The 72,089-nt window shown below is 45.1% G+C and overlaps 1 protein-coding gene across 2 annotated transcripts; it reads left to right on the forward strand.

The window, feature by feature from the left end:
* The first annotated feature begins 7,269 nt into the window (after positions 1–7,269).
* Positions 7,270–46,545, forward strand: LOC143283075 (death domain-containing protein 1-like). 2 transcript variants are annotated; one of them, XM_076589110.1, is made up of 13 exons: positions 7,270–11,132; positions 25,473–26,208; positions 27,919–28,123; positions 30,065–30,208; positions 30,933–31,118; positions 34,811–35,117; positions 35,822–35,957; positions 39,512–40,073; positions 40,449–40,506; positions 43,391–43,590; positions 44,145–44,253; positions 45,388–45,645; positions 45,981–46,545. In XM_076589110.1, exons 1-13 carry the CDS (start codon positions 9,041–9,043, stop codon positions 46,001–46,003), a joined length of 5,016 nt encoding a protein of 1,671 aa, XP_076445225.1. In that variant the 5' UTR covers positions 7,270–9,040; the 3' UTR covers positions 46,004–46,545. The 2 variants fall into 2 exon arrangements, with proteins under 2 accessions (XP_076445225.1, XP_076445226.1); XM_076589111.1 differs by lacking the exon at positions 7,270–11,132 and adding an exon at positions 22,223–22,357 and having other exon boundaries at positions 45,981–46,459.
* The last annotated feature ends 25,544 nt before the right edge of the window (positions 46,546–72,089 follow it).

Here is a 72,089-nt window from a genome sequence, read left to right on the forward strand (position 1 = left end):
TACAGCAGTGTGTGCACTGCCCTGTCTTGATGCAGCATGCAGTGTGTGCACTGCCCTGTCTTGATGCAGCATGCAGTGTGTGCACTGCCCTGTCTTGATGCAGCAGTGTATGCACTGCCCTGTCTTGATGCAGCAGTGTATGCACTGCCCTGTCTTGATGCAGCATGCAGTGTGTGCACTGCCCTGTCTTGATGCAGCAGTGTATGCACTGCCCTGTCTTGATGCAGCATGCAGTGTGTGCACTGCCCTGTCTTGATGCAGCATGCAGTGTGTGCACTGCCCTGTCTTGATACAGCATGCAGTGTGTGCACTGCCCTGTCTTGATGCAGCATACAGTGTGTGCACTGCCCTGTCTTGATGATACAGCATGCAGTGTGTGCACTGCCCTGTCTTGATGATGCAGCATGCAGTGTGTGCACTGTCCTGTCTTGATACAGCATGCAGTGTGTGCACTGCCCTGTCTTGATGCAGCATATAGTGTGTGCACTGCCCTGTCTTGATGCAGCATACAGTGTGTGCACTGCCCTGTCTTGATACAGCATACAGTGTGTGCACTGCCCTGTCTTGATACAGCATACAGTGTGTGCACTGCCCTGTCTTGATGCAGCATACAGTGTGTGCACTGCCCTGTCTTGATGCAGCATACAGTGTGTGCACTGCCCTGTCTTGATACAGCATACAGTGTGTGCACTGCCCTGTCTTGATACAGCATACAGTGTGTGCACTGCCCTGTCTTGATGCAGCAGTGTGTGCACTGCCCTGTCTTGATGCAGCATACAGTGTGTGCACTGCCCTGTCTTGATACAGCATACAGTGTGTGCACTGTCCTGTCTTGATGCAGCATACAGTGTGTGCACTGCCCTGTCTTGATGCAGCATACGCTTACTGGACGACCCTAACAGTCATCGTGTTGGAGGCTTGATATCCCAAACATGAATTCTTTGAATTAGTTTAAACTGTTGTTCTGCATGGAAATTGCTTACCAAAGTAAACCTCACCTTCATTGAGAGTTTCCTTGGCAGATGTCAAGACAGACGACAGCACGAACTTCGCGTCGTGTCACGTGTGAGGAGGGCCATCACCGTCACCACGTGCTTCGCATTGTAGAGCAGCACGGGTTTTCAGGGATGAACTGACGTTGGACATCATAGCTTTGATATCACTGCTCTACTGTATCACTAATTTGTTATTCTGGTGGTCCCGTAGTTAGAATGAGCGCTCCTCGCATTAAACCACATAAAAAAAGAATGGTAATCAAGTCGGAAATATTGTACGTGATCTAAAAAAGCTGAGTGAGAGAAAGAAACTCACAAAATTTGAGACAAAATCCGATAAATAACACTGGTGACGCTGTTTCGTTCGCGTTGAAATATTTCAAGAACCTTTTGTTTATTGCCATGCGTAGGTATGTGCGTATATATATATATATATATATATATTTTTTTTTTTTTTTTTTTTTTTTTTTAAATATTACATATTACAGTGCGTGAGTACGTGTGTGTGTGTGTGTGTGTGTGTGTGTGTGTGTGTGTGTGTGTGTGTAAGCCTGCGTGAATGCGAAGAAGGTATGGGACCGTGTTATACGACCGCAACAGTCATCGCTTGATCCACAGTCCAGAGTATATATACATACATACAATACAATACATACATACATATTACGCATTGTGGTGACGCGCTCTCGCCCTTGAGAACAGTCAGGCTGTCACAAAGAGATATATGTTGTGACAAAAAGTAAAACTATACAACACAATACAATACAATATCATGTAAAACATCACAACACAGCACAGTGAGGCGGTCTGCAGTTCGCCAGTTATGGTTGGAAGCCACTGACGGAACGGAACTGACAACCTTGTGGATGCCAGCTGGGCGCTAAGCCACCCCAGTGAGTCAAGGTGGAACTGACAATCTTAACGCCACCCCAGTCAGCCATAGATGTACTGACAACCTTAACGCCACCCCAGTGAGCCATAGAGGTACTGACAACATTAACGACACCCCAGTCAGCCAAAGAGGTACTGACAACCTTAACGCCACCCCAGTCAGCCATAGAGGTACTGACCTTAATGCCACCCCAGTCAGCCATAGAGGTACTGACCTGAATGCCACCCCAGTCAGCCATAAAGGTACTGACAACCTTAATGCCACCCCAGTCAGCCATAGAGGTACTGACCTGAATGCCACCCCAGTGAGGCATAGAGGTACTAACAACCTTAATGCCACCCCAGTCAGCCATGGAGGTACTGACAACCTTAATGCCACCCCAGTCAGCCATGGAGGTACTGACAACCTGAATGCCACCCCAGTCAACCATAGAGGTACTGACTTTCATGCCACCCCAGTCAGCCATAGAGGTACTGACAACCTCAATGCCACCCCAGTCAGCCATAGAGGTACTGACCTTTATGCCACTCCTGTCAGCCATAGAGGTACTGACGAACGTAATGCCACTCCTGTCAGCCATAGAGGTACTGACGAACGTAATGCCACCCCAGTCAGCCATAGAGGTACTGACCTTTATGCCACTCCTGTCAGCCATAGAGGTACTGACAACCTAAATGCCACCCCAGTGAGCCATAGAGGTACTGACCTTAATGCCACCCCAGTCAGCCATAGAGGTACTGACCTGAATGCCACCCCAGTCAGCCATAGAGGTACTGACAACCTTAATGCCACCCCAGTCAGCCATAGAGATACTGACCTGAATGCCACCCCAGTCAGCCATGGAGGTACTGACGACCTTAATACCACCCCAGTCAGCCATGGAGGTACTGACCTTAATGCCACCCCAGTCTGCCATTTTGCCTCAGTGAACATCATCCGTTCTCGTTATGTATGGCAGTCAGTCCTTATGTATGGCAGTCAGTCCTTATGTATGGCAGGCAGTCCTTGTGTATGGCAGTCAGTTCTTATGTGTGGCAGTCAGTTCTTATGCATGGCAGTCTGTCCTCAGTCCTTATGTATGGCAGTCACTCCTAATGTATGGCAGTCACTCCTTATGTATGGCAGTCAGTAGTCAGTTCTTATGTATGGCAGTCAGTTCTTATGTATGGTAGTCAGTCCTCAGTCCTTATGTATGGTAGTCAGTCCTTATGTATGGCAGTCAGTCCTTATGGCAGTCAGTCCTTATGTATGGCACTCAGTTCTTATGTATGGCAGTCAGTCCTTATGTAAGTCAGTCCTTATGTATGGCAGTCAATCCTTATGTAAGTCACTCCTTATGTATGACAGTCAGTTCTTATGTATTGCAGTCAGTCCTTATGTATGTCAGTCCTTATGTATGACAGTCAGTTCTTATGTATGGCAGTCACTCCTTATATATGGCAGTCGGTCCTTATGTATGACAGTCAGTCCTGATGGCAGTCAGTTCTTATGTATAGCAGTCAGTCCTTATGGCAGTCAGTTCTTATGTATGTTAGTCAGTCCTTATGTATGGCAGTCAGTTCTTATGTATGGCAGTCAGTCGTTGTGTATGGCAGTCAGTCCTTATGGCAGTCAGTTCTTATGTATGGCAGTCAGTCCTTATGGCAGTCAGTTCTCATGTATGGCAGTCAGTCCTTATGTATGGCAGTCAGTTCTTATGTATGGCAGTCAGTCCTTACGTATGGCAGTCAGTCCTTATGGCAGTCAGTTCTTATGTATGGCAGTCAGTCCTTATGTATGGCAGTCAGTTCTTATGTATGGCAATCAGTTCTTATGTATGGCAATCCGTCATGTCCGACATTGACCTTCACAACAGTAGAAGAAGCAACTGCCGTCCCGTCTGTCTTGGCCAGATATTGATCATAGTGTGTCTATGTATGGGTGTATGTATGGGTGGAGGTGCTGTGTGTGTGTGTGTGTGTGTGTGTGCGTGCGTGCGCGTGTGTTGTGTGTGTGGGGTGGGGTGGGGTGGGGTGGATGGGTGTGTGTGGGGGTGTGTTTGAGATAGTCTTGCCCAAGTTGTATTCCCACTCTTTCGGCCAAGAGGGTTTTAGGACAGTCGGCGTTGGGATGGTCCCCAAAGACCAACCAGCTCCCAAGTCTGTAGCACTAAGAGCCAGTGTAATCATGCCTTCTAATTTGATAGTTATAATCCTTCACAGACTAAGCTATAAACGAATTTCCATTGCAGTGGAGAAACCATTGATCATTTATTGCTATAGATCTACACACACACAGACCCACATGCACACAGACCTACATTGTATTGATCACCAGCTGGCCTGGATGAGCAGCAACAAATTGAAACTCAACACACACAAAACCAAGATCATGCCAGTGGGCTCAGCACCACACCTTTGTAAAGTGGACATACAGTGAGTTTGCTAACATTGGGGGTGATACAGTTCTTTTCAAACATTTTGTCAAGTACCTTGGTGGAAATCTAGACTAAACATTGTTCATGCAGCAACATATTAGCTTCATCAACCGTGCGGCTTATCTCGAAATTTGGAAAATTGCCAGCATTCGTTCATATCTTTCGAAGACTGCAACAGTTAGACTTGTCTCCTCCGCTGTTACCTCGCGTCTGGATTACTGCAGTTCGGTACCAGTGGGTCTTCCAGCTGATCAGATCAGTCATTTGCAGAAAGTTCAGAACACTGCAGCTAAACTTGTAGCGCGGAAATCTAAGCGTGAGCATGTGATAACCTTTGCTCAAAGAGCTGCATTGGCTTCCAATTAAATTCCGCATTCAATTCAAACTTGCCATGCTCGCGTACTGCTTTTTTTTTTCATGGTACACTCCCACAGTATCTGTCTTCTTCGCTCAGGACTTATCAGTCTTCTCGGTCATTTCGATCTTCAGCTGAAAGGTTACTTCTATAGAAACGCACTTCATCATCATCATCATCATTACCATTAATATTATCATTATTATTATATACACATGAATCTGCATGGACACAAATCTACATACACACAGACTTACACACACATACACACAGACCTACATATACACAGATGTACTTACACACAGAGCTATATACACACAAATTTGCATACACACAGACCTACACACACAGAGATCTACATACACACAGATGTGCATACACAGTTCTACATACACACAGACCTGCATACACACATATCTATATACACACAAATCTGCATACACACAGACCTACACACACATACACACAGACCTACTTACACACAGATCTATATACACACAAATGTACATACACACATACCTACACACACATACTCACAGACCTACTTACACACAGATCTATATACACACAAATTTACATACACACAGATCTACATACACACATATCTGCATACACAGTTCTACATGCACACAGATCTACTTACACACAGACCTGCATACACACAGAACTATATACACACAAATCTACATACGCATAGACCTACATACACACACATCTATATACACACATACCTACATACATATCTACATACACGCAGATCTACATACACCCATGCATGCTATCAAGTCTCACGTTTATCCAGTTTCATGCGCACGCAAGTTACACACACACACACACACACACACACCCCACGCCTACAATTACTGGCACGCATTAACTGCTTCTTTTTTTCTCTCATTAAAGCTGGAAGCCAGACTGGCGGTGTAAACCACTGAACCACATCGCTATTCTCGTTCTGACTGGCCGGAAAACCTGACAGATTGCGGCACTTAATCCAGAGCACACGGTCATACAAGGTGTAACCAATCAAGCGTAAGCATGAAAGCATGTGTGTGTAATTCCGTCTCTGTAGTCTACAAAGGCAAGAAGTTGTACTCCTGTTGTGACACAGTATGTCGAGGTATAAGATAGAACTTCATGCGTATCTTATTGAAAATGTGTGTGTGTGTGTGTGTGTGTGTGTGTTGTTGTTGTTGTTGTTTTGAAGTTTGTTTGTTTGTTGTTGTTGCTTTGACGTTGACACGATTTCTTTTTTAAAAGCACCCTTCCATCCCCCCTCCCCCCGCTACCCCCCCCCCCCACTCCTATCTTTTCATGTAGCGCAGGGAGTGCCATCGTGCCACAAGTGTAGCTGACTTCGTGACAATGGCACGCAGATAGACAGAAAAAAGCAGATGATTTTACACACACACACACACACACACACAAACACAAGCTTTACCTTGCCTTACCTTGCCTAGCTTTGTTTTTACCTTGCCTTGCCTAACTTTGTTTTTACCTTGCCTTGCCTTGCCTTTCCTAACCTTCCCCAGCTTTACCTTGCCTTGCTTTGCTTTACCTTGCCTGGTTTTACCTAGCCTTGCCTAGCTTTACCTTGCCCAGCATTGCTTTACCTTGCCTTGTTTTACCTAGCCTTGCATTGCTTTACCTAGCCTTGTCTAGCTTTGCTTTACCTTGCCTTGTTTTACCTAGCCTTGCCTAGCTTTGCTTTCCCTTGCCTTGTTTCACCTTGCCTAGCTTTACCTTTTCACGCTTAACTTTGCTTTACGTTGCCTTCCTTTTCCTTGCATTGCATTGTTTTAGCTGCCTTGCCTTGCCTAGCTTCGTTTTGCCTTGCCTTGCCTAGCTTCGTTTTGCCTTGCCTTGCCTACCTTTGTTTTACCTTGCCTAGCTTAGTTTTACCTTGCCTTGCCTAGCTTAGTTTTACCTTGCCTTGCCTAGCTTTGTTTTAGCTGCCTTGCCTTGCCTAGCTTAGTTTTACCTTGCCTTGCCTAGCTTAGTTTTACCTTGCCTTGCCTAGCTTTGTTTTAGCTGCCTTGCCTTGCCTAGCTTTGTTTTAGCTGCCTTGCCTAGTTTAGTTTTACCTTGCCTTGCTTTGTTTTAGCTGCCTTGCCTTGCCTAACTTAGTTTTACCTTGCCTTGCCTAGCTTTGTTTTAGCTGCCTTGCCTTGCCTAGCTTTGTTTTACCTTGCCTTGCTTTGTTTTACCTCGCTTTGCCTTGCCTTCCTTTGTTTTACCTTGCCTTGCCTAGCTTTATTTTACCTTGCCTAGCTTCGTTTTACCTTGCCTTGTCTAGCTTCGTTTTACCTTGCCTTGACTAGCTTCGTTTTTACCTTGCCTTGCCTAGCTTTGTTTTACCTCGTCTTGTCCTCCTTCCCGCCAGCTATTGTCTACAAATACAACTTTTATCGCGTCTGTTTTCTTCTGGCGGGCATTGCACTTTAGGTAGTCATGACGGACTGTGATTTCTCCCGGGGATTTGGCGTCGCCGTGCGACATGGTGCATCGAACACTCACAACACGCACACGGGATTGACCTTCCCTCTGATCGCTCAAGCACTGACGGCCGCCCCACACTGCGCCTTGTGCTTGTGCTGCCAGTGGATATCAATCAAGTGGACCCTAGTGCTGCCAGTGGATATCAATCAAGTGAACCCGCCGTCACACGGTAAAGACTGCAGCCACTGACAGTCAGGGTTTAGCTTGCAGGCGGCTGGCTGTAGAAAACCATGCTGTCAGGTCCTCAAAAATAAAAGGAGTTTTTTTTTTCTTCCGAAAACTAGTCACAAACGTTTCAGTTTTGCGAGTCGTGCTTAAAAATGATTATTGCTGATTTTTTTTCTCCTTTGGTTTAATTAAAGATTGATGCAGGAACAGTGTCCAAGACACAAGACAGGTCCGATGACATTTCATCTGTGGTTGAAGTTAATGTGATTGTATCCAAAAATATTTATGATGACCAGCAAGTCGTTTTAAATTCGAAAGCGAATGTTTTGATTTGAAATTACCGTTTTTGGCAAGGCTGACTGTGGACGTGTGTATGCTGTGTGCGCTGTGAACACACAGAGACGTGCTGATTATATACATGACTGGGGTGTGCGCTGTGAACACAAAGAGGCGTGCTGATTATATACATGACTGCCGTGTGCGCTGTGAACACAAAGAGGCGTGTTGATCATATACAAGACTACAGTATGCGCTGTGAACACAAAGAGGCGTGTTGAATATATAGGCTACATGGCTGCAGTGTGCGCTGTGAACACAAAGAGGCGTGTTGATTATATACAAGACTACAGTGTGCGCTGTGAACACAAAGAGGCGTGTTGATTATATACAAGACTACAGTGTGCGCTGTGAACACAAAGAGACGTGTTGAATATATACAAGACTACAGTGTGCGCTGTGAACACAAAGAGGCGTGTTGATTATATACATGACAAAAAACAAAAAGAAAAAAATCTCGTGGAGCTCCTTTTAACGATAAGCTGCTTACGGACATTTCGAATCGTGGCATGAACAGAATTAGCGATGAAAGTGTACACATTTGCAGACCCTAAACCCACTTGTTGGGCGCTGGGTTGCCGTTGTAGTTAATCTTATTCTGCCTCCAGAGTGTGTGAATATAAGTGTGTATATTCGACAATTCGTAGATTGAGATTGAGTTCTTCACTCTCTCTCTGAAGTGACTGAAACTGTGAGAAATATGACCAATTGTTTTGCTCGTAACTGACAAAGTGACATTGTACCAAATAAGGTCCATCAAAAGTGGTGAAAATGAGACTTTAATTTAATGAAGAGTGCGTGAGGAGAAATTCAACTGCCATCGAAATTAGTTACATCAGTATGTACTTTTGTTTAAAACTGACAGCATGAACAATGTGTGATTTTTTTTTTAAATTCTGAATTAGTTGGGGGGGGTTCTGAAAATGTCTAAATTTTTAGACACCCAGCTGTGGAGAAGAGAAAGAAATGACAAACCCTGACAAGTAAAGTTGATCCTCAGTTAACAGCACAGTCATCAGCTATTTATTACCGTTAAGTGAAGGATAAACGGCAGCATTTCTATGATTCCTGTACTGCACTGAAAAGGGTTTCATCCGTGCTAAAAATAGATGTCTACTTTTAACAACCAAATTAAGAAATCAACATTTTGTTGAAGCCAACATAAAGAGTGACAAAGACAAAATTAAAAAAAAGACTGTGGAAAGACAGCATCACCTTGCAAGTCCTTGAAAGGCAGGATTAACGGAATGTCAGCATTAACCTGAAAGTCAGGATCAACGGAAAGTCAGCAACACCTTGCAAGTCAGGATTAACGGAAAGTCAGCATCACGTTACAAGTCAGGATTAACGGAAAGTCAGCAACACTTTGCAAATCATTCATGATGGAGAAGAGTGAGGGAGGAGAGGTATCCCAGACCTCCCCCCCACCCCACAACACTGCAGGGAGTAATGTGGAGAAACCGACCAAGATTTTCATAACAGACGATGAGGGAATCGGAGACAGTGAGGCCAACACCCCACGTCCTGGTTCCTCTGCGGCCGAATTCCATCCTCCCGCCTCCACACAACCCTCGTCCAACACCTCGGCCTTGCACTCGGAAACTCCGTCCCCACAACCTTCTGGATGGAAACCACAGCCCTCGTCAGACGCTCAACATTTGGAAACTGATCAACAACCCTCATCAGAGCCTCAGTCTCCGGCATCTGTACCAGAACACCAAGCAGACTCTCAGCCTTCTGATTCCCATCCACGGCCGGAGCTCCAACACTCGTGCAAAGAGCCACAAGAAAAGTTTCCTCCGCCTCCCTTGTCAACAAACGACTGTCTGTCTGAACAGACAGAAACACTGATAGCGTCCTCTCCTCAACAACGTGAATGTGCAGACGTCAATGGAAGCTCCGATATGAAGAATGATGATCAGGCTGATGATGGTCAACAAAAGAAAGAGGATGCCGCACACAGGTCCCCTGTCCCTGGTGAAGAGGCCGACAGTCACGTGACTCAGAAGTTCACCAATCAGAATTCCCAGTGTTCAAAACCTCCTGTGGTTCCTGACAGAAATCCTGACACTGAAGCCATTCTAGCTCACCCTAACAATGATATGTCAACCTCAGAGAATCACGAGGCAGGTGATGCAACTTCCTCAAGCCCTAACCAACCTCCACCTCAGATCTCTGAGAATGTTTCATGCGGGACGACTCCATCAGATCCTAACCATCCGCCCTCATCTCAGACCTCAGAGAATAACGATGTTCAAAAGATGAGGTCACCAATCACTGGGAAATCAACATCTCCTTCTGCAAAGATCAGTCAGAACTGTTCACCAGTTCCTGATGTACCACTATATTCTCCGACTTTTGAGAACAATGTTTCCCCAAAGAAAAGTTCATCAATCTCTGATGAACCACCATATTCTCCGACTTTTGAGAACAATGTTTCTCCAAAGAAAAGTTCATCAATCTCTGATGAACCACCATATTCTCCGACTTTTGAGAACAATGTTTCCCCAAAGAAAAGTTCATCAGTCTTCGATGAACCACCATATTCTCCGACTTTTGAGAACAATGTTTCTCCAAAGAAAAGTTCATCAGTCTTCGATGAACCACCATATTCTCCGACGTTTGAGAACAATGTTTCTCCAAAGAAAAGTTCATCAGTCTTCGATGAACCACCATATTCTCCGACTTTTGAGAACAATGTTTCTCCAAAGAAAAGTTCATCAGTCTCTGACGAACCACCATATTCTCCAACCATAGAGACCAACATTTTCCACGAGGCAAATTCATTTACAGTCGAAGACCAAACACTTTCACGGGCTCCAAAGAACCACCAGAAGTTGCCAGACTCCGGTGAACTTTCGCCATATTCTCCAAGCTTGGAGAAGGTTTCCCAGAAGAGGAGTTCCTCACTTGCAGAAGAACAAGAATCTTCTGCATCCCCAAAGTACCATCAGAACAATTCACCAATCCATGAAGAACCACACAGTTCACCGACCTTAGATAACAGTGTTTCACCAAAGAGTCCACCAGTTCTTGAAGAATCACCGTGTTCTACAACCCGAGCCAACAATGTTTCCCACGACAAGGATTCGCCCACCGAAGAAAACCCAGCATGTCCTGGGTTCCCAGAGAGCCACCAGAGGTCATCAGTCCCGGACAGCCCCCCATCCCCCCAGGTCTTAGAGAAGCAGGTTTCCAGCCAGCTTCAGCACGTGATGGCGGCCCTGCAGGATTACCACCACAAGCTTTCTTTACGAGGAGGCGTTCCGGACGTGGATGACGACGAGAACCTCCAGAAGACCCTGAAGACGGTGACACGGGTGTGCCAGACGTGCTGCAGCACGTCAGCGGCCCTGGGCAAGCAGCTCCAACAGGCACGCCACCTGACGGACAACATCAACAAGGACCTCACCCACAAGCTGCAGTCTGCTGACCTCAAGGGCTTTCTCCCTCTGGGCTACTGCATGGAAGGTTAGTGACATGCCTCCCACCACACGATGGAGTCACATTGTATATGATGTCTGTGCCATTGTCTGTTTCTCTATGTCTGTCTGTCTGTCTCCCTCTCTCTCCATCCCCGTGTGTGCGTGCGTGCGTGCGTGCGTGCGTGTGTGTGTGTGTGTGTGTGTGTGTTTGGTTGGTTGTGTTTGGGAGAGAGGTGAGTGTGCACAACTGATTCCGAACAAGCTCGCTAGCTTTACCAACTCTCTCTCTCTCTCTCTTTCTCTCATGCATGCTCACTAATTCCTTAAATTTACAAAAAAAAAACAACAACACACAAACAAACAAACAAAAAACCAAAAAAAAACAACAACAAAAAATAAACAATTCTCAAATCACTGTCAGATTTTTTTTTGTGTGTGTGTGTGGCCTCTCTCTTGTTCCCTCTCTCCACCCCTCCCACTTTGTTCTCCCCTTCCCCCTCCTCTTATTTGAGCAGTTTACTCTCGTCCTCTGTCCCTGTGTCAACCTGTGACATGTACCCCGTTCTCTGTCCTTGTGCCAACCTCTGGGTGACATGTACCCCGTACTCTGTCCCTGTGTCATCCTGTGACATGTATCCCGTTCTCTGTCCCTGTGTCATCCTGTGACATGTACCCCGTTCTCAGTCCCTGTGTCAACCTGTGACATGTACCCCGTTCTCTGTCCTTGTGCCAACCTCTGGGTGACATGTACCCCGTACTCTGTCCCTGTGTCATCCTGTGACATGTACCCCGTTCTCAGTCCCTGTGCCAACCTCTGGGTGACATGTACCCCGTACTCTGTCCCTGTGTCATCCTGTGACATGTACCCCGTTCTCAGTCCCTGTGTCATCCTGTGACATGTACCCCGTTCTCAGTCCCTGTGTCATCCTGTGACATGTACCCCGTTCTCAGTCCCTGTGTCATCCTGTGACATGTACCCCGTTCTCAGTCCCTGTGCCAACATCTGAGAGATATGTACCCCGTTCTGTGTCCCTGTGTCAACCTGTGACATGTACCCCGTTCTCAGTCCCTGTGCCAACCTCTGAGAGATATGTACCCCGTTCTGTGTCCCTGTGTCAACCTGTGACATGTACCCCGTTCTCTATCCCTGTCATCCTGTGACATGTACCCCGTTCTCTGTCCCTGTGCAAACCTCTGAGAGACATGTACCCCGTTCTCTGCCCCTGTGCCAACCTCTGAGAGACATGTACCCCGTTCTCTGTCCCTGTGTCAACCTGTGACATGTACCCCGTTCTCTGTCCCTGTGTCATCCTGTGACATGTACCCCTTTATCTGTCCCTGTGTCAACCTGTGACATGTACCCCGTTATCTGTCCCTGTGCCAACCTGTGACATGTACCCCGTTCTCTGTCCCTGTGTGATCCTGTGACGTGTACCCCGTTCTCTGTCCCTGTGCCAACCTCTGGGTGACATGTACCCCGTTCTCTGTCCCTGTGCCAACCTCTGGGTGACATGTACCCCGTTCTCTGTCCCTGTGCCAACCTCTGAGAGACACATACCCCGTTCTCTGTCCCTGTGTGATCCTGTGACATGTACCCCGTTCTCTGTCCCTGTGCCAACCTCTGGGTGACATGTACCCCGTACTCTGTCCATGTCTCATCCTGTGACATGTATCCCGTTCGATATCCCTGTGTCATCATGTGATATGTACCCCGTTCTCTGTCCCTGTGTCATCCTGTGACATGTACCCCGTTCTCTGTCCCTGTGTCATCCTCTGGGTGACATGTACCCCGTTCTCTGTCCCTGTGTCATCCTCTGGGTGACATGTACCCCGTTCTCTGTCCCTGTGTCATCCTGTGACATGTACCCCGTTCTCTGTCCCTGTGTCAACCTGTGACACGTACCCCGGTCTCTGTCCCTGTGCAAACCTCTGGGTGACATGTACCCACGTTCTCTGTCCCTTTGCCAGCCTCCGCTCTCTGTGACATGTACCCCGCTCTTTCTGTGGAGGCAGGCTGTGAAATGTCCTGGCCAATATTAATTGTTAGTTGCACGGAGTTAGCTGCCTCAGCTGGCGGGTCGATATATTGCAGGCTTCATTATCCCCCAGTGCTTCACGCCTGGCTTCATGGAGATCAACCATCACAATGCCTGTTCTGGTACGGTTGTGGGGGGGGGGGGGGGAGGGCAGGGGGGACAACCATCACAATGCATGGTCTGGTATGGGGGTGGGAGGAGGGCAGGGGGGGACAACCATCACAATGCCTGTTCTGGTATGGGGGTGGGGGGAGGGCAGGGGGGACAACCATCACAATGCCTGGTCTGGTATGGGGGTGGGAGGAGGGCAGGGGGGGACAACCATCACAATGCCTGGTCTGGTATGGGGGTGGGGGGAGGGCAGGGGGGACAACCATCACAATGCCTGTTCTGGTATGGGGGTGGGGAGAGGGCAGGGGGGACAACCATCACAATGCCTGGTCTGGTATGGTGGTGGGGGGAGGGCAGGGGGGACAACCATCAGAATGCCTGTTGGTGTGGGGCGGGAGAATAGGGGGGACAGAGAAAGCGGGCAAAGGAGGGAAGAGGGTTTGAGTGTGGGACAGGTAGAGGGAAGATGAGGTAGAGAGAAAGAGAGAGACAGACAGACAGACAGACAGAAAGGTAGACAGGCAGACAACCATCACAATGCCTGGTCTGGTATGGGGGTGGGGGGAGGGCAGGGGGGACAACCATCACAATGCCTGGTCTGGTATGGGGGTGGGAGGAGGGCAGGGGGGGACAACCATCACAATGCCTGGTCTGGTATGGGGGTGGGGGGAGGGCAGGGGGGACAACCATCACAATGCCTGGTCTGGTATGGGGGTGGGAGGAGGGCAGGGGGGGACAACCATCACAATGCCTGGTCTGGTATGGGGGTGGGGGGAGGGCAGGGGGGACAACCATCACAATGCCTGGTCTGGTATGGGGGTGGGAGGAGGGCAGGGGGGGACAACCATCACAATGCCTGGTCTGGTATGGGGGTGGGAGGAGGGCAGGGGGGGACAACCATCACAATGCCTGGTATGGGAAGGGCAGGGGGGGATGCCTGGTCTGGGGAGGGCAGGGGGGACAACCATCACAATGCCTGTTGGTGTGGGGCGGGAGAATAGGGGGGACAGAGAAAGCGGGCAAAGGAGGGAAGAGGGTTTGAGTGTGGGACAGGTAGAGGGAAGATGAGGTAGAGAGAAAGAGACAGACAGACAGACAGACAGAAAGGTAGACAGGCAGACACAGAAGGATAAAGGACAAAAAAAACAACAAACAACAACCAAAAACACGGGGGGGGGGGGGGGGGGGGGAAGAAAGAAGAGAGTGAGAAGAAGGGATTACCAGAAAAGCCATAACTCAGGTGCACGTGACAAGCGAGCGGCTTGGGGAGACGTGGAGAGACAGCACAGACCATCATCCGTCCGGTCCCCACAGTCACCTGACACACTGTCTGCATCTCCGGACCAGAAAGTCAGGGTGAAGCCACTGAAACGGAACGGTACGACGTTGATCATGATCATGATCATAAGACGAATAAACGGCACGGTACGATAATGATCATGATCATAAGAAGAATAAACGGCACGGTATGACGATAATGATAATGATCATGATCATAAGCAGAATAAACGGCACGGTACAACGATAATGATACTCAACATGATCATAAGAAGAATAAACAGCACAGTGCAATGATAATGATCATGATCATAAGAAGAATAAACGGCACGGTACAACGATAATGATAATGATCATAAGAAGAATAAACCGCACGGTACATCGATAATGATAATAATCATCATCATAAGAATAAACGGCACAGTACAATGATAATGATCATGACCATAAGAAGAATAAACGGCACAGTACAATGATAATGATCATGACCATAAGAAGAATAAACGGCACAGTACAACGATAATGATAATGATCATAAGAAGAATAAACGGCACGGTACAACGATAATGATCTTGATCATAAGAAGAATAAACGGCACGGTACAACGATAATGATAATGATCATAAGAAGAATAAACGGCACGGTACAACGATAATGATAATGATAATGATCATAAGAAGAATAAACGGCACGGTACAACGATAATGATAATGATCATGATCATAAGAAGAATAAGAGCTGAGCACGAACCTCCAGAAAGGGATACCGAATTCACCCGGCACCAAAACATAACACACAGCAACAACAAAGAGAGAGAGGTGGCAGTGGATGGAGAAGGGAGGTGCGGCATGTGCCTCCACAGGGGATAAAGAACGGCGATCATGGCGAAAGGAGGAGAAGAAGAAGTGTAAGAAGAAGGAGAAGAAGAGAGAGAGAGAGAAGAGAGAGAGAGAGAGAGAGAGAGAGAGAGAGAGAGAGAGAGAGAGAGAGAGAGAGAAACACTGTTTAATGTCATTGGCTGAAAAGCTCTGGTGACAGAGAGAGAGAGAGAGAGAGAGAGAGAGAGAGTGAAGAAAAAGGCTAACTGCAACTGCAAGAAGAAACGAAACCAAAACAAAACCCAAATAATCAAAATAGCAATTGCCGTTAGAAATCGTTCGTTACTTGGAGAGGGCGCTATAAACAAACCAGAATGGGTTCCACTGCCTTTATCGAAGTCGGAAATGTGTGTGTGTGTGTGTGTGTGTGTGCGTGTGCGTGACTGTCTGTCTGTGTCTGAGTGTGTGGGTGAGTGCATGTGCATGTGAAGTGTGTGTATGTGCTTGTACTCACATGCGCGTGTTCGCACACGATTCTGTGCTGATCGGACGTTAACCTCTTTAAAGTAATATATTAATTCGTTATACTGATACAATGTTTATGCTTTTAATACACGTATTAGACTTTCGTGCAAATCAGACTACTCAAGTGTAGGATTATTGTTCAATGTGGAATAAAGGTCGTCCACATTTTGCCGTTACTTGCACGTCCCGACACACACAGAAAGACTGCGCATATATTCACAACGGACGCATTCGTGAACGCAGAGAGAGAAAGAGAGAGAGGGGTGGGGAGGTGGGGGCAGGAGAACAGACACACAGACAGACAGACAGATTTAAATAGACGGAGGAAATAATTCTGCTATGTGCTTGAAGCAAATGAGTCATCACACACACACACACACACACACACACACACACACACACACACACACACACACACACACACACACACACGTCTGTTACATTTCATTCAGTCTTGTTTTTTGGTGTGTGTGTTTTTTTCAATACAAGCAACGACGTTTGACGAATGGGCGTAACACGCAACGCTTTTGTCACAGGAGAAGAAATTCAACTTAAACACATATCTGAACAGGCCTGAACCGAACTGACAGTCGACCTTTGAAAGATTTTATTTTTCTGGAAGCGTGAATTGGTTTCAGGGGAAAGGTTGCAAGGAAAAGGCCAGTTGACCCGGTGTTATTCTGTTCAACGTACACACTGGCAGCAGTGGGAATGCCAGTGCATTGTCTGGTCTGTCGGACAGTCTGCTACCGCCCTCGGTGCCTTCAGCATTGTCAATCAAAGACGTGAACAGTGATTGATTTCTCTTTGTTCCCGCCTCGCTCTCTATCACTGTTTCTGTCTGTCACACACACACACACACACACACACACACACACACACACACACACACACATATATATATATATATATATATATATATATATATAAAGACAATCCAGCGAGAAAATTGAAACCACAACACAACAACAAACACAAAACGGACATGAAATCACGCACACATCCGAAACAAACACTTTCCGAATTTCTTCCAGCACACTCTGCATATATTGAACATAGTCGTAAACACACACACACACACACACATGAATAGAAAAAAAAGCGCTTGACAGAAATTTGATTCTGGTCGATTCCAATTTCGATGTTTGCAGTTCAGTATACCAATACCAGTTGACGGGCCTATGATATTCTGGTTTTGTTCCACAGACATGTGGGATTTTTTGTCTTTTTATTTCATTGTCTCTCTAACAGGGCTATTCAAATGATTTTTTTTCTTTATTCTATTTATGTAGCCTATTCTTTGTTCTTTATTTATTATGTTGGTTTGTTAGCATTTTAGCCAGGAAACTGCACAAACCCAGACTAATCAAAATCATCAAGCGAAGGATCGAACCACATTTGATGGGAAATATGCCCCGAAGACCACTTTGTATGTGGTCCATTTCTCCATCGACAAATGAATTATCGCGCTGAAAATGAACGCTAACTGGCCAATTACGTCATTTGGGCGCATTTCATTCCAACGAAAACAGAAGTAAAGGGAAAGAACCGACGGCTGACGCACTGCCTCTCTCACCTCTCCCACCCTTTTCCCATCACATCACTTGGTTTTTCCTACGGGTTTATACTTTCGGCTCCATGTTTGGTCTGTGTTTACGTCGGTTGTCACACACACACACACACACACACACACACACACACACACATATATATATTTATTCATTTATTCACACACACACACACACACACATATATATATATATATATATGTACATATATATGTATGTATGTATGTATATTTGGGTGTTAATAACATGATGGTAAAAGATTGACCCAACGATTCTGATACTCATTCATCAGTAACTCTCTCTCTCTGTGTGTGTGTGTGTGTGTGTGTGTGTGTGTGAATTGTTTGGTATTTTGCTTGAGCTGTAGAAAGAGGGGATCTTTACATTGGTGTAGGTAAATTGCACAAAAAAATATTTTAACAGAAAGTGGATTTGGTTGTGTCTGAGATTCTCAGTCATTTTGAACAAAGATAGTTTTGTTGTTGTTTTTGGTCAGGCAGGAACTGTAAGAAAATTGTAATCAAATGTGGCGTGACGCCCTAGAAAATAGTAATAACTGTCTAGAGAGCTTTAGAGCTATCTTTAGCTAAATAGCTATCTTTAAAGCTTTCAAAAAAAAATTATAGAAAACTATAATTCCAATCTACCTGATTGTTACATCTTTTCATAAATGCAGTTCAGGTGTAGTAGTCACAAATTACCTGTTGATACTAGAAAACGTCATGATATTCCACGATAATGGTGTACTTGTCGTAAATGTGATATAATTGTGACAGGAGACGGTTTTCATTTCATTATGGAGTGCCCGAAAATTGTACATCTGCGTAATGACTCCATAAAAAAAAGAAGAGGAGAGGAATTTTACATCAGTTACCTGTTGCAGCTTGTTGAAAGCTGGGAGGAGAGTGAGCTTGAATGTGTGGAAAGTGATCAAACTGGGAAAGATTACAAACGATAGGACTGCTGCCTGTCTCAGTTTATCAGCAGTGTCATTGTTTTCATTGCTGTTTGCATCTGGTATTTATTGTGTGATACCAATGGTGCTACTTTAGACCCTGTATGTCCCAGTACGGTTCAAAAGATTAAACATCCTTGATTCGTGTGTGTGTGTGTGTGTGTGTGTGTGTGTGTGTGTGTGTGTGTGTGTGTGTGTGTGTGTGTGTGTGAGTGTGTGAGTGTGTGTGTGTGTGTGCACACGCGCGACAGAGACACAAACACCTCGCAAACACACACACACACACACACACACACACACACACACACACACACACACACACACACACACACACACACACACACACACGTTGCCTCACGCCCCTCAAACAGTCCCATATCCCTCCCATCTCTCACACACACACACACACACACACACACACACACACACACACACACACACATACACACACACACACACACAAACACACACACACACACACACACACATACACACACACACACACACACACACACACACACACACACACACACACACAGAGGTTTGTGCAGAAACGTTGAGGACACAGTTGGAGGGCTGTGCAGTTGTGGTGAAAGCCCAGACACAGAGATCAGCCCAGTCAGTCAGTAAGCGGATTAACCGTGAAGGCAATATGCCACAGAGGGGGGCTTGAGGATCTCATAAGTCTGTCGGTGTCCGGTCGATGACCAAACACGTTGAGCTAAATCTCGGTTCGTCTGCGTGAGACAGGACTGACTATGAAAATACTGCGTACATGACATTTGTGTCGTTTTTTGTGTGCCACGACTGACTATGATAACTCTATATACATGACATTTGTGCCACGACTGACTATGATAACTCTATATACATGACATTTGTGTCGTTTTTTGTGTGCCACGACTAACTATGATAACTCTATATACATGACATTTGTGCCACGACTGACTATGATAACTCTATATACATGACATTTGTGTCGTTTTTTGTGTGCCACGACTAACTATGATAACTCTATATACATGACATTTGTGCCACGACTGACTATGAAAACACTACATACATGACATTTGTGCCACCACTGACTATAATAACTCTATATGCATGACATTTGTGCCACGACTGACTAGGGACACACTATATACATGACATTTGTGCCGTTTGCGTGTGCCACAACTGACTATGAAAACACGACATACATGACATTTGTGCCATGACTGACTATGAAAACACTATATACATGACATTTGTGCCGTTTGCGTGTGCCACAACTGACTATGAAAACACGACATACATGACATTTGTGCCATGACTGACTATGAAAACACTATATACATGACATTTGTGCCATGACTGACTATGAAAACACTATATACATGACGTTTGTGCCGTTTGCGTGTGCCACAACTGACTATGAAAACACTACATACATAACATTTGTGCCATGACTGACTATGAAAACACTATATACATGACGTTTGTGCTGAAAGAGAAAAATAAATGGATGTGAATGAGTGGTGGTGGGGAGTGTACAGGCCATTTTGTGTGTGTGTGTGTGTGTGTGTGTGTGTGTGTGTGTGTGTGTGTGTGTGTGTGTGTGTGTGTGAGAAAGAGTGCAAATGGGTTTTATCAACCTGTTACTGTGACAGCCTCCATATTTTTCTGTTGTGATTTTTCATGTGCAGAAATTTTGTTTGAAATATTTACGTCCTCCAAACCACAAAAGCGCTTATAACATTAACTGACAAAAGAGGCAAGGCCTTCAAGACTCACTTGTGATACACTTTAAAATATAAAAAAATCCAAGCTTTTTATGTATTGAGTATAATTTCAAAATGTAATGTTTAAGATGAGAAAGATCAGTTTAAAGCAAATTAAGTCCCCTAGCATTAATTACAGAGTAATTTCCCTTTTTTACTATCTGCACCAAAACGTTTGCAAAATAAATAAAACTTCCATGCTGAGCAAAAGAAGTTCCTGTTTGAACAAAAAATGATAATAATGACTGCTCTTGTTGTTGGGTCAGAATATCAGATCAAAGTGCCAAGTTTAGAGAATACAAAAAATATAAATATAACAGTAAATGCAGTTTGCATATAATTAGGCTTCATTTTTTATTTTTTTGTGCCCACCCCAGAGGTGCAATATTGTTTTAAACAAGATGACTGGAAAGAACTGAATTTTTCCTATTTTTATGCCTAATTTGGTGTCAACTGACAAAGTATTTGCAGAGAAAATGTCAATGTTATAGTTTACCATGGACACACACACACACACACACACACACACACACACACAGAGAGAGAGAGAGAGAGAGAGAGAGAGAGAGAGAGAGAGAGAGAGAGAGAGAGACAACCGAACACCGGGTTAAAACATAGACTCACTTTGTTTACACAAATGAGTCAAAAATAAAACGTGTGATTTTATGTGCCTGTGGGAGTACGGGTATGGGGCGAGTTAGCGGAGCTGGTGCCTGTGCATGCATGCACTGTGCAGTCTGTGTGATGACCTATCAGAATGTCTGTGTATGTATGTGCTGTGCAGTCTGTGTGATGACCTGTGAGAATGTGTATGTATGCACTGTGCAGTCTTTGTGATGACCTGTGAGAATGTGTATGTATGCACTGTGCAGTCTTTGTGATGACCTATCAGAATGTCTGTGCATGCATGCACTGTGCAGTCTGTGTCATGACCTGTGAGCGGCTGACACAACCAAACGTTGCTCCAAATGGTGGATTTGGACGAAACAGAAATTATTTCACATATCAAACGGTGACAGTCTATATGAAATCTTCGATATCCCAAAGGCAGATAATTACTTCAGTTCCAATGATTATGCAGACAGAAGGATTTGGTATTCTCCAACGGCAATGTTTCTGATCCCTGAGAAAATAAACACGGTCCAGTTTGGTTCAATTTGGTGCTATGCGCGTATTGGACAGTCAGTAGTGTGACAATGAATGGCGATATAATGTGACGACGTCCACGCCCCTCTTCAGAGTTGAATATCTCTGTACTGGCCTCAGGCTCTGTGACGCTGTGTGGGGTACGCACAACTCCAACACAGACAGTACTATAACAGCCCACCAACTCCAACACAGACAGCACTACAACAGCCCACTAACTCCAACACAGACAGTACTATAACAGCCCACCAACTCCAACACAGACAGCACTACAACAGCCCACCAACTCCAACACAGACAGCACTACAACAGCCCACCAACTCCAACACAGACAGCACTACAACAGCCCACCAACTCCAACACAGACAGCACTACAACAGCCCACCAACTCCAACACACACACACACACACACACACACACACACAGACAGCACTACAACAGCCCACAACTCCAACACAGACAGCACTATAACAGCCCACCAACTCCAACACAGACAGCACTACAACAGCCCACCAACTCCAACACAGACAGCACTACAACAGCCCACCAACCCCAACACACACAGACAGACAGCACTACAACAGCCCACCAACTCCAACACAGACAGCACTACAACAGCCCACCAACTCCAACACACACAGACAGACAGCACTACAACAGCCCACCAACTCCAACACACACACACACACACAGACAGCACTACAACAGCCCACCAACTCCAACACACACACACACACACACACACACACACACACACACACACACACAGACGGCACTACAACAGCCTGGTGCAACGGGAAGAATGAGAGACACACTCATGAGGATCAGTATTTGTTTTGAACCCCCCAGCCCGACCCCCCGTTAGTAAGGCTCTAGATATCAGGTAAGCCGGTGGATTGAGGGGTTCACTGGGGGTGGTTGTTCGGGTGTGGATAGGGGTGGATCCCTCTCAGATTGTGTGAAATGCCAACAGTGCTTGTCTGTGGCTTGACGTGCTCAGGTCGCAATGGTACCTTTGGTGTTTGGTTCCTGTTGGTCCTGGGGTCACCTGTAATAGTTCTTTTGAGGAGACGGTAAGTGTGTGTGTGTGTGTGTGTGTGTGTGTGCGTGTGTGTGCGTGCGTGTGTGCGTGCGTGCGTGCGTGCGTGTGTGTGTGTGTGTGTGTGTTGTGTGTGTCTGTGTGTGTGAAATCTACTGTAGATGTTGTTGTATAAACTGGGCCAAGCAAGAATGACAAGGGCATGGTTGATCTATGATGTTCGGACATAAAGCACGACCATGTAAATAATAATTATGACGATTATCATTACGATTAGCACCGTTTTACATTACTTACCTTACCATTCCGGGTTATCAATGTTTCGCTGTTTGTTAATATCGTGGCCTTCACCTCCTATTTTACCATGTCAGCGTCACACCTAGCTTTCTGTCAGGCAGAACTGAAAAAGCCAAACAGAAAGACCACACATGTTGTCTCTGTGTCTGCGACCCAGTCATGTCCATCACGATTTTGTGTGGCCCCAAGTCAAGGCAGTGCTGTGACTGTCAAAGTGACGACAACCCTTCTCTTCTGAAAGAACCTGTTTTGAAAACGACAGAAAAAAAAAGGAAAATAATCGTGTAACAAATAGCTTTGTACATGCTTTGTCACATTGCCCCCCCCCACCCCCCCTGGCCTCTCCCCCCCCCCACACGCACGCACACACATACACGAACATTCCTACGCATCGCAGCTTCCACGGCACACACGCACACAAACACACACACACACACGTGCGCGCGCGCAAACAACACACGCGCGCACGCACACACACACACACACATTCCTACATACCGCAGACCCCCCCCCCCCCCCAAGTAAGGGACCTCACTCCACATGCAATCAGTCGTCGGAGATTGATTGGAAAAGTAACAGAGAGAAGGAAAACGTCTGGAAAAAGGGGTAAATGTTCTTGATTTTCTTCAACTGACCCCCGACTGAACTGATTGTTGAACGTTTCTTTTTGACAGATTGATTGGAATTCGCGTTAAAAAACACTCTGTGCTTTTCATGTCTTGGATTAATTCAATGCAAGAGACAAAATAAACTTTCTCACCTGCTGTCCAGCAAACATGAAGCAGACAACAATATCAACTTCCGGCAACGGGCACTGGACGAATTTTTCATTAAATTCGTTTCGCATTTTGTTTTTATTTTTGTTGTTGTTGTTTTTTACAACACCATCATTTGTTCCATGACCACAACATGAGTTCAGTTCTATTTTAGCATAAAAAATTCAGGAAACTGTTTTACCGGCAATTTTCGTGCATGTAGGCTGGTGAACGACTCATATATTATCATAAGTAGACCTATTTTCAGTGGATTTTAGCTCCTATTTTGTACGTTATTTTACGGCTACGTTTTTATGCGTATTCAGTCACGAAACTAACGTGCCACCATCTTGCGTTTTTCTGAACCATGAAAATGTAACCAATGGGTGCAATAATTTAGGACACTTAAATGTGACATTACCCGCAACATGTTTATGTTTATGCCTTTGAAAGACATTTATCTCTCAGTAGCTTATGATTGCGTAAGGTGGGAAGGGGGGGGGGGGGGGGGGGGGGGGGGGGGGTACGCAAATAATGCCTGAACACATTTGCACGGTAGCAGGCGGACAGTGGTAAAGACTTTCACACTGCAGTCGCTGCTGATGAGAAACTTGATTTATTGGGGCTGGGGGGATGCAGAGGGGCTGAACTAAAAACAAACTGGACCAAGTGATGAATGAAAAGCTTCAAATGGCATGTCTGTCAATTGTCACGTTTCTAGCGTGCAGTTGTCTCGACCTTTCCATGCAGTCAATTCGGAAAATGAATTCGTTTGGTTAATTTTCTTTGAAATAACTTAATAAGTTTATACGAGTGTTTTGATTCCAATACGTATTTCACAACACACAAATTTTTCGTCTGATTTGTGTGCATAATCAGTCTCTTTGTCTGATTTGATGTGCGTTGTATTTTTGGAGCAGATGTGGTATAGCTTTTACTGATCAGACCGCACTCTTTGTCGCTTCCTTGAAACTGAAACTGTCCCCTAGATTTTGCTGACCCAGATAGAAGAGTAACCCAGATCCATCTTTCTTCCTTTCTTACAGCGTCCCCTCTTTCCATTAGATGTTAATCTTATCACGGCGTCCCCTCTTTCCATTAGATGTTAATCTTATCACGGCGTCCCCTCTTTCCATTAGATGTTAATCTTATCACGGCGTCCCCTCTTTCCATTAGATGTTAATCTTATCACGGTGTTCCGTCTTTCCATTAGATGTTAATCTTATCACGGCGTCCCCTCTTTCCATTAGATGTTAATCTTATCACGGCGTCCTCTCATTCCATTAGATGTTAATCTTATCACGGCGTCCCCTCTTTCCATTAGATGTTAATCTTATCACGGCGTCCCCTCTTTCCATTAGATGTTAATCTTATCACGGCGTCCCCTCATTCCATTAGATGTTAATCTTATCACGGCGTCCCCTCTTTCCATTATATATTAATCTTATCACGGTATCCCCTCTTTCCATTAGATGTTAATCTTATCACGGCGTCCCCTCTTTCCATTAGATGTTAATCTTATCACGGCGTCCCCTCATTGCATTAGATGTTAATCTTATCACAGCGTCCTCTCATTCCATTAGATGTTAATCTTATCACGGCGTCCCCTCATTCCATTAGATGGTAATCGTATCACGGTATCCCCTCTTTCCATTAGATGGTAATCTTATCACGGCGTCCCCTCTTTCCATTAGACGTTAATCTTATCACGGTGTCCCCTCATTCCATTAGATGTTAATCTTATCACGGCGTCCCCTCATTCCATTAGATGTTAATCTTTCTTACAGCGTCCCCTCATTCCATTAGATGTTAATCTTATCACGGCGTCCCCTCTTTCCATTAGATGTTAATCTTATCACGGCGTCCCCTCATTCCATTAGATGTTAATCTTATCACGGCGTCCCCTCATTCCATTAGATGTTAATCTTTCTTACGGCGTCCCCTCATTCCATTAGATGTTAATCTTATCACGGCGTCCCCTCATTCCATTAGATGTTAATCTTATCACGGCGTCCCCTCATTCCATTAGATGTTAATCTTATCACGGCGTCCTCTCATTCCGTTAGACGTTAATCTTTCTGTCTCATGTGCTTTCAGACGGAGAATCTCTACCAGAAGAACGCCAGGCAGCAGAGCGCAAGAGGTTGGCCCGAGCAGCCGAAGCACGAGCAGCAGCCGCACGTGCCAGTCACGCTATGCAAATAAAGGCTGAAGAACTCGCTCGCGCTGAAGCGGAACTGATGGAAGCAGAACTGGCTGCAGCCGCGGCCGTGGAAGTGGCCGAGGAGGCCGTGCATCAGCTGAAGGCCAGCAGGGCCGCCGAGGAGGCCCGACAGAGAAAGGAGGCAGAAGAGGTGGAGCACGCCGCAGGAGAGGAAGCAGCAGAACAAGACGGGACCGGGGAAAGAGACCAAGACGACCAACAAGCGGAAGGTAACGCGCCAGAAGACAAAAATGAACACGAATTTCAACAGGAAGAAGACGTGCAACCATGTGGAAATGTTAAGTCAGACGAAACTGCCAATTCAGGTGATTCAGTCGCATACCTGCAGGAAGAGAAGGCAGAGAAGGCAGACAGGAGTGGAGCAGCAGGAGAAGAAGACACGGTCCAACAGACTGAAGGGGATGCAGAAGGTAATGACGCAACAGAATGTCAGGACCATGACGATGAGGGGCCAGAAAACCGCCTTGATGACGCGGATGCGCTGCCGGAAGAACAACAAACGGACCCGGAACTGACGACACACAAAGTGTTCCAAGAGGTGCACGTGGTGCACGACAGTCACGAAACCTTTGCCACAGACACAGATTCTGACCACTGGCCACGCTTCATGTAAGTGGTTTGATTGTGTCTCAAGTGTGTGTGTGTGTCTGTGTCTGTGTGTGACTGTACTGTATCTGTCTGTCTGTCTGTCCATTCCACAATACACACCAGTGTCGACACCACAATACACACCAGTGTCCACACCACTATACACACCTGTATCCACACCACAATACACACCAGTGTCCACACCACAATACACACCACACCACAATACACACCAGTGTCCACACCACAATACACACCACACCACAATACACACCAGTGTCCACACCATAATACACACCACACCACAATACACACCAGTGTCCACACCACAATACACACCACACCACAATACACACCAGTGTCCACACCATAATACACACCACACCACAATACACACCAGTGTCCACACCACAATACACACCACACCACAATACACACCAGTGTCCACACCACAATACACACCACACCACAATACACACCAGTGTCCACACCACACCTACACACCAGTGTCCACACCACAATACACACCAGTGTCCACACCACAATACACACCACACCACAATACACACCAGTGTCCACACCACAATACACACCACACCACAATACACACCAGTGTCCACACCACAATACATACCACACCACAATACACACCAGTGTCCACACCACACCTACACACCAGTGTCCACACCACAATACACACCAGTGTCCACACCACAATACACACCACACCACAATACACACCAGTGTCCACACCACAATACACACCACACCACAATACACACCAGTGTCCACACCACAATACACACCTGTGTCCATTCCATGCATGTACAACTGTGTCCACTCTACGCATATTCATCTGTGTCCACACCACACATACACCAGTGTCCACACCACATATACACACCTGTGTCCACACCACACATGTACACACGTGTCCACACCACATATACACACCTGTGTCCACACCATACAATACACACCTGTGTCCACACCACACATACACTTGTGTCCACTCCACATATACACACCTGTGTACACACCACACATGCACATCTGTCCACACCAACATATACACCTGTGTCCACACCACATACACACCTGTGTCCACACCACATACACACCTGTGTCCAACCCCGCATACACACCTGTGTCCACACCACATACATACCTGTGTCCACACCATTTACACACCCGTGTCCACACCATATACACACCTGTGTCCACACCACAATACACACCTGTGTCCACACCACATATACACACCTGTGTCCACACCACAATACACACCTGTGTCCACACCGCATATGCACACCTGTATCCACACCACACATAGACATCTGTGTCCACACCACATACACACCCGTGTCCACACCATATACACACCTGTGTCCACACCATATACACACCCGTGTCCACACCATATACACACCTGTGTCCACACCATATACACACCCGTGTCCACACCACAATTCACACCTGTGTCCACACCGCATATACACACCTGTATCCACACCACATACACACCTGTATCTACACTATACATATTCACACCACACATTCACATGTGTTTCCACCCCCCACCCCCCATATATATATATATATATATATATAGATATATATATATATATATTTTTTTTTTTTTTTTTTTTTAAAGTCACAACTTGCAGCTACAGCGCGCGCGCGCGCGCACACACACACACACACACACACACTAATGGTCACCACTCACAGCTACAGCGTGGACACCGGAGACTGGGACACGGGGCTGGGCTGCGTGGTGCGGGCAGACGGCCAGAGGCTGGGTCACGATGACCTGGAAGTGTCGCGCGTGCTGACGGCACGTGCCTCCGTGCCGCTGAAGGACAGTGAGGAGCTGATCAGCAACGTCATCAGTCTGGCTCCCTCTGGCCACGTGGGGCAGGGAAATAGTCGTCACGTCAGTTTCTCTGTCTCTCACTGTCTGTCTGTCTCGATCTCCATGTGTGTGTGTGTGTGTGTGCGTGTGTGTGTGTGTGCGTCTCTCTGTCTCACTGTCTGTCTGTCTGTCTGTCTCTCTCCCTCCCTGTCTCTCTCTTTCTCTCTAACGATAACGTTATCGTTATCTCTTTCTCTCTCCATGTCACTCTCTCTCTCTCTCTCTGTCTGCCTCACTGTCTCCGTCTCTCTCTCAGTCTCTCTGTCTCACTGTCTGTCTGTCTCACTGTCTGTCTGTCTCACTGTCTGTCTGTCTGTCTCACTGTCTGTCTGTCTCACAGTCTGTCTGTCTCACTGTCTCTCTGTTTCACTGTCTCTCTCTCTCTCAGTCTCTCAGTCTCACTGTCTCCGTCTCTCTCTCAGTCTCTCAGTCTCACTGTCTGTCTCTCTTAGTCTCTCTGTCTCACTGTCTGTCTGTCTCACTGTCTGTCTGTCTCTCAGTCTGTCTGTCTCACTGTCTGTCTGTCTCTCAGTCTGTCTGTCTCACTGTCTGTCTGTCTCACTGTCTGTCTCTCTGTCTCTCTGTCTCACTGTCTGTCTGTCTCTCGGTCTGTCTGTCTCTCAGTCTGTCTGTCTCACTGTCTCTCTGTCTCACTGTCTCTCTGTCTCACTGTCTGTCTGTCTCTCAGTCTGTCTGTCTCACTGTCTCTCTGTCTCACTGTCTGTCTGTCTCTCAGTCTGTCTGTCTCAGTCTCTCTGTTTCACTGTCTCTCTCTCTCTATGTCACCCTGTCGGGTAGCTTCCCTTGCGTGGCAGCCAGCTGTAAAAAAAATAATTACCGTTTTGGGAAGAAACAGTACTATCATGCCAGTGGAGGGACTGCCGACTACACTGGAAAGCATGCTTAATGTAATGCTGCAAGACATGACGCTGTCTTCTTTCAAAATAGAAGGCAGGGGCGAACAAACGGTCATCGTCCTCAGACTGACAATGACCGGTCAACCCCATGTTGCTCAACAACACAGCACAGCTGTATACCGCCGAAAATGTCCATCTTAGGTGAACAGAGATAAAAGAAGAGCAGAAGTACACAGACTGAACCAGGAGAAGAAGGCAAGTGAACATGTATCGTCCCCCCTGCAGGTTTATTTTTGCCAATCCCTCCCAGTCTGTTCTATGTCACTGACACTGCTGACAACGCTGTCATCGAGCGACGTACGGCGTGACAACCAGCAGACTGATTCAGCACAAGGGGACACGGATGCACGTGCAGTGACAGTCCTTCACGACGAAGCCACTGGTGCAGACACATTGTGCCACGCAGAAATGTGTGAGACCGAAGAAAGTTGCACGGCTCTCGTGCCCCCAACACACAGACAACACTGACTCGGACAATTCCCAACATGACAGTGAACGTAATGAACTGATGCACGAAAATGGACAGTCGACGGATGCCTACCGACATATAAGATTATGTATCGAAGAGTGGGTAAAAAAAAAAAAAGGACGATTTAGTAAACATGTTCAAAGACATCAACACAAATGCACGTGAAAATGTTGAGAAAGGAAAGCCTGATCCCAGTGTTACATAACTGGTTTCACAGTGTGATTCTGTTTCCAGCAGACTGAGAAAACCTTCAAATTGAAAGTCCAACGCTTTAACCATCCGGCTGTTGAGCCTGCCATTACAATTACACTGGGATGAAAACGACGATAAGGACAGTGATGATGATGATGATTTTGAGGAGGTGGTGTGGGAAGGGGGTTCAAGAACATTAGGGATCAATTATCTTTAGCAGACACACACACACACACACACACACACACACACACACACACGACCTATTGACATTATTTTGGGTTTTCTTTGACTGTCAAAGAGCCGATGGGTTATCAGCCTTGAACTGACCCTTTTCGGTGGACGGAGCGATAATCAGCCTGATTTGATGTTGTTATGTCACAGTTCTCCCCCTTCCTGTTGGTGGCGCTGCCCCACTGTGCTCCCCGTCTGCATCCGGGCAGGGAGCCTGTTGTGCGCATGCGCCCTTTAGAGGGCGGGAGATGGAGGGATCTGGACACACATGACGTCACCTTTGACGACATCCGGGTACGTGTGGACTATCAGCTTTGGTCGCCGTCATTACGGCCCTGGAAACGTGGGAAGAATGATCTCTATCACTCACTCACTCTCACTGTCTGTCTGTCTGTCTGTCCGTCCGCTTGGCTCTCTCTCTCACTAAAAAAATGCTTCTCGCAAACCATTGTATAACACTACCGTAGCATGTTATGGAAAACCTCATCAAATGTTTAATCAAGGATTAAGAATGAGAAAGTCACGAGTTGTGATAACGATGATGATAATGATGATGATGATGATGATGAGTCCAGGAAAACAGGTTCATGGAAGCCAGAGTGAAGGAGCCATTTACGCTGTTAATTCAATACGTCATAACAACAACAACAATACTACTACTACTACTACTACTAATAATAATAATCAACTTGTCCCGGAGCACAAGATCGTGCAATGCAGCCTGAGGTATGATAGTGATCATAATGATAACAACAACAACAACAATAATAATGACAATGATAATGATAATAAGAAGAAGAATGATGATGACAAGAAGAAGAATGATGATGATGATAAAACCCAACGTGTCCAGGAGCACAAGTTCGCGCTGTGCAGCCTGAGGCATGATAGTGATAATAATGATAACAACAACAACAATAACAATGATAATGATAATAATAATAAGAAGAAGAAGAAGAAGGAGAATGATGATGACAAGAAGAAGAATGACGATGATGATAAAACCCAACGTGTCCAGGAGCACAAGTTCGTGCAGTGCAGCCTCAGGCAGCCCGGCGCGCTGTGTGTGGTGCTCCGCCTGAAGCGGGAGGACGTGCCCCTCACTGCCCGCCATGGCGGCAGGTTCCTCGCTTCCGCTGACTCCAGGGTCACCTTGACCTGGACCCCACACACCGTCAACACCACGGCTAACATCTCTGTCGCGGTAAGTCACCGTCACCACCACGGCAGCGGTGTGGGTGCACTTTTAGATACGGTTTCGTTGTGGTGGTGTGGGTGCACTGTTAGACATGTTTGTTGTGGTGGTGTGGGTGCACTGTTAGACAGGTTTGTTGTGGTGGTGTGGGTGCACTGTTAGACATGTTTGTTGTGGTGGTGTAGATGCACTGTTAGACAGGTTTGTTGTGGTGGAAGGTCAAATTCAGGTCAAAGAATACCAAAAAGAACAGGTACAAGGCCATTACACCATCGATCGCCTCAAAGAAATAGAAGCAGAGAGAGGGAGCGGCCGCAAGTCTAACATGAAAGGTAGAGCACGATGCTTTGCAAATCAAACAAATATCGGCATCATTTCCAAACCAACATTGCGCAAATTTCTTCAAAACGGAACAGAGTCTCTGTGGGCCTTTCCAAATACAATAGACTGAGCAACACACTAGACGCCACGTTCTTGGCATCAGAGATCTTTTCCCATCCCTCTTGCGGCCAGTCAGTGGCAGCCTCTGTGCGTGTGTGTATGTGTGTGTTTGTGTGTATGTGTGGGTCTGTGCTTTTGAGTGCGTTTGTGAATGCGCGAGAGTGAAAGTGTACACAAGTGTCAGGAGAGATATGTGTACGTGTGTGTGTGTGTGTGTGTGTGTGTGTGTGTGTGTGAGGGGAGGTGGGAGTGCGGGGGGAGGTGGGGTAGAGGATGAGGTATGTGAGTGTATGCATGCCTACACTGTGGGAGCAACAGGATATTGGAACGTATATATATATATATATATATATATATATCTTTGTATGTACGTGTGTGGGGTTGGGGGTGGGAGATATGGGCGTATGTGTGTGTGCTTGTACAAGTAAGTGTTCATCTCTGTGAGTGTGTGTTTGTGTGTGTGTGTGTGTGTGTGTGTGTGTGTGTGTGTGTGTGTGTGTGTGTGTGTGCCGTGGAAGCTGCGATACGTAGACTAGAAATGAGTGTGTGGAGGAGGGGGTAGAGGAGGTGCAAGGTAATGTGTGTGTGTGTGTGTGTGTGTGTGTGTGTGTGTGTTGGAGCTCATGTACGTTTATATGTATTTGACTGTGCTTTCATATGTGCTTGTACAAGTAAGTGTTCATCTCTGTGAGTGTGTGTTTGTGTGTGTGTGTGTGTGTGTGTGTGTGTGCCGTGGAAGCTGCGATACTTAGACTAGAAATGAGTGTGTGGAGGAGGGGGGTAGAGGAGGTGCAAGGTAATGTGTGTGTGTGTGTGTGTGTGTGTGTGTGTGTGTGTTGGAGCTCATGTACGTTTATATGTATTTGACTGTGCTTTCATATCTGTGAAACTGCATGTTTGGTGCATTTCTGTTATGCATGTGTGGGTGTATGTGTGAATGTGTGTCTTCATGTTTTACATTTATTCGCTTATTTATCACCATTGTTGTCTTATTTATTTATTTATTTATGTTTTATTATTATCATTTTATTAGTATTACTAATATTATTACTACTACCTTTTTCTATATTATAATTATTATTTATTTATTTATTTATGCAAGCTTATCTATTATTTATTCCCCCGTTTTTTGTTTGTTTTTTGTTGTTGTTTTTTGTTTTGTTTTTGTTTTTGTTTTTTTCTCAAGGCCTGACTAAGCGCGTTGGGTTACGCTGCTGGTCAGGCATCTGCTTGGCAGATGTGGTGTAGCGTATATGGTTTTGGCCGAATGCAGTGACGCCTCCTTGAGCTACTGAAACTGAAACTGAAAACTGTTGTGGTGGTGTGGGTGCACTGTTAGAGAGGTTTGTTGTGGTGGTGTGGGTGCACTGTTAGAGGTTCGTTGTGGTGGTGTGGGTGCACTGTTAGACATGTTGTAGTGGTGTAGATGCACTGTTAGACAGGTTTGTTGTGGTGGTGTGGGTGCACTGTTAGAGAGGTTCGTTGTGGTGGTGTGGGTGCACTATTAGAGAGGTTCGTTGTGGTGGTATGGGTGCACTCTTAGAGAGGTTCGTTGTGGTGGTGTGGGTGCACTGTTAGAGAGGTTCGTGGTGGTATGGGTGCACTGTTAGAGAGGTTCATTGTGGTGGTGTGGGTTCACTGTTTGATACAGGATCGTTGTGGTGGTATGGGTGCACTGTTAGAGAGATTCGTTGTGGTGGTATGGAAGCACTGTTAGAGAGGTTCGTAGTGGTATGGGTGCACTGTTTGATACAGGATCGTTGTGGTGGTGTGTGTGCACTGTTAGAGAGGTTCGTTGTGGTTTGGATGCACTGTTAGGTTTAGGTTCGTTGTGGTGGTGTGTGTTTGCACTGTTAGAGAGGTTCGTTGTGGTGGTGTGGGTGCGCTGTTAGATTCGTTGTGGAGGTGTGTGTGCAATGTTAGACAGGTTTGTTGTGGTGATATGGGTGCACTGTCAGATATAGCTTCGTCGTGGTGGTGTGGTGCACTGTTAGAGAGGTTCTTTGTGGTGGTGTGGGTGCACTGTTAGATATAGGTTCGTTGTGGTGGTGTGGGTGCACTGTTAGATATAGGTTCGTTCTGGTGGTGTGGGTGCAATGTTAGACGGGTTCGTTGCGGTGGTGTGTGTGCACTGTTAGAGAGTTTCTTTGTGGTGGTGCGGGTGCACTGTTAGACGGGTTCGTTTTGGTTGTGTGAGTGCACTGTTAGAGAGGTTCGTTGTGGTGGTGTTGGTGTGGGTGCACTGTTAGACAGGTTCATTGTGGTGGTGTGGGTGCACTGTTAGATAGGTCCCCTTCCCCACATTCTCCTCCAGTGCTTATGCTCTGTACCCATGTCGACGTTAACTCAGTATGTAACTAAATTGACACTGTCGATGTCAGATCCATATGTAACTAACTTAACTATGTCGATGTCAGGTCCATATGTAACTAACTTAAACCATGTCGACGTCAGATCCATATGTAACTAACTTAAACCATGTCGATGTTAAAACCACATGTAACTAACTTAACCATGTCAGTGTTAAATCCATATGTAACTAACTTAACCATGTCGATGTTATGTAACTAACTTAACCATGTCGATGTTAAATCCACATGTAACTAACTTAACCATGTCAATGTTAAATCCATATGTAACTAACTTAACCATGTCAATGTTAAATCCATATGTAACTAACTTAACCATGTCGATGTTATGTAACTAACTTAACTATGTCAGTGTTAAATCCACATGTAACTAACTTAACCATGTCGATGTTAAATCCATATGTAACTAACTTAACCATGTCAATGTTAAATCCATATGTAACTAATTAACCATGTCGATGTGATGGAACCAACTTGACCATGTCGGTGTTATGTAACTAATTAACCATGTCAGTGTTCTGTAACTTGTTAACCATGTCTGTGTATGGAACTGATGAACCATGTTGATGTTATGGGACTAACTTGACCGTGTCGGTGATATGGAACTAATGAACCATGTCAGTGTAATGTAACCAATTAACCATGTCGATGTTCTGTAACTAATTAACCATGTCGGTGTGATGGAACTAATTAACCATGTCGGTGTGATGGAACTAATTAACCATGTCGGTGTAATGGAACTAATTAACCATGTCGGTGTGATGGAACTAATTAACCATGTCGACGTGAGGGAACTAATTAACCATGTCGATGTGATGGAACTAATTAACCATGTCGGTGTAATGGAACTAATTAACCATGTCGGTGTGTTGGAAAACTTCCTTCCTGCAGGTTCAACATCTGGACCAAAACGTCGTATCAGAACTGCGCACGCGCACCGACATGGACTGCGGTCACCTGATGTCTTCCAGTCCCATCGTGCATTGCCGCAGTCAGGGGCCAGCACTCCTGAAGCCTGTGGTCTTCATGCTGCCCTGCCCCCCCAACCCTGCCGCCCGCCCCCCCAACCCTGCCGCCCGCCCTAACCGTCCCGCGACCAGTGTGGCCCGCCAGGACAGAGTGGCGGACAGGGTGGACGCAGGGCCTGACCAGAGACCGGCCACTGCCAGACCGCTGCTGACCGCCACCAGGAAGACTGGTGAGGACACTTCTAGTCATTCGGGTGGGACGAGAAACTTAGGTCCCGTGTGCAGCACGCGCGTTGCGCATCGGGAAAAAAAGAACCTACGGCAACGAGAGTGTTGTCCTCTGGCAAAATTCTGAATAATAAATCCACTCTGATAGGCGTAAATTATACTTCCATGCACTCAAGGTCTGACAAAGCCCGTTGTGCCATGCTGCTGGTCTGCTGCAGCACACATGGATTTGTCCGAAGACAGTGAGACCTCCTTGAGAAACTGAACCCGAAAACGGAAACTGTGCAGCCAAATGAGTGAGAGTAAAATGACACAGTAAACGTATGTTGACACATTGAATGTGTCAGTGTGCTGAATCAAGGACCTGTGTTGATGTGTGTAATGTTGTATTGCTGTGTGTTGTTGTGTGTCCAGAGGAGGCGTGTAATGTTGTATTGATGTGTGTTGTGTTGTTGTGTTTCCAGAGGAGGTGTGTAATGTTGTATTGATGTGTGTTGTGTTGTTGTGTTTCCAGAGGAGGCGTGTAATGTTGTATTGATGTGTGTTGTGTTGTTGTGTGTCCAGAGGAGGTGTGTAATACTGTATTGATGTGTGTTGTGTTGTTGTGTGTCCAGAGGAGGTGTGTAATGCTGTATTGATGTGTGCTGTGTTGTTGTGTTTCCAGAGGAGGTGTGTAATGCTGTATTGATGTGTTCTGTGTGTCCAGAGGAGGTGGTGGAGGAGGAGGTGCACGTGCTGTGGCGGCAGGACAGGGGCACGTGGAGCAAAATGACTGACGTCAACTTCCTGCACTCCAACAAGAAGGACCTCGTCCTCTTCCACATGCGGGACGTGGTGCACAGGTCAGGGGTTCGGACATCCTAGTCTGTATTTGTCAGTTGATGGGGACACAGGTCAGGGGTTCGGACATCCTAGTCTGTATTTGTCAGTTGATGGGGACACAGGCATGGGGTTCGGACATCCTGGTCTGTATTTGTCAGTTGATGGGGACACAGGTCAGGGTTCGGACATCCTAGTTGTATTTGTCAGTTGATGGGGACACAGGCATGGGGTTCGGACATCCTGGTCTGTATTTGTCAGTTGATGGGGACACAGGTCAGGGTTCGGACATCCTAGTTGTATTTGTCAGTTGATGGGGACACAGGTCAGGGGTTCGGACATCCTGGTCTGTATTTGTCAGTTGATGGGGACACAGGTCAGGGGTTCGGACATCCTAGTTGTATCTGTCACAGTTGATGGGGACACAGGTCAGGGGTTCGGACATCCTAGTTGTATCTGTCACTGTTGATGGGGACAGAGGTCAGGGGTTCGGACATCCTAGTTGTATTTGTCACTGTTGATGGGGACACAGGTCAGGGGTTCGGACATCCTAGTTGTATTTGTCACTGTTGATGGGGACACAGGTCAGGGGTTCGGACATCCTAGTTGTATCTGTCACTGTTGATGGGGACACAGGTCAGGGGTTCGGACATCCTGGTCTGTATTTGTCAGTTGATGGGGACACAGGTCAGGGGTTCGGACATCCTAGTTGTATTTGTCACAGTTGATGGGGACACAGGTATGGGGTTCGGACATCCTAGTCTGTATTTGTCAGTTGATGGGGACACAGGTCAGGGGTTCGGACATCCTAGTTGTATTTGTCACAGTTGATGGGGACACAGGTCAGGGGTTCGGACATTCTGGTCTGTATTTGTCAGTTGATGGGGACACAGGTCAGGGGTTCGGACATTCTGGTCTGTATTTGTCAGTTGATGGGGACACAGGTCTGGGGTTCGGACATCCTAGTCTGTATTTGTCAGTTGATGGGGACACAGGTATGGGGTTCCGACATTCTGAGTTGTATTTGTCAGTTGATGGGGACACAGGTCAGGGGTTCGGACATCCTGGTCTGTATTTGTCAGTTGATGGGGACACAGGTCAGGGGTTCGGACATCCTAGTTGTATCTGTCACTGTTGATGGGGACACAGGTCAGGGGTTCGGACATCCTAGTTGTATCTGTCACTGTTGATGGGGACACAGGTCAGGGGTTCGGACATCCTAGTTGTATCTGTCACTGTTGATGGGGACACAGGTCAGGGGTTCGGACATCCTAGTTGTATCTGTCACTGTTGATGGGGACACAGGTCAGGGGTTCGGACATCCTAGTTGTATCTGTCACTGTTGATGGGGACACAGGTCAGGGGTTCGGACATCCTAGTTGTATCTGTCACTGTTGATGGGGACACAGGTCAGGGGTTCGGACATCCTAGTTGTATCTGTCAGTTGATGGGGACACAGGTCAGGGGTTCGGACATCCTAGTTGTATCTGTCACTGTTGATGGGGACACAGGTATGGGGTTCCGACATTCTGGTCTGTATTTGTCAGTTGATGGGGACACAGGTCAGGGGTTCGGACATCCTAGTTGTATCTGTCACAGTTGATGGGGACACAGGTCTGGGGTTCCGACATTCTGGTCTGTATTTGTCAGTTGATGGGGACACAGGTCTGGGGTTCGGACATCCTAGTCTGTATTTGTCAGTTGATAGGGACACAGGTATGGGGTTCCGACATCCTAGTCTGTATTTGTCAGTTGATGGGGTGACAGGTGCTGTGTATTTAGTCTACGCCTTAAAGCTCAGACACACAGTGTGAATGCTGACCAATACAAACACAGCACAAAACAACAGCGGTGACAGAAACGCCATTCTCGTGCCTTGCGTGCATTTTTTTTAAAGGGGACACAACTCCGTCTTAATTGAAGGGAAGTGTGATTTCCCCTTTTTGTCCTCCCATTGAAAAGTTGTCATCAAATTTCTATTCAGCCAAAACCAAGCATGGAGTTTAACACTTTCATTGTTAAACTTTCTTCCACCAATAAGAGGGTTCTCCTCCTACCTACCTACCTACCTACCTATACAACTCTGCTGCAGCAAAGGGGTTTGTAAGGTCCTCTACCACCCCCTTCACACACTTCAACATCCTCAAACATGAGTATTGTGGGATTGTGAATTGTTTACAACAGATGGGGATAACTAACTCAGTGACAGGGAACTGTTTACAACTGATGGAGATAACTTCTGTTCATATTTCAGCCTGACTGTCAGTGACAGGGAACTATTTACAACTGATGGAGATAACTTCTGTTCATATTTCAGCCTGGCTGTCAGTGACAGAGAACTGTTTACAACTGATGGAGATAACTTCTGTTCACATTTCAGCCTGTCAGTGACAGGGAACTATTTACAACTGATGGAGATAACTTCTGTTCACATTTCAGCCTGGCTGTCAGTGACAGGGAACTGTTTACAACTGATGGAGATAACTTCTGTTCACATTTCAGCCTGACTGTCAGTGACAGGGAACTGTTTACAACTGATGGAAATAACTTCTGTTCACATTTCAGCCTGACTGTCTGTGACAGGGATCTGTTTACAGCTGATGGAGATAACTTCTGTTCACATTTCAGCCTGACTGTCAGTGACAGGGAACTGTTTACAACTGATGGAGATAACTTCTGTTCATATTTCAGCCTGACTGTCAGTGACAGGGAACTGTTTACAACTGATGGAGATAACTTCTGTTCATATTTCAGCCTGACTGTCAGTGACAGGGAACTGTTTACAACTGATGGAGATAACTTCTGTTCACATTTCAGCCTGACTGTCAGTGACAGGGAACTGTTTACAACTGATGGAGATAACTTCTATTCATATTTCAGCCTGACTGTCAGTGGCAGGGAACTGTTTACAACTGATGGAGATAACTTCTATTCACATTTCAGCCTGTCAGTGACAGGGAACTGTTTACAACTGATGGAGATAACATCTGTTCACATTTCAGCCTGTCAGTGACAGGGAACTGTTTACAACTGATGGAGATAACTTCTGTTCACATTTCAGCCTGTCAGTGACAGGGAACTGTTTACAACTGATGGAGATAACATCTGTTCACATTTCAGCCTGTCAGTGACAGGGAACTGTTTACAACTGATGGAGATAACTTCTATTCACATTTCAGCCTGTCAGTGACAGGGAACTGTTTACAACTGATGGAGATAACATCTGTTCACATTTCAGCCTGTCAGTGACAGGGAACTGTTTACAACTGATGGAGATAACATCTGTTCACATTTCAGCCTGTCAGTGACAGGGAACTGTTTACAACTGATGGAGATAACTTCTATTCACATTTCAGCCTGTCAGTGACAGGGAACTGTTTACAACTGATGGAGATAACATCTGTTCACATTTCAGCCTGGCTGTCAGTGACAGGGAACTGTTTACAACTGATGGAGATAACTTCTGTTCACATTTCAGCCTGGCTGTCAGTGACAGGGAACTGTTTACAACTGATGGAGATAAACATCTGTTCACATTTCAGCCTGGCTGTCAATGACAGAATGCTTCCTGTTGCAGACTCCTGGTTCTGCGGACGCGGGCAGGGCTGCCCCCCAGCACGGTGGAACGCACGGCGGCAGCTCTGGAGCACCTGTCGGGGCACCACGCTGTGCACCTGGTCATGAGGCAGCACGCGCACCTCCCCCACCAGGTGGTCCTCACCTACACCCTCCCTCCCAACCTGGAGCGAACGCTGCGCACCCTTGCGGAAGAGGGCTACTCGCAAGGCCCACCACCCACCGGCCAAGTCAAACTGCGCGAGGGGCAGCTGTTGGAAATCTCTTTTCGCGGCAACCTGAAGCCCAGGGACGACAGTGAGTTTGTTCCTCTGTGTGCTTTCCACAACTCGCTGCCCTTCCGCGCGCAGTTTTCCGTCACGGAGATCGACGAGTTTGCCCAAAAAGGGTTCGCCAGTTACCGGGGCTTCGTTCAGTTCACCACCACCTACACAGCGCCTTTCAGAAGGAGCAACTCCGCCACGGGGATGGCGCTGAACGGAGATGGAGACTGCACGCGTCCGCTGCCGTGCTTCGTCAGCGGGAAGCATCTGGTAGCGGAGCTGCTGGCTTCTCTGCCCAAGGTAGGTGGCGGGGGTCCCGGCTCTGGCCAGCTCTGTGCCAGCCAAGGCAGTGTGTGACGACATCCATCCACACCAGCGGGTTATCATATCTACGGTCACACATCACACACCGGCATCTGCGCTATTGCGCCAGCCTTACATAATTCTGATACGTATTTCAGCACAGTATTCACAATGATTTCCGACGACAGGCCTGCACTTGCGATACTATGCGCGGACACACACACACACACATACATACACACGCGCGCGCGCGCGCGCGCGCGCGTTTTCTTCTATTTGTTAAAAGTCACTAATCACCAATAATATGTACGAATAGGCTGTACGTAACATAGGCAATCAGTCAACCAAATGTGACGTTTTTTTTCCCAACAGCCGGAGCCCACCACACCCAGACCGCTGACCACTGCCCCCGTCACCCTCAGGTCTTACGGTCAGTGTGATGTCTGTCTGTCTGTCTGTCTGTATTCCCTGCCCCCGTCACCCTCAGGTCTTACGGTCAGTGTGATGTCTGTCTGTCTGTCTGTCTGTACCCCCTCCCCCCGTCACCCTCAGGTCTTACGGTCAGTGTGATGTCTGTCTGTCTGTCTGTCTGTACCCCCTCCCCCCGTCACCTTCAGGTCTTACGGTCAGTGTGATGTCTGTCTGTCTGTCTGTCTGTCTGTACCCCTTCCCCCCGTCACCCTCAGGTCTTACGGTCAGTGTGATGTCTGTCTGTCTGTCTGTCTGTCTGTACCCCCTCCCCCCGTCACCCTCAGGTCTTACGGTCAGTGTCAGTCTGTCTGTCTGGCTGACTGGCTCGCTGCTTGTCTCTTCTTCCCCCTCCCCCCGTCACCTTCAGGTCTTACGGTCAGTGTCACGGTTGGCTGTCTGTCATTCTGCCGGTCCCCTCCTCCCCCTGACTTCTCTCTGTCCACTTGCCTGCCTCTCTCCCCACTTTCTGCAGGCTTTATCACGTGCACACACTTCGTGTGAATACATCAACGTCCGAAGGCTGCACACACACACACGCGCGCGCGCGTGCGTACGTACGAAGTCACAGCCACAAATTTAACGACATATTTTAGTTCACTCACTTACCACCGTCAAGTTCTCACGACTGGGGAATTGCAACTAAATAATTGTTGCTTTCGGTGTCAAGTTGTTGAATGGGGGATGGAAGGTGGTCGAAATGAAATTTGAACCATTACAGGAAGCGTCCTGATTTGACTCGGTGTGCCGCTTGTTTTCGTGCATGCAAGTTGCCGGGAAGCTCCACGAAAGCAGCAGTGGCTTCAAGTTGCTTCCCTTCGTCTTTGTCGTACTTATTTGTCGATTGTTTCCCCTTTTCTGTCTTCACCGGCTTTGTTGTTGTTTTTACTGTTCTTATCATTGTTATCTTGATCATGATCAAGCTGCGATACGTAGACTAGAAATGAGTGTGTGGAGGAGGGGGGTAGAGGATGTGCAAGGTAATGTGTGTGTGTGTGTGTGTGTGTGTGTGTGTTGGAGCTCATGTACGTTTATATGTATTTGACTGTGCTTTCATATCTGTGAAACTGCATGTTTGGTGCATTTCTGTTGTGCATGTGTGGGTGTGTGTGTGAATGTGTGTCTTCATGTTTTACATTTATTCGCTTATTTATCACCATTGTTGTCTTATTTATTTTATTTTTTATTTTTTCATTTTATTAGTATTACTATTATTATTACTACTACCTTTTTCTATATTATAATTATTATTCATTTATTTATGTAAGCTTATCTATTATTTATTTCCCCGTTGTTGTTGTTTTTGCTTTGTTTTTCTCAAGGCCTGACTAAGCGCGTTGGGTTACGCTGCTGGTCAGGCATCTGCTTGGCAGATGTGGTGTAGCGTATATGGTTTGTCCCAACGCAGTGACGCCTCCTTGAGCAACTGAAACTGAAACTGATCATGATCACTGTTACCATTCTTATTGTTATCATGATCGTGATCACTGTTAATGTTACTATTCTTATCATTGTTATCATGATCACTATTATTTGTGTCATTATTGTTACTGTTCTTATCATGGTCATCATGATCATGATCACTATGATATGCAGTATCATTATTATTGTTACTATTCCTATCATTGTTATCATGATCATGATCACTGTTATTGTTACTGTTCTTATCATTGTTACCATGATCACTGTTATTTGTTACTGTTCTTGTCATTGTTATCATGATCATGATCACTGTTATTGTTACTGTTCTTGTCATTGCTATCATAATGACTATTATTTGTGTTATTATCGTTACTGTTCTTATCATGGTCATCATGATCATGATGACTATCATTTGTGTTATCATTGTTACTATTTTTATCGTTGTTATCATGATCATATTCACTATTATTTGTGTTATTATTATTACTATTCTTATCATGGTCATCATGATCACTATTATTTGTGTTATTGTTGTTACTGTTATTATCTAATACCATTATTTAGGCGCCGTGACAGAACTGGTGAAATGTTTGACTTGTGATCCAGAGTTCACGTGTGATCGGGGTTCGAGGCCTCGCTTCAGCGAAGTGCATTTTACTCCCGTGTTCCTGACTCCACCAATGTATCTATGGGTACCTGACTTGGGTCGCGGAAACCGGTTAAAACGGCGGACAGGATTGGGCCCCGCCTTCCTGTGCCGAGCCCTGGACACAGTGGATATGAATTCGCAACCCCAGTGGCCGTAATTTTTTTTAATGCGGATGATTTTTTTGTATGTGTACATTTCGCGTTGGCCGTGCCTTCTGATGCCAAACCCTACTCAAAGTGGATATGAAATAACTGCCACGATGGCCGGAATAGGCTTTGGGGTCTGTAACCTTGTAACCTAATTATTAGCCAAGCAGTATCGTCATCAGTATCTGACGGGCGCAATAGCCGAGTGGTTAAAGCGTTGGACTGTCAGTCTGAGGGTACCGGGTTCGAATCACGGTGACGGCGCCTGGTGGGTAAAGGGTGGAGATTTTTACGATCTCCCAGGTCAACATATGTGCAGACCTGCTAGTGCCTGAACCCCCTTCGTGTGTATATGCAAGCAGAAGATCAAATACGCACGTTAAAGATCCTGTAATCCATGTCAGCGTTCGGTGGGTTATGGAAACAAGAACATACCCAGCATACACCCCCCCGAAAACGGAGTATGGCTGCCTACATGGCGGGGTAAAAACGGTCATACACGTAAAAGCCCACTCGTGTGCATACGAGTGAACGCAGAAGAAGAAGTCATCAGTATCATCATCATGATTGTCATAATTGTATTATCATTAATTTTTGCTATGATCATTATGGCGGTGTTCTGATCGAAGGCCCGGTCACCAACGAACTGTTGCGTCACGTGGCCCAGCAACTGGCGGCCGATGACTGGCGACGCCTGGTTCCCATGCTCAACATCCGGCGCACGCGCCTGCAGGCCATTCTACGTCAGAACATGACCACGCCACCCTGGTTGCCGGTCTATGACGTGCTGCTCACCTGGTCCAAAAGGTTGCCCCAGTCCTTTGATAGGGTTAGTCCCTCCCACCACCACACACCTTCACTCCTAATCTGTTGTCTGTCTGTGTTTCTATGCATGCATGGTGTGGAAACACGTGCAATGTGTGGTGTGGATACAAGTGTGCATGTGGTGTGAAATATAGGTGTGTATATGTAGTGATGACACAGGTGTGCATGTGTGGTGTGGACACAGGTGTGTATTGTGGTGTTGATACAGGTGTGTATGTGGTGTGGATATGTGGTGTGGACACAGGTGTGTATTGTGGTGTTGATACAGGTGTGTATGTGGTGTGGATATGTGGTGTGGACACAGTGTGTATTGTTGTGTTGATACAGGTGTGTATGTGTGGACACAGGTGTGTATGTGGTGTGGACACAGGTGTATATGTGGTGAGGACACATTTGTGTATGTTTGGTGTGGACACAGTTGTGCATTGTGGTGTGGACACGTGTGTATATATTGTGTGGTCACAGGTGTGTATATGGTGTGGATACACGTGTGTATATATGGTGTGGACACAGGTGTGTATTGTGGTGTCGATACAGGTGTACATATGGTGTGCACAGGTGGAGATGCTGTGTGCGGCGCTGATGGCAGTGGGCCGTAGCGACCTGGTGGAGGAGGTGCGAGACAAGGACTACAACTTCCGCCAGAACCAGGCCATGTCTGCCAGAGGTAGGCCATGTCCGCCAGAGGTAGGCCTTGTCCACCAGAGGTAGGCCATGTCTTCCAGAGGTAGGTCAGAGGTAGGCCATGTCTGCCAGAGGTAAGCCATAGGCCATGTCCACCAGAGGTAGGCCATGTCTTCCAGAGGTAAGTCAGAGGTAAGCCATGTCTGCCAGAGATAAGCCAGAGGTAGGCCATGTCCACCAGAGGTAGGCCAGAGATAGGCCATATCTGCCAGAGGTAGGCCATGTCCACCAGAGGTAGGCCAGAGATAGGCCATATCTGCCAGAGGTAGGCCATGTGTGCCAGAGGTAGGCCATGTCCGCCAGATGTAGGCCAGAGGTAGGCCATGTGCGCCAGAGGTAGGCCATGTCCGCCAGAGGTAGGCCAGAGGTAGGCCATGTGCGCCAGAGGTAGGCCAGAGGTAGGCCATGTCTGCCAGAGGTAGGCCATATCCGTCAGAGGTAGGCCATGTGCGCCAGAGGTAGGCCAGAGGTAGGCCATATCCGTCAGAGGTAGGCTAGAAGTAAGTCATGTCCACCAGAGGTAAGCCAGAGGTAAGTCATGTCCACCGGAGGTAGGCCAGAAGTAAGTCATGTCCACCAGAGGTAGGCCAGAGGTAAGTCATGTCCACCAGAGGTAGGCCAGAAGTAAGTCATGTCCACCAGAGGTAGGCCAGAGGTAAGTCATGTCCACCAGAGGTAGACCCGCACGTCAATCACTGTGCAGTCTCTTTCGTGTATGTGGGGGGGCGGGGTGTATCGTAAAGTCCTTAATCACCAAGGAAGACATCCACACACACACACACACACACACACAAGCGCGCACGCGCATTTGAATGAAAGGGTATTTCCTTGTAACAAAACCCGATAATTAATGATCAAACTATCACAGAAGCGTTGCTAGCAAATCCTTCTTGTGGACGAACGTTTTTCTTAAAATGTCGCCTGGTGATGAATGATTGTGACTGGTACTTTCCTCGTCACCAGTCACTTTTCGTCCGCGTATGTTCCGGTAAGATAATTTGTATGTCTGTTTAGTGTGCATCAAAATTAACTATGTTTAATGGATTCCTCTGTGTGTTACTGTATTTCAGTATATCAATCACAAACTAATGTTTAAAAAACGATGTGACCATTGCAGAAGCGTTGCTGAACAAAGCCTTCGTGCGGATCGCCAAGCACGAGAAAGCGGTCAGCCAGTGGAGACGTCTGGCCGTCTTCCTGGGTCTGAGCGAGGAGCAGGTCAAGGTAATTGCCGACAGCACGAGCAGTGCACGTGAGCGCTGCATTCAGAGCCTGCAGCGGTGGAGGAACAATCTGGACGACTCCGGGGAGGCTGTGGCCACCGTCACTGTGCTGTCCCACAAACTGCGATTGTGTCGCTACCGTGCCCTGGCTCGTAAGTCTGAGAGAGAGAGAGAGAGACAGAGACAGAGACACACACACATACAGTGAGACAGAGACGACAGAGAGCGACCGACAGACATAGTGACAAAGAGTGAGGAAAGTTTCTCCTTTCGTCAGCTAAAAGAGGGTTTTACCAAGATCGTTCATGAAACCCGCCCCAAGTGTTCACTGCGAGTGGCAGTCTAAAATCAACAGACGTTAATTAAATTGAAGCGCGCGCGCACACACACACACACGCACGTACGCACTCACGCACGCATACAGTCATACGCCTGTGGAATTCATTTAACTTTATTGCTCATGTTGGAGTCTTCGTCTGCTTTGCAGGAGACATTGAGTCCATCCGCTAGAAGGGTGAAATCCAAGGGACCTCAACAACCTGTCTCATCACGTGCTTGCAACGTCATTTTCAACTTTCGTCACGTTTACTGACGTCACTGACGACTTTTTGTCACGAGCTTCGAAGATGTCCACTTTAAAAAAAAAAAGAAAAAGAAAAAAGGTAACACAGAACAAGAAACAATATGGATGATTATGAGACCTAGTGTGTGTGTGTGCGTGTGTCTGTGTGTGTGAAACTCTTGAAAATATTGTTGAAATATGGAAGGAACACACAAAGGCTATCCTGTGATTAAAAAAAATTGTATTGGAGTGGAGGAGAATAATGTTCACAGCAGAACAAAAAACGTGCTTTATTCCTTTAAAACATGTTATTGCCTCATGTTGCAAGTGATAGATGAACTGTGCTGTATTGAATTGAGCTTACGAAACCTGTTTGCTTTGGTGGTGGTGGGGGTTTTTTTTATGGGTCTTTTAAGCAACATGTGATCATCACGTGGCGTTTATAAACCACGTTTCTTTTCAAACAGCTTTTTAATTTCAGGTAGGATTTATGGGGGGTGGGGTGGGGGTGTAATTTCCTGTGTCAGTATTCTGAATTCAGGATCCCAATTCAATGGACATTTTCGTTCGTTTTGCGATGTAGACATGTGAGATATAAATGACATGTAGCATGTAATCAATCCTTGTAATCAAGACTTAGGCTTAAAAACAACGTGAAGTGACCCAGATCACGAACATGAACCAACACTTGACGACTGATGCTGCCACGTTTGCTTGTTTGTTTGTTTACCTTTGTATGGTTGGGGGGGTGGAGAGGGGGGCTGTACACTGAAAGAACGTCTGTGGCACAGACTGTATAGGGACCTATAGACTGAAAGAACGGCTGTGGCACAGACTGAATAGGGACCTATAGACTGAAAGAACGGCTGTGGCACAGACTGAATAGGGACCTATAGACTGAAAGAACGGCTGTGGCACAGACTGAATAGGGACCTATAGACTGAAAGAACGGCTGTGGGGACCTATAGACTGAAAGAACGTCTGTGGCACAGACTGAATAGGGACCTATAAACTGAAAGAACGTCTGTGGCAGACTGAATAGGGACCTATAGACTGAAAGAACGGCTGTGGCACAGACTGAATAGGGACCTTTAGACTGAAAGAACGGCTGTGGCACAGACTGAATAGGGACCTATAGACTGAAAGAACGGCTGTGGGGACCTATAGACTGAAAGAACGTCTGTGGCACAGACTGAATGGGGACCTATAGACTGAAAGAACGTCTGTGGCACAGACTGAATAGGGACCTATAGACTGAAAGAACGTCTGTGGCACAGACTGAATGGGGACCTATAGACTGAAAGAACGTCTGTGGCACAGACTGAATAGGGACCTATAGACTGAAAGAACGTCTGTGGCACAGACTGAATAGGGACCTATAAACTGAAAGAACGTCTGTGGCACAGACTGAATAGGGACCTATAGACTGAAAGAACGGCTGTGGCACAGACTGAATAGGGACCTATAGACTGAAAGAACGTCTGTGGCACAGACTGAATGGGGGCCTATACACTGAAAGAGTGGCCTATACTGAATGAACGCATGATTGGAAACGGTTTTGTAGACCTGGCAAGACGTCTGCACATTCATATTATGTGGAGTGATGGCCTTGTGGTAACGCGTCCGCTTAGGAAGCGAGAGAATCTGAACGCGCTGGTTCGAATCACGGCCCAGCCGCCGATATTTTCTCCCCCTCAACTAGACCTTGAGTGGTGGTCTGGACGCTAGTCATTCGGATAAGACGATAAACCGAAGTCCCGTGCGCAGCATGCACTTAGCGCACGTAAAGGAACCCACGGCAACAAAAGGGTTGTCCCTGGCAAAATTATGTAGAAAAATCCACTTCGATTGGGAAAACAAATAAAACTCCGCGCAGGAAAAAAATACAAAAAAATGGGTGGCGCTGTAGTGTAGCGACGCGCTCTTCATGGGGAGAGCAGCCCGAATTTCACACAGAGAAATCTGTTGTGATAAAAAGAAAAACAAAATACAAATAATAAGCGACTGATTCCATGTAAAAACTGTGTCTAAAATGGGGTCGAAAACCACAGAAAATTAGCCACATCATCTGCTGATGGTAATATCGCTTAACTAATGGCCGTGAAACCAGGTTCCTGAATATTGTGTACTGAAATACGAAATCACCAGATTTATAAACCCTGTTTGTGGTACAACAACGTACCGTTATAAGACTGGGTTTATGTTCTGAACACGTAATTATATGGTGGGGATTTTAAACCAAGTTTGTTGTTGAGCAGCTTATCATTATAACGTGGAGATTATAAACTATGTTTGCTATTAACCATGTGTGTTTGTTTTTAAAACCACATGCTTATTATAAAAAAAACCAAAAAAACCCAAATGATTCTGATGTGAGAAACCCCGTTTGTTTTGAAGCAACTTGGCGATTATAAACCCTGTTATCTAACAGCACGTTTCTGACTTGGGGATTATAAACACTGTTTGTTTGTTTGTTTGTCTGTTTTTGTAAGTAACATGTGATAATTAAGTGGTGATTATAAACCATGTTTGTCTTTCAAGCAACATATGATCATAAAGTGGGGATTATCAACCATGTTTGTTTTTCAAGCAGCATGTGATTATTAAGTGGGACATAAACCATGTTTGTTTTTCAAGCAACATACTTATGATCATTAAGTGGGGATTAAGAACCATGTTCACTTTTCAAGCAACATGTGATTGCTAAGTGATAATTATAAACCGTGTACATTTTTCAAGCTACATGTGATTATTGAGTGGTTATTTATTTATTTTTGTTTTACATTTTCAGGTTTTTAATGTCATAAATGTAATGTGCATGTATACTTTTTTTTTTACTAGAAATGTTTGATAAAAATTGCTTTATCATGTTGTAGTTTGTTCCAGTTTGTTCAAAAGTGTGTGTGTGTGTGTGTGTGTGTGTGTGTGTGTGTTCCTACATTTGTTTCACCTTTAATCTATGAATATTATGTACAATGCTTTTTCGAGGAATGTTCACTGGACACTGTTTTATTATGTAATATCGTAGCTTGTTTGCTTTGTTTGATTGTGAATCTGTTTTCGTGTGTGTGTGTGTGTGTGTGTGTGTGTGTGTGTGTGTGCATGTATGTGTGTATGAGAGTGCGCGAGCTGTGTGCGTGTATATTTGTGTGCGTTTGTGGGTGCGTGCGTGCGTGCAAGTGTGAGTAAAATCAATGAGTGAGTGAGTGAGTGTGTGTGTGTGTGTGTGTACATGTGTGCGTCCTTAAATTGTCTACACTGTTGTTGTTATCATTACAGCTTTATCTCTTTTATTTATATCTGGCACATTACTTGATTTACTCTCATGATCTCTTCTAATTGTTCTTTCTTACCTATGTTTCAAATCATATGTGTATGTTTGTGTGGGAATGTTTGAGTGGGAATGCTTTTAGTGCTATTGTAAACCAAACAGACCTTCAAGAATATACGCTACAGCAAGATTTCTTTAAAAAAAAAAAAAAAAGAAGTCTTTTTTTAAGTGGGGATTATAAACCATATTTATGTTTCAAGCAACATGTGATCATTAACTGTGGAATATAAACCATGTTTATTTATCAAGAAACGTGATCATTAAGTGGGGATTATAAACCATGTTTATTTATCAAGCAACAAGTCATCATCAAGTGGGGATTATAAACCAAGTTTGTTTCAAGCAACATGTGATCTCATAGACTTGTAACACAACCACAAACACAGACATGGCTGTCTTTGTGAGATATTTTCCAACTTGCTAAAAGTGATAAAAAGTAAGAATTCCTGATACATGCAGGATAGCACACACATACTGAAATCACAAAATGGATGGGAATGTGTATGTGTGCATCTGTATTCAACCTGCATAAGTGAATCAGTCAGCACGAGCGTACGGATGTTTGTGTGTGTGAGAGAGACCAAGAGAGACAGAGAGAGAGAGTGTTGGTGTTAAAATTATTTGCAAATATTTTATTATTTTTTTCAATCGTTGCGATTGTTTCAGTTTCATCCTTTGCCTGACCTCATTTGGGTGAAATCCAGTTTTGCACATTCACTGATAACAGTGTTATGATAAAAGAAATGTCAATGTTCAGTGTTAATGTCAGTATTCCAAAACTTGCAACATTCATTGATAACAGTGTTGAGAAGTCCAAAACTTGCAACATTCGTTTATAACAGTGTTAAGAAGAAGTGTCAATGTTCAGTGTTAATGTCAACATTCCAAAACTTACAACATTCATTGAAAACAGTCATAAGAAAGAAGGTGAAGTGTCAATACTCAGTGGTGAATGTCAACATTCCAAACCGCGCAATATTAATTGATAACAGCAATAAGAAAAAAAGCAGAATTGTCAATACTCGGTTGTTAATGTCTGTGTCTCAAATCAAATACATTTGTTTTACAGAAATTCACAATATATTTACGTATACACAGATAGAAAAACTTATTTGAGACATACCTACATCAAGAGGGTGCATGTGTGGAACTTCGAAGGAATATTAATACTTCATCTCTCGAAATAAAATTCAATGGACATGGACGCATCTGATAAAAAGCCTCCTGAAATTCTTCTGAAAGAAAATTATAGTTATGAAAATGATTTAGTGGGATTTCTTGAAGCAAACCACAAAATGGACAGCTCAACACCTGGGGCAGTGATAGCGAACAGTCGGGCTGCAAACTGAATGTATGTACAGAAAAAAAGCACACTTCTTCGTTAACACAAAACCACTCTGTGCTCACTGTGAGCAAAAGACAAACAGAACGTGAACAAAAGTTCATCTCACACAGAGGCGCAGTTGCTGAGTGGTTAAAGCGTTGGACTTTCAATCTGAAGGTCCCGTGTTCGAATCCCGGTAACTGCGCCTGGTGGGTAAATGGTGGAGATTTTTCCGATCTCCCAGGTCAACTTTTGTACAGATCCCCCTTCGTGTGTATACGCATGCAGAAGATCGAATACGCATTTTAAAGATCCTGTAATCCATGTCAGCGTTCAGTGGGTTATGGAAACAAGAGCATACCCAGCATGCACATCCCCGAAAACTGAGTATGGCTGCCTACATGGCGGGGTAAATAAACAAAACGGTCATACACGTAAAATGTTACATTCTGTCTGAGTGTGCATGTATGCGTGCCTGAAATCTGATTGAATGACACAGGAAACGAATGATGAGCGTCCAATGACTGCCGTCAGTGGTTCTACCCCGGTAGGCAACCTATTGTGCAAATGACCCCGAGTTTGTAAAGCGCATAGAGCTTGGCCTCCGACCGAGGATAGGCGCTATATAAGTAATATAAGTATCCGTATCATCATCATCACCAACACAAACAGAACAAATGAAATAAAAACACGTCCAAACCATTGTTTCAGTGCTAACCTTTCACAAACGCGTGCTGACGGTACTACAAATCATGCAAGTCCCAATCACCGGGTGCAAATCATTCCAGAATTTTCATGAAGTTGTTCTGACGTGTGAAGGTTTGGTACTCCGTGCCGATGACGCTATCGTAAGGGTGGAGTTCCACCTGCTGCTTGCCGAACGTCAGCGTCCTGCCGTCCAGGCGTGTGACGGCGAAGTGCGTGTCCAGGGTGATGACCCAGCGGTTACCCACGTTCTTGCCCTTGATGTGCATGGCCCGGGGCTGGAACTCCAGGGACACCATCTGAAAGGGTCACTGATTAGGGACACCATCTGAAAGGGTCACTGATTAGGGACACCATCTGACAGGTCACTGATTAGGGACACCATCTGAATGGGTCACTGATTAGGGACACCATCTGAATGGGTCACTGATTAGGGACACCATCTGAAAGGGTCAGATTAGGGACACCATCTGACAGGTCACTGATCAGGGACACCATCTGACAGGTCTCAAGGAGGTGTCATTGACTTCTGACAAATCCATATACGCTACACAACATCAGGCAGATGCCTGACAAGCAGCATAATCCAACGCGCTTGGTCAGGACTTGAGTGCATGCATGTTATATTTTTCAATTGTGCATGTATATCATATATATATATATATGTATATTTGTGTATTTATCTGAGTGGATTTTTTAGCATGATTTTGCCAGAGGATAACACTTACTTTCCCACGGGTTCTTTTTTTGTGCGCCAAGTGGGTGCTGCACACGGGACTTCGATTTATCGTCTTGTCCGAATGACCAGACGCTCTGCTTGGTTTTCTTGGTCAAATTTGGGAGAGAGGGCGAGACCGTGATTCAAACACAGACCCTCACGGACACTGTTGAAAATTCTGCCGCATTCCTCTCAATGGTATGAAAGGATCAGAGACACCAGCCTGACTGTGTCTTTAGTGTACTGTGTTGTCATCAAGGTGGACTTTCCATGGGCTAATAAAGCTTCGCCATTAGGAAAGTGACACGTTGTCCGTAGTTAATTTGATGTTACCAAATATATCGCAAAACTGTTTCTAAAAATTGTTCCGGCGTTCTTCATTCACAAAGCTCGAAAAGGATTGCGCATAACTGCAACTTGATTAATTAAGAAAGTTGATATAATGGTTTCCTAAAGAAAATATCAGTATCCATAATTCATTCCTATTACAATACATATGACGGGAAATAGTTGCAGCTTGATAAAAAAGTAATACGAAGGTTTTCTTAAAAACATTATCCACAATTCTGACCTGCGAAGATCCCTTCCTTCTATTAAGAAAGGGTGAATACCGTAGTCGCACCTTCTCGCCACGTTAATGTGGGTGTTTCCTCAGGGGGACACGGTGCAGGTTGTTTCAACCGACGCGGCACGGGAGCGAGCAACTGGCGCTATATCAAAACTAGATCTCGGCCTCTCCAATCAAGGAAAGCCGCAGCTAGACCAGTCTAGCATGGAGAGGGATGGGCTCCGCCATGCTTTTCTGCCCAAGACTCACCGCATGAATGACGACCACTACCCAACCCATACCGGCTCGGTCGTCGCCCGGGTCAACAAGGACCGCGCCTTCCATTGCAAACCAGGGTGGAGGTGACAAATGTGCTACTGGTGGACCACACAACAAGCTCCGGGCCAGGAACAACATCTCTATTGGCACGTGGAATGTCAGAACACTAAGGACGCCAGGAAAATTGGAAGAACTGACACATGCAATGAACAAATATCGCTGGCACATCCTAGGACTCTGTGAAACACGATGGAAAAACATCGGTGAAATACCCCAGAAGATGGACATGGCACAGCCCTGGAGGAGATCACCACAACCAAATAGACTACATCATGGTAAAGAAGCGTTTCCAGTCTAGCGTGAACATTGCCAAGACAAGAAGTTTCCCAGGAGCTGACATTGCAAGTGACCACGACTTGGTAATGATGACCTTCAAACTCCAACTGAAGAAAACAAAGAAACAAAGCTTCTCAAGACTGAAGTTCGACCTGGAAAAATTGAAAGATCCTGAAGTACAAGAGGCATTCCAAGCCATGATTGGTGGGAAATTCGCGCCACTCATCACTCTCGATGCAGATGACGCCGACCTGGATACACTCGTAAGCGACTTCAACGCAGCTGTGACTGAAACAGCCCAAACAACTCTTGGAAAACAACGCATCAAAAAGAAGCCCTGGGTCACGGACGACATCCTACAGCTGTGTGACAAACGTAGAGACCTGAAAAAGAAAAAGAATGAAGAAGAAGGGGCAAAACAGTACAAAGCAGTTAACACCGAAATCAAGAGAAGCATGAAGAAGGCAAGGGAGAATTGGATTGAAGGAAAATGCCAGGACATAGAGGACAACCTGACAAGAAACAACAGCAAGAAAGCCTACCAAGTTGTGAAAGAACTTACCAACACAAGGCAAGGTAGAACTATGTCCAACATCCAGACCAAGGATGGAAAATGTCTAACAGAAGAACAAGACATCCTAAAGCGATGGACAGAATACTGCTCAGAGCTATACAACATACAGACCACAGGTGATCCAGCAATACTGAATGTCCCACCAGCCACTGATAACAGTAATCACCCCATACTCCGTGAAGAAATAGAGGCAGCAATAGCATCGCTGAAAAAAGGGAAATCGGCAGGAGTGGACAACATCCCATCAGAACTGGTCCAAGCAGGGGGTGAAGTTATGATAGATGTGCTACTGAAAATCTGCAACAAGATCTGGCAAACAGGGGAATGGCCCACACCGTGGACACAATCACTGATCATCACCCTTCCCAAAAAGGGCAATCTCCAGCAGTGTCAAAACTACCGCACCATCAGCCTGATTAGTCATCCCAGCAAAGTCATGTTGAAAATCCTGCTTAACAGACTGAAACCACAAGCAGAAAACATCATTGCTGAAGAACAGGCAGGTTTCAGACCAGGAAGGAGCACAACTGAACAAATCTTCAACTTGAGGTTGCTATGTGAGAGGTACCATCAACACCAACAAGACCTCTACCATGTCTTCATTGATTTTAAGAAGGCATTTGACAGGGTCTGGCATGCAGCTTTGTGGGCTACCATGAATCTGTACAACATCAACGCCAACCTGATCAGACTGATACAGCACCTCTATGACAAAGCCACCAGCGCCGTCTACCTCAACAATAGCATCGGGGACTGGTTCAGAACCACAGTCGGAGTGAGACAAGGCTGTCTACTCTCCCCAACACTCTTCAACATCTTCTTAGAAAGAATAATGACTGACGCACTGGAAGAGCATGTAGGAACAGTCAGCATAGGCGGCAGAACAATCACAAACCTACGTTTTGCCGACGACATTGATGGACTGGCTGGAAAAGAAGAAGAACTGGCAAGCCTGGTCAAACATCTAGACAAAGCCTCCACATCGTATGGAATGCAAATCAGTGCGGAGAAAACCAAACTGATGACTAACAACACCAACGGCATCAGCATTGACATCAAAGTCAACGACGAAAAGCTTAAAACAGTCCACAGCTTCAAATATCTGGGAGCAATCGTGTCAGATGAAGGATCTAAACCAGAAGTACTCTCGAGAATTGCCCAAACAACAACGGCACTCAACAAGCTGAACACCATCTGGAACAACAAAAACATCGCTCTCAGCTCAAAAATCAGACTGATGCGTTCCCTGGTTATATCAATATTGCTCTACGCCTGCGAGACTTGGACCCTGACTACAGACATCGAGAGAAGAATCCAAGCTGTCGAGATGAGATGCTTTCGTAGACTACTTGGCATCTCCTACAGAGACCACATCACTAACACGGAAGTGAAGAACAGAATCCAGCAAAGTATTGGACCCTACGAAGACCTTCTGTCCATAGTGAAAAAACGCAAACTTAGATGGTATGGACACATCTCCCGATCATCTGGTCTTGCCAAAACGTTCCTGCAAGGCACCGTACAAGGAGGCAGAAGGAGAGGACGGCAGAAGAAGAGATGGGAAGACAACATCCGGGGGTGGACAGGCTTGACGCTCGGTGACGCCCTGAGGAAATCAGAAAACCGTGAAGAGTGGAGAGGAGTGGTGGCCAGGTCAGCAGCGGTGCCCCAACGGTCTGAACCCAGACTACGGGAGAGGTGAGGTGAAGGGTGAAGGTGAATTAGTATATGACTGCCCCCTTTATTTGGACCTTCAGCCTAAATCTGACACTCCCAATTACTTTCTTCCCCTCCACTAGATCTTGAGAGGTAGTCTGGGTGCTAGTCATTTGCAGGAGATGATAAACGGAGGTCCCGTCTGTAGCATGCACAAAGTGCACGTAATCGAACCCACGGGAACAAGAGGGTTGCACATTACCCCGACAATTTCTGTTGAAAAATCCACTTTCATGGGAAAGTAAATCCACTTGTAGGCAGAAAAGAAAGAACTAAAGGGGTGACACTGCACTGTAGCGATGCGCTCTCCATGGGGAAAGCAGCCCGAGTTCCACACACACATAAGTGTGACACTACACTACACTACACTACAATGAAACATTCCGAATTGGCACTGGCTTACCTTGTCATTATTGGCAGTGCCTGCCCTGGCGTCAACTGCACTAGCCTACCTTGACGTCATTGGCACTGACCTGCCATGACGTCATCATTGTCACTGATCTTCCCTGACGTCATCATTTGCACTGACCTACCCTGACGTCATCATTGTCACTGGCCTACCCTGACGTCGTCATTGTCACTGGCCTACCTTGATGTCATTGACCTCGTCCATCTCAAACAGCAGTTGGTCCAGTTTCATCTTGACAGTGGAGTGGGCCAGGGACGGCCCCAGCACATCAAAGCAGATGGCCAGAGGTCGGCTGTCCGGGGCCTTGCTGTACTTGGGCACCGACTGGTTCTTCTCCTTCACGCGGCGCAGGATGGGGTCGTTGATCAGGTCGAGGGCTTCACGCCGCCTGGCAGCCTGCTCCTCCTCCTGCCGCAGCCGTTCCTCCTCTCTGGGGGGTGGGGGACACAGGGGTCAGGTCGTCATGGTGATGGGTCATGCTGCCACTACATCCATCTCTACAACTACAGCTACTCTGGTGGGGACAGTGGTCAGGACGGTCATCATGGTGATCTCTTCATGCTGCCATTACCACAACCACTATCACAACCTCTACCATTACCAATACTCTGGTGGGGACAGCAGGGGTCAGGTCGTCATGGTAATGGGTCATGCTGCCACTACATCCACCGCTACAACTACTGCTACTCTGGTGGGGACAGAGGGGTCAGGATGGTCGTCATGGTGCCACTATCACAATCACTACCACTACCTCCACCATTACTGCTACTCTGGTGGGGACAGCAGGGGTCAGGTCGTCACGGTAATGGGTCATGCTGCCACTACCACTACCATTTCCACTACCACTACTCTGGTGGGGACAGTGGTCAGGATGGTCACCATAGTGGCGGTCATCATGCTGCCTCTACCACTACCACTGCCATCACTCTGGTGGGGACACAGTGACAGGTCGTCATCATAGTGATGATCGTCGTCGTGCTGCCACTGCCACTGTCCCCAAGAGACAGGTATATCACAAACCGCTGTGTCGTCATCAACAGACATGTATATCACAAACCGCTGTGTCGTCATCAACAGACATGTATATCACAAACCGCTGTGTCGTCATCAACAGACAGGTATGTCACAAACCGCCGTGTCGTCATCAACAGACAGGTATGTCACAAACCGCCGTGTCGTCATCAACAGACAGGTATATCACAAACCGCCGTGTCGTCATCAACAGACAGGTATATCACAAACCGCCGTGTCGTCATCAACAGACAGGTATGTCACAAACCGCCGTGTCGTCATCAACAGACAGGTATGTCACAAACCGCTGTGTCGTCATTAACAGACAGATATGTCACAAGGTGTCTTTCAAAGCGTCAGGACAAAACACAAACGCAGAGCTGTTACGCTCAGTCAACAATCGCGAGCCAAACGCATCTGTTATAACCCGTGGGGATATAAATGCAGAGAACAAATAAACACACACGGATACACAAACACATACGGACACAGATACACACATACGCGCGCGTGCGCATACATACATACACACGCACAACACGCACCAAAACATTTCTTTTATCTTCCCTTCTGAAAATGAAACTTGCTCATCAGAAACTGGAGATGAACACCACTGGACTCTGAAATTTCATCACAAATCTGAAACTAACACAGTCCAAATCAAAACCATAGGACAAGTGACGGAGATATGTTGGATCATCACTGGACTCTGAAATTTCATCATAAATCTGAAACCAACACAGTCCAAATCAAAACCAAAGGACAAGTGACGGAGATATGTTGGATCATCACTGGACTCTGAAATTTCATCACAAATCTGAAACCAACACAGTCCAAATCAAAACCAAAGGACACGTGATGAAGAAACACGGATGAAACAAAACAAAACAAAGTTGTCTTAAGTGAACCAGCGGTAAGCGGAGCCAAGCCTCAACGTTCAGCTTCTAACAGAGACCTGGGCCAACATCAAAGTGAGAGCTGGACCATCAATGGTTTCTCCACTGCAACAGGAAGTCATTTACAACTTGGTCTTTTGTGAAGGACAATGACTCAATCTAGGGGGCAAGAATTGCACTGGCTCTTAGTGCTGCAGCCTTAGTGGATAGATGGCCTTTGGGGACCATCCCCAACGCCGACCGTCCTAAAGCCCTCTTGGACACTCTCCACTTTTATCACGTTCTAGCCCAGACAGTCGGATACAGCAGCTGCCTCCAAGACTGTTCTGACTGTCATAGTGGGACACGAGTGACTATCCTACACACGTGTATGCAGATACACACCAAGACAGCTGGCTACCTTCTCCGCCGCTCCTCAATCAATCGACCCGCCTCCCCCTCCTTCCTCCAGCCCAGCTCGTGCAGCCTGGCCATGATCTGGTCGGCAGTCATGTCATCCACGGCAACTCCGGGGCGGGACACCAGCATGGCCATGGACACCATTTCCGGGAAGTAGGAACTGCTCTCACTGCCCGGACCCACGGCACCCAGCCGCTCCATCTCCCTGGCGCCCAGGCTGAAGACTCGGCGCACGGGCGGCAAGTAGACCGGAGTTGGCAACGCGTTGGCCCTTTCCGCTGCTTGCTGCAGAGCATGGTGCCGTGCCGAGGAGGCCCGACCCTCTGTGGTCAGCCCGATCTTGCTGAGGATCTTGAACTGGCTGGCTGTCGGCATGCTTCCGCTTTGTGCTTCCTTTGCCTCAGTCCTCCTCTGAGTTCTCTTTTCTTTTGTAAAACTGCCAAGTCCTTTTGTCCTTTATTCTTTTGATTATCAAGTCCTTTTCCTCCTTCACTGTTTTAATTCCAGAGTACTTTTGTCCTCAAGCTCCATTACTTTTAGACTCCAGAGCCTTTTTGTTCTATTACCTTTTAATTCCAGTCTTTTTTGTTCTATTACCTTTTGAATTCTCGTCTTTTATTACCTTTTAATTCCAGTCTTTTTACCTTTTAATTCCAGTCTTTTTGTTCTATTACCTTTTTAATTCCAGTCTTTTTGTTCCATTCAAATTCCAAAAACCCTTTCCTCCTTGTTTTGATAATTTCTTTCTTTCTTTTTTTCACTTTTCTATTCTTTCCTTCACTTTTTCCTTCCTTTGCTAATTTTTTGTTGTTAATTCTTTTTTATTCCATTTCCAGGAGCGGCGAGCTCGTGTGGTGGTTCTGGATGTCTGCTTTACTGCCTTGTCTTCAAAAGTCACGTTTATCTTCCTTTTTCTCTTGTTCAAACATATTTCGTTAAGTTGTACAACAGTTTCTTTTCTTTCTTTTTACAATTAAAGTATTTTTGTGTTGTCGTTTTCTTGCTATGGCACCGTTGTGGCACCAAAAGCAGATTACAGTTCAAAACAGTTTCCTGTCTTTTGGAATATCTACGACGGAAAAAAACTGACATTAATTCAGGAAAACCTGATTTTAAAAAAAAATATTAAAAAACCAGAGCGAAAGAGAATAAACATTCTGTACCCTCTGTCTTTATAAAGGACAGCAGTGAATAACTTTGCCTGATCTAGCTAACCTTTCACAACGGACAGCAGTGAATAACTTTGCCTGATCTAGCTAAACCTTCACAAAGGGCAGCAGTGAATAACTTTGGCTGATCTAGCTAACCCTTCTCAAAGGACAGCAGTAAATAACTTTGGCTGATCTAGCTAATCTTCATAAAGGACAGCAGTGAATAACTTTGACTGATCTTGCTAACCTTCATAAAGGACAGCAGTGAATAACTTTGCCTGATCTAGCTAACCCTTCATAAAGGACAGCAGTGAATAACTTTGCCTGATCTAGCTAACCCTTCACAAAGGACAGCAGTGAATAACTTTGGCTGATCTAGCTAACCTTCATAAAGGACAGCAGTGAGTAACTTTGGCTGATCTAACTAACCCTTCATAAAGGACAGCAGTGAATAACTTTGCCTGATCTAGCTAACCTTCATAAAGGACAGCAGTGAGTAACTTTGGCTGATCTAGCTAACCTTCATAAAGGACAGCAGTGAATAACTTTGCCTGATCTAGCTAACCTTCATAAAGGACAGCAGTGAATAACTTTGGCTGATCTAGCTAACCCTTCATAAAGGACAGCAGTGAATAACTTTGGCTGATCTAACTAACCCTTCATAAAGGACAGCAGTGAATAACTTTGCCTGATCTAACTAACCCTTCATAAAGGACAGCAGTGAATAACTTTGGCTGATCTAACTAACCTTCATAAAGGACAGCAGTGAATAACTTTGGCTGATCTAACTAACCCTTCATAAAGGACAGCAGTGAATAACTTTGACTGATCTAGCTAACCCTTCATAAAGGACAGCAGTGAATAACATTGGCTGATCTAGCTAACCTTCATAAGGGACAGCAGTGAATAACTTTGGCTGGTCTAACTAACCTTCATAAAGGACAGCAGTGAATAACTTTGCCTGATCTAGCTAACCTTCATAAAGGACAGCAGTGAATAACTTTGTCTGATCTAGCTAACCCTTCACAAAGGACAGCAGTGAATAACTTTGTCTGATCTAGCTAAACCTTCACAAAGGACAGCAGTGAATAACTTTGGCTGATCTAGCTAACCTTCATAAAGGACAGCAGTGAATAACTTTGTCTGATCTAGCTAAACCTTCACAAAGGACAGCAGTGAATAACTTTGGCTGATCTAGCTAACCCTTCATAAAGAACAGCAGTGAATAACTTTGTCTGATCTGGCTAACCTTCATAAAGGACACCAGTGAATAACTTTGGCTGATCTAGCTAACCCTTCATAAAGGACAGCAGTGAATAAATTTGCCTGATCTAGCTAACCTTCATAAAGAACAGCAGTGGATAACTTTGGCTGATCTAGCTAAACCTTCACAAAGGACACCAGTGAATAACTTTGGCTGATCTAGCTAACCCTTCATAAGGGACAGCAGTGAATAACTGGCTGATCTAGCTAACCCTTCACAAAGGACAGCAGTGAATGACTGGCTGATCTAGCTAACCTTCATAAAGGACAGCAGTGAATAACTTTGGCTGATCTAGCTAAACCTTCACAAAGGACAGCAGTGAATAACTTTGACTGATCTAGCTAACCTTCATAAAGGACATCAGTGAATAACTTTGTCTGATCTAGCTAACCTTCATAAAGGACAGCTGTGAATAACTTTGTCTGATCTAGCTAAACCTTCATAAAGGACAGCAGTGAATAACTGGCCGATCTAGCTAACCTTCATAAAGAACAACAGTGAATAACTTTGTCTGATCTAGCTAAACCTTCACAAAGGACAGCAGTGAATAACTTTGGCTGATCTAGCTAACCTTCATAAAGGACAGCAGTGAATAACTTTGGCTGATCTAGCTAACCCTTCCCACAGGACTAGGAAGCTGACGGGAGTCTGTCAGTATATATATATATATATATAACAGAAGAACCTGAAACTGGTTGCATTGTTTTATATACACACACACACATATACCCTCTTTTCCGTTTACATTCAACAGACTTTCATAAGCTATGTTATTTACCAAACCTGTTTTACGAAACTTTCTTTTCACCGTTACTTGGCTGTTTGATTTTGCGAACATTGTCTACATTGACATTAATGGGTTGTTGTTGTTTTTTTTCTTTTAAGAAAATCAATCAATCAATGATATAAGCCATTTCAATAGCAATGGCTGATTAATATATATATTTTTTTTTCTTTCTTTTTTTTTAAATCACACACACACACACATTATTACTGGTCAACACTTACATCTACAGCGTGGACACACACAGAGGTAAAAAAAAAAGTATATACATATATATATATATGTGTGTGTGTGTGTGTGTGTGTGTGTGTGTGTGTGTGTGTGTGAAATATATATATATATATATATATATATATATATATATATATATATATATATATATCCGTCTGTCTATCTATCTATATAGCTACAAGTTTGAAGGACGCAATGCATGATACACTATGATAGATCGAATAGTAGGTTCAAGCTCTGATGACTTCGTTTTCCATTTTAAAAAAAAGGAAAGAAGTGTGAAAGAAAATCTGTCCTGGTTTAAAAATAGTTCAACCCAGACTGATTTTTAACGTATTCCCCTTCTACAGAAAACAGATAGATCTCTCAAAACAAAGCAATGCTGGAAGAAATCACGAAATTCAAAATGTGTGGCACACACACAAATACAGATGACACTGCCGGAACGACTGTTGACACCCGATAGCCCTTGTCTCTTCACAGTCACAGTTGCTCTTTCTCTTATCTCCCCACAATCACTTCTAATCCACTTTCTTCCCGTGCGTGCCAAGACCGCCAGTGGCCAGATTTGGGCGCGTCCATTAAACAGTCATTAAGGTCAGCAGTTCCATCTCCGGTGACGGACGAGTCCAAGTTCGAGTGTGAAGAGGTGAGGGGGAGTCCGTAAAATTGATGACTGATGATCTCATCACTGTCTCTGTGCTCCTCGCCCTTTAGCCACGTCCTCAGTATCCACGTCCTCCGCCCCCACCCACCTGCCCCTCTCTCCTTCCCAGACAGTTTTCTGTCTGTAAATGTACGGTTTACTGTCAAAGTGCAGTTTTCTGTCTGTATTTTTTTTTTCCAAAACAAAAACAAAAACAAAACAAAAAAACAAAACAAATATTCGGACAATGTTTACAGAAACAAAATTTATATACTTTGTGCATTAGAAAGTATAGGATAAAAACATAGGACTGCTTCACCATCAGGACTATCAGAATTGCTTCACTATCAGGACTGCTTCACTATCAGGACTACCAGGACTGCTTCACTATCAGGACTATCAGGACTGCTTCACTATCAGGACTACCAGGACTGCTTCACTACCAGGACTGCTTCACTACCAGGACTGCTTCACTATCAGGACTATCAGGACTGCTTCACTATCAGGACTGCTTCACTATCAGGACTATCAGGACTGCTTCACTATCAGGACTGCTTCACTATCAGGACTACCAGGACTGCTTCACTCAAGACTGCTTCACTATCAGGACTGCTTCACTACCAGGACTGCTTCACTATCAGGACTATCAGGACTGCTTCACTACCAGGACTATCAGGACTGCTTCACTACCAGGACTGCTTCACTACCAGGACTGCTTCACTATCAGGACTGCTTCACTACCAGGACTATCAGGACTGCTTCACTATCAGGACTATCAGGACTGCTTCACTATCAGGACTGCTTCACTACCAGGACTATCAGGACTGCTTCACCATCAGGACTATCAAGACTGCTTCACTATCAGGACTGCTTCACTATCAGGACTATCAGGACTGCTTCACTACCAGGACTGCTTCACTACCAGGACTATCAGGACTGCTTCACTATCAGGACTATCAGGACTGCTTCACTACCAGGACTGCTTCACTATCAGGACTATCAGGACTGCTTCACTATCAGGACTGCTTCACTATCAGGACTATCAGGACTGCTTCACTACCAGGACTGCTTCACTATCAGGACTATCAGGACTGCTTCACTATCAGGACTATCAGGACTGCTTCACCATCAGGACTGCTTCACTACCAGGACTATCAGGACTGCTTCACTATCAGGACTGCTTCACCATCAGGGCTATCAAGACTGCTTCACTACCAGGACTATCAGGACTGCTTCACCATCAGGACTGCTTCACCATCAGGACTATCAGGACTGCTTCACTATCAGGACTATCAGGACTGCTTCACTATCAGGACTGCTTCACTATCATGCTTCACTATCAGGACTGCTTCACTATCAGGACTCAGGACTGCTTCACTATCAGGACTATCAGGACTGCTTCACTATCAGGACTGCTTCACCATCAGGACTATCAGGACTGCTTCACCATCAGAACTTCAAAGCCTCACAAATACATATAACAGGCAAATAACACTGCAGAATGGAAACATGGTGCCCATCCCAGTCTTCACAGTATCAGTACCTGACTGCTCAGGGTCCGTGTTCAGGAGACCATCGTGCCTGCAAGTGAATGTGTACCTGCTAGTGATCAGCCTGAGGCAAGGCAAACTGCAGGAGGGTACGCAATAGGCGGTATCCATGAACACAAGAGCCTGCCCGCGGGTCTACAAACCCGAAGGCAATTTTCCCTCACTATCTGCCAAGGGTGGCAGTCCACGAAGCAATGGTAAATACGGCGATATCCTTTCGTTGCGTTTGGTTTTGTTGAGGGGAAAACAGGCGTTTTGCGGAGAGACCGTGTCTTGAATACGGCCCCTGATAGTTTGAACTTATCCTTTGTTCCAATGGCGGTCAAAATTGACGTACTGAGACTGGATGACGTCATTATATTCCACATGACGTATGTAGCTGCGAAGTGAGTGCACTTGCCAACAACGAATGACGAAATGCCTGAAATTTGCAGATCGTCGAAATTAGTTCATTCTAGAGAAATATTTGAATCCAAAATCCGTTATTTAATTTTTGCAATTATTTGAAAACACACTGTGGTGCATTGCGAAGTAAAAGAGCATGCGCAAAAGGAAATCCCCGGGATTTCTGATTATAGACGATGGGTTAGCTGCCAGAGCACACCGCGCGTGTCTTGAATACAATAACTTTTAACTTTCACGTTAAACTGTACCCGCGGGTGCGTACCATATCAAAGGTAACTTGCTTGAAGGCAAAATAAATTTTGTCTTGAATATGGCCCCTGGTGTCGCCACCTATGAGAAGCAGAGAAAAGACAACGCTATTCTGAAACACCAACAACTCAAGGAGAAGGCTCTTTTCCCACCTGCACCTGGACAGCACCAGGTACACCCCTGTCGGCAGTGCTACAGAGACTTTAGAGCGCGGATTGGACCTCTTAATCAACAACAGACCTACCTCGTGCGAAGCTCAAGCTCATCTTCACAGCACAGACAGTACACCATTGCCTGTGGAAAAGAGAGAAAAATGCGCCGAGGCTTGCTGAAGAAAACCAGAAGTGACCAGGAGGACAGAAAATGCAAACAGTAGTGACGAAAATAAAAAGACAGAAAACGAACAGGGTGATAGAAAAGAGGAAATTTCTAGTACAGAATTTCCAGAAGGCTGGGATGCACTTCATACTGAAAGACTCTGGGCATCCTCAAAGAGACTGAATTGCTTGACCCTTCCCTTTACCAACGACCCACCCCACGACCCTGTCATCCATGCTATGAACCAGTTCACCCCTCACGACCCTGTCATCCATGCTATGAACCAGTCCACCCCCACCCCCACCGTCCATGCTATGAACCAGTCCACCCCCCATCCCCACCATCCATGCTATGAACCAGTCCACCCCCCACCCACCCCGTCATCCATGCCATGAACCAGTCCACCCCCCACCCACCCCGTCATCCATGCTATGAACCAGTCCACCCCCCACCCACCCCGTCATCCATGCTATGAACCAGTCCACCCCCCACCCACCCCGTCATCCATGCCACGAACCAGTCCACCCCCCATCCCCACCATCCATGCTATGAACCAGTCCACCCCCCATCCCCACCAACCATGCCATGAACCAGTCCACCCCCACCCACCCCGTCATCCATGCCACGAACCAGTCCACCCCCCACCCACCCCGTCATCCATGCCACGAACCAGTCCACCCCCCAACCCTACCATCCATGCTATGAACCAGTCCACCCCCAACCCACCCCGTCATCCATGCCATGAACCAGTCCACCCTGACCCACCCACCCCATGAAGCAGTCTCCGCTCCCCCCCCCCTGCCCCCCCCCCCCCCCACATCCCCCTCCCCTCCAGTGTTCACAATGAACCAGCCTGTCCTGCTGGCAGCCCGAAGATTAAAGGCATGAATAATGGAAGTGTTGCCCTGCATTCCCTCACGTGCAATTAGTCTGCAGACGGCACCGTTCCCCTTGCCTGACTGTCTTCCTCCTGCCTGGTACCCGCCACTGAATGATCAGCATCCCTGCTGCTGGAAACACTAGGAGAGAGAGAGAGAGAGAGAGAGAGAGAGAGAGAGAGAAACACACATACAAAGGAAGATAGAGGGGGAGACAGACAGACAGAAAGAGAGAGAGAAAGAGAGAGGTGTGTGTGTGTGTGTGTGTGTGTGTGTGTGTGTGTGTGTTTATGTCTTGGCCTTTTTGCATTTGTAAGAAATGACATCATGGCTATGGAGACAGAATACCTTACAATTTCAGCATGCGCATCAGATTTTAAGATGGCTTGTAAAACTTCATCACAAGCATAGTAACATAAATGTATAAAAACAATCAAAACATCATAGGCATAGTGACATAAAATGTATACTAAATAAAAATTCATAAGCACAAAGACATGAAATGTATTTCAAAAATCCAAAACGTCATGAGCGTAGTGACATAAAACGTATGAGGTCAGAGACTTTAAACATGTAATCGCGCTTGTGAGAAGTGAAATAATCAATATAGTGTATGCGCAGGGAAATTCTAAACGTATAGTCGCGTTTGTAAAAAAAAAAAAAAAAAAAAAAAAAGAAAAAAAGTCATATCATAAAGATTGTGACATAAAACATAACAAAACTATATCCACACGCAAGAAATTTCAAACACACAATCACGGTTGAAAGAATCATAAACATACTTGCATAAAATATATAAACATTTTAAGCATACGCAAGAGATTCTAAGCATAAAATCGCGCATGTAAGTAGTAAAAACGAAGTGACATAAAATACATACAGATTTTAATCGTGCGCGAGAGATTTTAAACATATAATCGTGCTTGTAAGAAGTGATATTATGCCATAATGACATGATTTTTTTTTCAATTCAAAGCATGCCCGAGAAATTTTAAACACATAACCAGGCTTGTAAGAAGTGATATTCCTGAACATTGTGAAATAAAATGCATAAAGATATCAAACATGTAAAAGATAGTTCAACATAAATACGTGCTTGTAGGAAGTGACATGTCACAGTGTCATCAAATATATTTGCAAAACAATTTCAACCATACGCGACTGTGTAAACATATAAGCATGCTTGTAAGAAGTAATATCGTGGCCATAATAACATGAGATATGTATCAAAATTTCAAGACGTGTGCTAGCGCTAGAAACTTTAAACATATAATAGTGCTTGAAAGAAGTTTTATCCTAAACATAGTGATATAAGTTACATATAAAGATATAATATATAATACATAAACGCGCTTGCATGGTGACCTGGACATCGTGACGCAAAAGACAAAAGATTTAATCAAGCAAGCATACCTGTCTGCCTCCTCATCACTGTCCAGAACAACCAGACACAACAAATAATATCTACAATGATTACATCACTGTCCAAAACAACCAGACACAACAAATAATATCTACAATGATTACATCACTGTCCAAAACAACCACACACAACAAATAATATCTACAATGATTACATCACTGTCCAAAACAACCACACACAACAAATAATATCTACAATGATTACATCACTGTCCAAAACAACCACACACAACAAATAATATCTACAATGATTACATCACTGTCCAAAACAACCACACACAACAAATAATATCTACAATGATTACATCACTGTCCAAAACAACCACACACAACAAATAATATCTACAATGATAACATCACTGTCCAAAACAACCAAACATAAAAAATAATATCTACAAACCAGACACAACAAATAATATCTACAATGATTACATCAAAACAACCAGACACAACAAATAATACCTACAATGATAACATCACTGTCCAAAACAACCAACACAACAAATAATATCTACAATGATTATAACCAAACACAACAAATAATATCTACAATAATTACATCACTGTCTAAAGCAATCACACACAACAAATAATATCTACAATGATTACATCACTGTCCAAAACAATCAGACACAACAAATAATATCTACAATGATTACATCACTGTCCAAAACAACCAAACACAACAAATAATATCTACAATGATTACATCACTGTCCAAAACAACCAAACACAACAAATAATATCTACAATGATTCCCCAAAACAACCAGACACAACAAATAATATCTACAATGATTACATCACTGTCCAAAACAACAAATAACACCCACACCATACATCACTGTCCAAAACAACAAATAACATCCACGCCATACATCACTGTCCAAAACAACAAATAACATCCACACCAAATATCACTGTCCAAAACAACACGTAACATCCACACCAAATATTATCACTGTCCAAAACAACACGTAACATCAACACCAAATATCACTGTCCAAAACAACACGTAACATCAACACCAAATATCACTGTCCAAAACAGCAAATAACATCCACACCAAATATCACTGTCCAAAACAACAAATAACATCCACACCATACATCACTGTCCAAAACAACAAATAACATCCACACCATATATCACTGTTCAAAACAACACGTAAAATCCACACCAAATATCACTGTCCAAAACAACAAATAACATCCACACCAAATATCACTGTCCAAAACAACACGTAACATCAACACCAAATATCACTGTCCAAAACAACACGTAACATCCACACCAAATATCACTGTCTAAAACAACAAATAACATCCACACCAAATATCACTGTCCAAAACAACAAATAACATCCACACCAAATATCACACTCCAAAACCACAAAAAACATCCACACCAAATATCACTGTCCAAAATAACAAATAACATCCGCACCATACACCACTGTCCAAAACAACACGTAACATCCACACAAAATATCACTGTCTAAAACAACAAATAACATCCACACCAAATATCACTGTCCAAAAACAGCAAATAACATCCACACCAAATATCACTGTCTAAAACAACAAATAACATCCACACCAAATATCACTGTCCAAAACAACAAATAACATCCACACCAAATATCACTGTCTAAAACAACAAATAACATCCACACCAAATATCACTGTCCAAAACAACAAATAACATCCACACCAAATATCACTGTCCAAAACAACAAATAACATCCACACCATACATCACTGTCCAAAACAACAAATAACATCCACACCAAATATCACTGTCCAAAACAACACGTAACATCCACACCAAATATCGCACTCCAAAACAACAAATAACATCCACACCAAATATCACTGTCCAAAACAACACGTAACATCCACACCAAATATCACTGTCCAAAACAACACGTAACATCCACACCAAATATCACTGTCTAAAACAACAAATAACATCCACACCAAATATCACTGTCCAAAACAACAAATAACATCCACACCAAATATCACACTCCAAAACCACAAAAAACATCCACACCAAATATCACTGTCCAAAACAACAAATAACATCCACACCAAATATCACTGTCCAAAACAACAAATAACATCCACACCAAATATCACTGTCCAAAACAACAAATAACATCCACACCAAATATCACTGTCCAAAACAACAGACAAAACAATCAGACACACCAAATAACATCCACACCAAACATCACTGTCCAAAACAATCAGACACAACAAATAACATCCACACCAAATATCACTGTCCAAAACAACAAATAACATCCACACCAAATATCACTGTCCAAAACAACACGTAACATCCACACCAAATATCACTGTCCAAAACAACAAATAACATCCACACCAAATATCACTGTCCAAAACAACAAATAACATCCACACCAAATATCACACTCCAAAACCACAAAAAACATCCACACCAAATATCACTGTCCAAAACAAGAAATAACATCCGCACCATACATCACTGTCCAAAACAACATGTAACATCCACACCAAATATCACTGTCCAAAACAACAAATAACATCCACACCAAATATCACTGTCCAAAACAACACGTAACATCCACACCAAATATCACTGTCCAAAACAACACGTAACATCCACACCAAATATCACTGTCCAAAACAACAGACAAAACAATCAGACACAACAAATAACATCCACACCAAATATCACTGTCCAAAACAACACGTAACATCCACACCAAATATCACTGTACATAACAACCAGGTACAAGAAATAACATTCACACCAAATATCACTGTCCAAAACAATCAGACACAACAATCAGACACAACAAATAACATCCACACCAAATATCACTGTCCAAAACAATCAGACACAACAAATAACATCCACACCAAATATCACTGCCCAAAACAATCAGACACAACAAATAACATCCACACCATACATCACTGCCCAAAACAATCAGACACAACAAATAACATCCACACCATACATCACTGTCCAAAACAGCAAATAATATCCAAACTAAATATCACTGTCCAAAACAACAGATAACATCCACACCATACATCACTGTCCAAAACAGCAAATAACATCCAAACTAAATATCACTGTCCAAAACAGCAAATAACATCCACACCAAATATCACTGTCCCAAACCACAAATAACATCCACACCAAATATCACTGTCCAAAACAACAAATAACATCCACACCAAATATCACTGTCCAAAACAACAAATAACATCCACACCATACATCACTGTCCAAAACAACAAATAACATCCACACCATATATCACTGTTCAAAACAACACGTAAAATCCACACCAAATATCACTGTCCAAAACAACACGTAACATCCACACCAAATATCACTGTCCAAAACAACACGTAACATCCACACCAAATATCACTGTCCAAAACAACAAATAACATCCACACCAAATATCACTATCCAAAACAACAAATAACATCCACACCAAATATCACTGTCCAAAACAACACGTAACATCAACACCAAATATCACTGTCCAAAACAACACGTAACATCCACACCAAATATCACTGTCCAAAACAACAAATAACATCCACACCAAATATCACTGTCCAAAACAACAAATAACATCCACACCAAATATCACTGTCCAAAACAACACGTAACATCAACACCAAATATCACTGTCCAAAACAACACGTAACATCCACACCAAATATCACTGTCCAAAACAACAAATAACATCCACACCATATATCACTGTCCAAAACAACACGTAACATCCACACCAAATATCACTGTCCCAAACCACAAATAACATCCACACCATATATCACTGTTCAGAACAACAAATAACATCCACACTAAATATCACTGTACATAACAACCAGGTACAAGAAATAACATTCACACCAAATATCACTGTCCAAAACAACAAATAACATCCACACTAAATATCACTGTACCAAACAACCAGGTACAACAAATAACATCCACACCAAATATCACTGTCCAAGACAACAAATAACATCTACACCATACAATGATTACATCACTGTCCAAAAGAACCAGATTCAATGACATCCACACCATACACCACTGTCCAAACAACCACACAGAACAGGCAACATACACACTATACAATGATTATTATTGTGTTGCCACTTGTTCTTGTCTTCGAAATTTGTAAAACGATTAACAAAATCAAACTTTCGTCAGATTTTACAGGGAAGGAGAGAGAGGAGGGGGGGTGTAGGGTTGGGGAGGGAGAGTGAGTGTCAGAGAGAGGGTGAGTTGAAGAGAGAGGGGGAGGAAGGGAGAGAGAGAGAGGGTGTAGAGATGGGTGAGGTATGGAGAGAAAATATGCTGGAGACTAGCAAGGAGGTCATGCAGCCTGAGGAGAAGTGGATAAATATTTTACCAACGAGTCCTTGTTCATTTCAGGTTGCTAGCTGAGGAAAATAAACGTAAGGAGGAAAGAAGGAAAAAAATGAATCTACATGGAAGTCTGCAGAAACACAAAAGAGAGTGTGAAGAGAGAAATCGAAAGAGGGGGAGGGGAGACGGGAGGTGGGGGACTCGAGGGGGTGGGGTGGAGGGGAGGGGCAGTGTCACGAATGTGGCCTGCCAATGTGCATGTACGTAGAAGGTGTGTGTGTGCGCGCTGGGTGCGTGTGTCGTGCGTGTGTGTGAGCGTGTGCGTGTGTGTGTGTGTGTGTGTGCCGCGCACATGTACGAGCGCGCGCTTGTGTGTGTCTGCGTGGGAGGGAGCGCGCGCGTATGTTCTCATTGTTTCATTGTGCGGGTGGGTGCATGGGGATGTGTGTTCGTATTTACTGGTCAGTCCATGAATGATTTCCTGCGCTGTGTCCTAC

This window comes from Babylonia areolata, chromosome 6, assembly GCF_041734735.1.
Source record: "Babylonia areolata isolate BAREFJ2019XMU chromosome 6, ASM4173473v1, whole genome shotgun sequence".
Classification (NCBI taxonomy): Eukaryota; Metazoa; Mollusca; class Gastropoda; order Neogastropoda; family Buccinidae; genus Babylonia; species Babylonia areolata.

Excerpts from the sequence above, each read along its gene's own strand:
- LOC143283075 (XM_076589110.1), top strand. The coding sequence starts at position 9,041 with ATGATGGAGAAGAGTGAGGGAGGAGAGGTATCCCAGACCTCCCCCCCA. Across the intron at positions 44,254-45,387 it reads CCAGGCCATGTCTGCCAGAG|AAGCGTTGCTGAACAAAGCC; the intron begins GTAGGCCATGTC and ends TGACCATTGCAG. Across the intron at positions 45,646-45,980 it reads TCGCTACCGTGCCCTGGCTC|GAGACATTGAGTCCATCCGC; the intron begins GTAAGTCTGAGA and ends TCTGCTTTGCAG.